General features: G+C 36.2%; 2 protein-coding genes across 2 annotated transcripts; one reads left to right on the top strand and one right to left on the bottom strand.

The window, feature by feature from the left end:
- Nucleotides 1–36,123: 36,123 nt before the first annotated feature.
- Nucleotides 36,124–48,959, top strand: LOC145124914 (disease resistance protein RML1A-like). Its single transcript, XM_079060394.1, has 10 exons — nucleotides 36,124–36,698; nucleotides 37,798–38,185; nucleotides 38,242–38,925; nucleotides 39,015–39,338; nucleotides 39,418–39,658; nucleotides 39,731–40,251; nucleotides 40,427–41,063; nucleotides 43,494–43,549; nucleotides 43,733–43,765; nucleotides 48,906–48,959. Exons 1-10 carry the CDS (start codon nucleotides 36,124–36,126, stop codon nucleotides 48,957–48,959), a joined length of 3,513 nt encoding a protein of 1,170 aa, XP_078916520.1.
- Nucleotides 48,960–69,203: 20,244 nt separating this feature from the next.
- Nucleotides 69,204–69,784, bottom strand: LOC145124904 (uncharacterized). Its single transcript, XM_079060384.1, has 2 exons — nucleotides 69,407–69,784; nucleotides 69,204–69,341 (listed from the first exon to the last, which is right to left on the bottom strand). Exons 1-2 carry the CDS (start codon nucleotides 69,782–69,784, stop codon nucleotides 69,204–69,206), a joined length of 516 nt encoding a protein of 171 aa, XP_078916510.1.
- Between the last annotated feature and the right edge of the window lie 2,305 nt (nucleotides 69,785–72,089).

Genomic DNA, 72,089 nt, shown 5'->3' with positions numbered 1-72,089 from the left:
CAAATGTTGTACCATATTACAACGCCTGAAGAACGTTGTGTTTCAGGCGAGGCTTAGGTCATCAAGCATGGTTATGATAACTCATAATTTGGTATTGAATAAAATAGTGTAAGAATAAGTAAGAAACTTCGTATAGTTTTAATAAATTAAAACTATAATATAATTACACACAAGTACAAACATGGAATACTATTCTAGTATAGAGAAAACATACTTTTTATAGTTTTATGGGGATTTAAAACTATACTATTTCGGAATACAAATACATATACAACATAAAATATAAGATTTTCGGGGTGAACATATTTACATTTCAGAAAAACAAATGACGGAATATTTTCATTTCATACTTATAAACTCACCAACTTAATTGTTGACACTCTTTTCAAAACTACTTGTATTTTCAGGAAATCATTAAACAGATATCAGTAGGGTTTGAGGAAGACACAATTTTATTATTATTATGTTTGTAAATTATACTTTTTGATGTCAAATATACAATTATTTGAACACAGATGTAAAGTTATATTTTATGAATGTAATGGATGTTGTACTTTGATTACTATTGTGCATTGTTGTGATACTACACATGACTTCCTCCGCCCTCGAATGTTTCCGTCGTTCAGGTTTGGGGATGTGACACTAAGTCTGAGATAGTCCCATGTACCATTACCAAAGAGTCCATATGGTTCTATAGCCAAAGGAAGCGGCATTGGTTGCGAAGCTGCCCTAACTACCTGAAAGATCTGAGAGAAGGTCTAGTCAACTCTGCTTCAAATAACTCAACTATCTAACTCAATTAAGTTCCCATTTGGATATTCTTAATACATTTTGATGTGTGGAAGGATCAAGCAAAGGGAAGGAAACTTAAAGAAAGAGTATGCTGAATCTGATCGCGAAGATGGATTTCAATCGCATGGTTCGAAGATCGGATTCTTGAGCTACTACTTAGGAGTTATGATAGATTGCTAGAAAATATGTAACAGCATAGTTTTCATTTAAAGTTGCATTGTAAGGAAAAAGTTTTTCCGCATTTATAAATAAATAAAATTTTGTTTTATTTTATTTATATCTCCTTGCAACGGCATTAATGGAAAATTGGTGTTTGGATGTTTTTAGCAATGATGGATATATGAATTTGATTCTTTCATTTGTGGTAGTGTCTAAATTTGCCAAATAAGGAAGATTCTCATCAACCAAGTTTCAATTGGACCGAAACTTGGAATCATGGAAGTTGTATAGTATGATGAATGAAAATCTTCATCTTTGGAAAGTTAAGACTAATTCCTTGTTCACATGTATATGTGAGTCAAGTGAAGGACTAAGGGATCGAGTACACATTCTTATGCATTGGTCAAGTCCACCACAAAAGATCGATAAGACTATTCGTCATGATTTACTAAAGTTTAGTAAATATGGTTATACTTACAAGTTTAAGTATAATTCTGAAACATTGGAAAAGTTTCAATGTATGGTAGAATGAATGAGAAGAATCAAATTAGGCAGAAAGATAAAAGTTTCTCAAATATGAAACGATGGGAGAGTACTTTAGTATCATGTTTTGTGATCATCTTAATGATTAAGAAACCATATCACAATTGGTCCTCTAGGGACATCTTAGTGAATTCTTATGGCTAAGAAGAGGAGTCATGAATTATTGAAATGGTTAAACCAAGAAGGTGATACATACTTCGTTCCAAAACAAGTGTTAGACTCATACTTCAAGATTGTAATTTGAGTGATATATCTTAAAGAAGGTTTATAACACTTGTCAAATATAAGAGTAAAATTTGTTCTACTCTTGTACATTTTAAATTGGTAAGCTGTGATGTTTTGGATAAAACAAAGACCAACTAAGGCCAATTGTGTGAAGTGTTTGTTTTGATAAAGAATCCGCACTATCTCTTGAATATTTGGAAAGAGAGTCTTATATGTCAAGAGGACAGTGAGAGTCTTAGAGATCCTAAAAGGATTTCAAGATCTAATCAAGAATAAAACCTGTGGTTTATCACTAGCACACGACTTGAGGTTTATAACCTATCGTGTTGACATATTCCTATTTCTGTGCCCATTCCAGTTAAAGTTGGCTTTGCATATGAGTTCTGAGAGTTCTCAATTGGTTTTATAACAACTTGGAAGCAATGCCAGACCCTTGTGCTGCCAGGTGGCAAGAAGTTAAGACTGCACAAATTCAATCCATATGATTTTGGATTTGTCACTAACCTGGTCTTGTGATTATGGTTTTGACAAATTCACATGGATAGGAACATATAAACCATAGAAATCTAAGTTTCATAAGGTTTCTCCCCGATTCATGAAAATGATGGTGAGGAAACTCTTTCACTAAGTAGATTTTAAGTAGATAGCAATTGTGATATTTGCATTCTCAAAGTCGTTAGTGGAGCGCGTGTGGTTAACCGACACACTAACATAGACTTGTGAGAAATGGCAAAGGTCTAAACAATTGAGACTATGATTAGGACATCCCTTTTCATAGTTCTGAAATTGTTTAGACACACATGTGTGTTATCTAAGGAAATGTGTATGATTTTGATAAAGATTTTATCAAAGCATCTCGTATCAGAAGTCTGAACTTTGGTAAGAAAGTCAATAAAGTATTGATTTCTAGAAGTCCAGCTGATTTCTGAGTACATGTCAAAGCTAGTGGGAGCATAGGTGTTATGCTAATAATTCTCATGTTAGTGGGAGCATGATACTTATGATAAGTGTTGCAAGTTAGCAATGTTAATTATAGAAAACAAAAAGATTTCAATTGGGAAAAGTTGTTTCGCTATAATTAAGGGAGAGGAAATTGTACTTCATCTCAATTCTAAAAGCTTAGATTGAGATTTTAATCAAATTTAGTCAAGTATATATATGAATGTTATGTTGGAATGGTTCAACATAAGGAAATTCTATATTTGGGAACATTATTTGCGTTCTAAAATTCGATTGTGATTATGACATCCCTTTTCATAACCTGAATTATGAGAACATGGCAAATATAAATAGTAATATTATAGCAAAAGACGGGTCTAGTATCATGTCTTTATGTGAGACATCATGAATCGTGTCCCATATGCTTCAGATATATGATCGATTGCATGTGCTCTAATATTCATCTGTTCTAAATTTTTCCAAATGGCTAGAGAATTAAGAGGGAAAAAGTACTAGAACTGGATATGACTAATTTGATTAAGCAATTGTCGAGGACAATCTATGGTTTACCAAAGATTGGTTGCTCAGGGACAGTTGGAAGTTTGGTGTAAATTTTTGGAGAGGACCAGATTGACATATTCTGAAAAGAGGCAACTTTTGTTCAAAAGTGATAGTCAAAATGAGAATATGAAAATATTCCCATAGGTGGAAGTTATTCATTAAATCTGTGTAAGATTAGGAAACTTAATGCAAGAAGGATGTTCAAAGCAATATACTTTGAATTTGAGATTTCGTTTCCATGGAATGTTCTCCATTGGAATACTCTGTAATGACTGTTGACAAGTCTTTGTGACTTTGTGCATAATCATTACAAGAGGATCAGTGCATATAAGTTTGAAATCTAATAGATTTTGGTAAATGGCAGGAATTTGGAATTCTTGCATTTGCAATAAGGATTTGGGAATGTGAAATGAGAATCATTGGAATTATGTTCAATCGATCTATTTCACAAAGTAAAGATCATAGACAAACTTAGTGTGCATACTTGGTGTATGGCATAACTAATGTTTGGATAAACATAGTTTGTATACTTGGTGTATGGCATGACTATTGTTTGGATAAACATAGTGTGCATGCTTAGGAGCATGGCATGACTATTTTTTTGATTCAAGTATAAAGTTAATTAGTTGAAACATTATACAATGAATAATGTGTAATCAATATGGTGATAAATAAAAGGTGTTCTATTTATATTCATAAGTTCTGAGACCATATGGGATTCGATTATTCTTGTGTTTCACTTTGCATGTTTTGACTTCCAGAATAACTAGACCATTCTTCCCGAATGACTAAGTTATTCAAACCATCCACAGTCGATAATACGTTGGAAGTACGTATTAAGGCAAGACTGTCATGAAGCTGATTTGTAGATGTCCAAGGTATTGGACATAGCAAGAGTTGCTACAACATTCATGAGTGCTCATAAGTTCTGAGTATTGGATTAAACCCACGCTCATTTGACTCACTTCATGGATTTTATCACGAGTGATCATGAGACGATAATATCTTATATTCTTCAAACCTAGAGATATGAGTTGTTGCCTATGAGTTGGTTATACATTAATTGCACGAAAACGCATTGGTAACTCGATGTTATAAAATGTGTCTTTGTGTATCATTCAACAAGTAGTAGAACAATCATATGAGTTGAAGTTTATCCATTCCTTTTACCCTTGAAGGGATAAAAGCGATATCTGTGGCCCCTCGATGATTTAGTGATGACACCCCGAAGTACTTGGCCAAGCCTGGACTGATTTGATTTGTTCAATTAGTCGGTGGTCATAAATCGGAAATCGGGAAACAACAAATGGACAGAGAGAATGATTATAATCCATGTCTCAGTCCATATGATATCTAGAATGGAGGAATATATGATCCCTTATCTAATGGACGCTTTATTGATTTGTTCAGAGTTCGACAACAGCTTTTAAGAGCTACGATTGCTAGTCGGGTTGCAGAGTCATATGCAATAATAGTTTTAGAACTTATCCAAGTGGGAGACTGTTGGATTAGTGTCTAAGTGATGGGTTTTGAGCATTCTAACACTTCCTAAGTGTACATGCAACCCTAATAACCTTGAATCTATGTTTTTCTAATAATCATGCAAAGTTGAATTCCAAGGTTATATTCCTATCTAGCATACATGGGGAACATTTTTAACTTGAATGAAAGATAGAATAACTTACCTTGTTGTTTATTATGATCCTTGAAACCTTGTGAGCCTAGCACCCCAAATGTGATGCCTCAAATGCTTCACACAGCACCAAATGCAAAGGAGTAAACTTTGAGAGAATCTTACACTTGCAAAATCGGCTTTAGCCCTCTTGTTTCTTATGTGTAGCCTATTTTGGTGGAGAATGGGTTTCTTATATAGTGTTGACACATCTAGGGTTACACCATGTAAACCCTAATGTGTCATGACTCTTCATTTCCATGACCCATGGGTTTGTAACTCCCATGGAGCATCTATGGAGCATCCTATGGGTGGAACCCAACTTGATAATCCATGGAGCCTCTTAGCCCACTATATAAGATATGGAAGATTTACATAATCTACCCATATATTTAATTAGTTATCTTTTGATCACTTAATTAATTCTAAATTAATTCTTGATCAAACTAATTAAATAATATTATTAATATATTAGAACTTATAATATATTAATAAACCATAAGTGTTATTTCTCTCATTTTAGTTTATCCAATTGCATGGTGCCATGCAACCCAAATGGACCATGCCGGGTCGGGTCAAGTACATACCAGAAATAGTTATGGACTTAGACACCTTATCCAACAGTCTCCCACTTGGATAAGTCTAATAACTATAACTGCAATACTTCAGGAACCGATCGGCAATCGTAGCTCTTTCAAGGTCTCTCGGAACTGAGAAGATGATGATACGCCATTTAAGATAAGTGATCATATAATCCTCTGTTCTAGATATCAGCCAGACAAATACATGGAACAGTGTCTTACTTTGTGTCCAGCAGTTTGTTTCCCGATTTCCGATTTGTTTGACATAGAACTCAATTGAACACATCAACTTAGTTCTGACCGGGCCCGGTACATAGGTCAAAACAAAATCATCGAGGGGCCCAGATATCAGCTTCTAATCCAAGAAGGAACAGATAAACTTCGACTCATATGTTTGTTCTACTACTCATTGAATTATACACAAGAGCACGTTTTATAACATCGAGTTACCAATGCGTTTTCGTACAATCAATGCATAACCAACTCATAAGTAACAAATCATATATCTAGGTTTGAAGACTTATATGATATTACCGTCTCACGATCACTCGAGATAAATTCCATGAAGTGATTCCAATGAGCGTGGGTTGAGTCCAATGCTCAGAACTTATGAGCACTCATGAGTGTTGTAGCCATGTCCAACAACTTAGACCTCTGCAACGAATCATGACAGTCTTGATTCATACCTACTTCCGACATATGACCGACTGTGGAGGTTCGAATAATATGATATACGAAACATAATTATTCTGGAAGTCAAAACATGCAAAAGAAATATAGTAAACGATCGACAAGAGATAGCAACACTTTACTCATAAATAAAACACCTTTTATTCATCATCTAATGTCAATTACACTTTACAAATTTCAAGGTTATCTAACTACTAAATCTAATATCATCCTTCAGCCTTATGCTCCGAGCATGCTGGAGATGCTTAACCCGAGTCAGTCCCTTCATGAGGGGATCTGCTGGATTCTCATCGGATGATACCCTCTTTGCCAAGAGGAGTCCTTCTTCTATTCGATGTCTGATGAAATGGTATTTTCTGTCGATGTGTCTGGATCTCCCGTGATCCCTTGGTTCCTTGGCTAAGGCAACTGCACTTTCACTATCACAGAAAATTTCCATTGGCTCTTTAATAGCTGGTACAACTCCAAGGTCTCCAATGAAATTCTTCAGCCATATCGCCTCCTTTGCTGCCTCGCTAGCTGCTATATACTCTGATTCGCAAGTTGAATCAGCCACTGTCTCTTGCTTGGAACTCTTCCAAGAAATTGCTCCTCCATTTAAGGTAAAGACCCAGCTTGACTGAGAGCGGAAATTATCCCTATCAGTCTGAAAGCTAGCATCACTGTACCTACAACTCTCAAGTCTTCACTCCCACCGAGGGTAAGGACCCAGTCCCTAGTCCTCCGTAGGTACTTGAGGACATTCTTTACCGCAGTCCAGTGTGCCTTGCCAGGGTTCCCCTGATACCTGCTAACCAAGCTCAAAGAAAAGGCTACATCAGGTCGAGTACACGTCATAGCATACATGATCGATCCTACAGCCGAAGCATAAGGTATTCGACTCATTTCTGCTATCTCAGCCTCAGTACTAGGGCTTTGTGTCTTACTCAATCTGGCGTTACTCTGGATGGGTAACTCTCCTTTCTTGGAGTCCTGCATGCCGAATCTCTTCAGCACCTTATCCAAGTAGGTACTCTGACTAAGTCCAATTAGTCTTTTACTCCGGTCTCTCAAGATCCTTATCCCTAGAATATATGCAGCTTCTCCTAGGTCCTTCATAGAGAAACACTTCCCAAGCCAGGACTTAACTTCCTGCAGAGTTGGGATGTCATTTCCTATGAGTAGTATGTCATCCACATACAATACCAAAAAGCTAACTATACTCCCACTAGCCTTGACATATACACAAGATTCATCTTCACTCCTAGAAAAGCCAAATTCTTTGACTTTCTCATCAAAGCAAAGATTCCATCTGCGAGGTGCTTGCTTTAACCCATAAATGGATTTCTCAAGCTTACACACTCTATTAGGGTACTCTGTGTTGACAAAACCCTCTGGCTGACTCATGTAAACATCCTCAGCCAACTTTCCATTAAGGAAAGCGGTTTTGACATCCATTTGCCATATTTCATAGTCATGAAATGCATCAATGGCTAACAGAACCCTAATAGACTTAATCTTGGCCACTGGTGAAAAGGTCTCATCATAATCAACTCCCGGAGTTTGAGAATAACCCTTTGCAACCAGTCGTGCCTTATAAGTGTGTACATTACCATCCATGTCGGTCTTCTTCTTGAAGATCCATTTGCACCCAACTATCTTACGATCTGGTACATTGTCAACCAAGTTCCAAACTTGATTGTCATACATGGACTGTATCTCGCTATCCATAGCCTCTTTCCATTTAGCAGCCTCAGGGCCTGCCATGGCTTCCGTGTAGCTGTTAGGCTCATCCAGATTTGCCAGTGTGTTATCACTGATAAGTGTCTCACCTTCTGCAGTAATATGGAAACCATAATAATGCTCAGGTGCATTCCTAACCCTTGTGGAACACCTCAGAGGTACAGACTTGTCAATTGGCTCAACAGAAGTTTCCTCCTCAAGTTGAGTGCTAGGGTTTGAAGTTCCTTCACCACTTGACTCTTGAATTTCTTCAAGGTCAACTTGCCTCCCACTGTCTCCTTGGCTTATGAACTGTCTCTCTCGAAAGAAAGCCTTCCTAGCTACAAAGACCACATTCTCACTAGGTCTGTAGAAGAGGTAACCAAAGGATTTCTGTGGGTAGCCGATGAAAATACACCTCTCACTTCGAGGTTCGAGCTTATCATGAGTCTCGCGTCTCACGAAAGCCTCGCAACCCCAAATCTTAATGTGGTCTAGTTTGGGTACTTTACCAGTCCACATCTTATGAGGAGTTTTGGCAACTTTCTTTGTGGGAACTAGATTAAGGATATGGGCGGCAGTCTCTAAGGCATACCCCCAAAATGAAATTGGTAGCGAAGCTCGACTCATCATGGAACGAACCATATCCAACAAGGTTCAATTACGCCTCTCAGCTACACCATTCAACTGCAGTGTCCTGGGAGGTGTCAATTGTGAGACAATCCCACATTCCCTAAGATAGTCGAGGAACTCTGAACTAAGATACTCACCACCTCGATCGGATCGAAGCATCTTAATGTTCCTGCCCAATTGATTCTCGACTTCCTGTTTAAACTCTTTAAACCTCTCAAAAGTCTCTGACTTATGCTTGATTAAGTAGACATATCCATATCTACTGTAATCATCAGTAAAAGTCAAATAATAACGATTAGCATCCCTTGTGGCATGTTTGAAGGGCCCACACACATCCGTGTGTATAAGATCCAACAAACCTTCACCCCTCTCACAAGAACCTGTGAAGGGTGACTTTGTCATTTTTCCAAGTAAGCATGATTCGCAACTATCATCTGACTTTAGGTCAAATGACTCCAATACTCCATCCTTTTGGAGTTGGCATATGCGTTTCTTGCTTATATGTCCAAGACGACAATGCCAGAATGATGCTTTATCCAAGTTATTATCATTAACAGAATCAATACACAATACATTATTTGCTAAGTTATCAACCACATATACAGTTTCATACACACCATCACAAGGTAATGCTTTAAAATAAAGAACATTATTAAAGAAAGCGTTAATCGAACCAACTTCATTATCAAATGAAAAGGTGAAACCTTGTTTATATAATGCGTGAAAGGAAATAATATTTCTTGCCATTTCTGGCGAATAACAACATTTATTCAAATCTAAACTAAACCCACTACTTAGCGATAAAGTATAAACTCCAATCTTGGTGACAGGTAAAGCTTTCCTATTCCCCATGATTAAGTTTATTCTTCCATGCTCCACATTCTCACTTCTTCTTAGTCCCTGCAAATCAGAACAGATATAAATACCACAACCGGTATCAAGGACCCAAGAGTTAGAATGGGGTGAGTTATTAGATAAGATAGTGTAAATACCTGCATGGTTGGGTTTAACTTTCCCATCCTTCACATCTTGCTGGTACTTTGGGCAGTTCCGCTTCCAATGTGACTTTTCATGGCAATAGAAGCATTCAGCCTCTTTAGGGTTAGAAGAAGGAGTGACAAAACCTTTCTTGGTTCCACTTGAAGAAGAGCCATCAAGGGTCCTAGCCTTGGTACCCTTCGAATAGCTCTTCCTCTTCTTCCCTCTACCTTTCCCGATTGCCAAAACCGGGGCGGAGTTTGGTGTAGGAGTGTTAACAACCGACTTACCCTTAAGACCTGTTTATGCGGTCTTGAGGAGTCCCTGAAGTTTGCTGAGTGTGACCTCTTCCTTATTCATGTGATATGTCATGCGGAATTGATCATAGCATGATGGTAAGGAGTGCAAAATGATATCTATTGCAAGCTCCTTAGGGAAGTTCACATTAAGCTTCAGCAACCGATCCACATACCTTTGCATTTTCTGCATGTGGCTCGTGACGGATTCCCCGTCCTTCATCATGGTTGTTATGATAGAGCATATGATTTCATACCTCTCTTGTCGTGCACTTTGATGGTATCTTTCCATCAGATCTTGGTGCATTTCAAAAGAGTAGAAGTCCTCATAGGACTTTTGGAGTTCCGCTGTCATGGTGGCCAACATGATGCATGCCACTTTTGTAGCATCCCTTTCATGTGCCCGGAAGTCAGCGATCTCCTGGGGAGTTGCAGTGGTCTCATCAATCTCCTTAAGCTCCTTGTCAAGGACATATTCTTTGTCCTCGTAGCGGGTAATCATCCTGATGTTTCTGATCCATTCATTGAAGTTGGATCCATCAAAACTGACTTTCCCACACAAGTTCATAAGGGTAAAGGAGCCATTAGGATTAGAGCCAGAAGCAGCATTGTTTGAAGACATCTGAAAGAAGAGAACAAGATTAGTTTAGATATTAAGAGAGTCCTTAATAAAACACCCAAATGTAATATTAAGGCTAGGATCCAATCACAATATATTATAACTTAGAAGAGGTATGCCGTAATCCAAGCTATAACATATTTGAAAGGTAGGTGAATGACGATTCACCAATTTCCACCATGAAAAACGAAATATAAATATTAGGTTTTTAATTGGTTCTTAGAAATTCCTAGATTCTTTTGAGATTCAATGAACTTTTCAAAGGCATGTTTCAATCTCGAGTGTGCCCTCCAAGTTTTGTGACTGGGATACCGAGGATCACAAAACGAGGTGTGAAGTAACCATGCAAATCACTTGGTACACTCAATGTTTATTACTCAATCGATGTGCCGGTTAACCACACGAGCTCCACCGACCTATAATAAACTTTAAGTCACCCTTTACCTACCTTGTTAAGTCCAAGTTAGTGTGCCGGTTAACCACACGAGCTCCACTAACGACTTAAACAAAGTGTAAAGTGTAATTTCATGGATTAGCACCTTATTCACATTTTCCTAAAGTAACTAAGATTGGGAATTTAATAAAAGCATTTAGTTACTTTATAATATTCATCATACTTTTAATGAGAATTTATAAGTCCTTATCCTACCCGTTCGGCTAACGACCCTCCACCGATCAAGGAAGCGGTGGGTGAGAGTGGACACCCATTAAGTTGCCATTTTATAGGCAACAACCTTATACCCCCTTATAGACCGGTTTCGTGAATGAGGCGTACTAGCGGTAAGACGACTTGACGTTATACATATATATATTAGTAACTTATAATATTATAAAGTATAAGGGTTGAATTTTAACTTTTAAAATTCTAAGGGTTGGAACTAAAGTTTTAATCAAGACTTTACATGTTCCAAAACTTGAGGGCAAGTTTTGTAAACTTCCAAAACTTTTCATTTCTTATAACTTATGAATTAATTGAGTAATAAAAATGAAGACTCTTCATTTTTATAACTCTTGTGTTCTTTTAATGGCTTTAATAAAAGTGAGACTTTTGGTTTTCCATAACTTGAGGACAAGTTATGGACTCCATTAAAACACATTATGATCATGAATTAAACTACCATGAAGGTTACAAACAATTCCTATGATCATCTAATCTTCATAAGTTCAAGAACATGAATATGAACACTTTCAAGAATCAAAAATTACACTTAAAAAAAAACTTGTCATTTTAATAATTGCCATTGTAAATGGATTAGCATAAACATTACACCATCTAAAACAAGCTTTAAAACATCAAAACAGTTTAGGGTAATGTTTCTAGTCCATTTCCAGCAACAAATGTGCAAACTTTCATACGAGCAGAAAACAGAAAAACAATTTTTTTTTCCAAGCTGTTTGCACACAAAAAAAAAACAACAACAAACGAACCATGCTCTGATACCACTGATGGGTTTTGAGCATTCTAACACTTCCTAAGTGTACATGCAACCCTAATAACCTTGAATCTATGTTTTTCTAATAATCATGCAAAGTTGAATTCCAAGGTTATATTCCTATCTAGCATACATGGGGAACATTTTTAACTTGAATGAAAGATAGAATAACTTACCTTGTTGTTGATTATGATCCTTGAAACCTTGTGAGCCTAGCACCCCAAGTGTGATGCCTCAAATGCTTCACACAACACCAAATGCAAAGGAGTAAACTTTGAGAGAATCTTACACTTGCAAAATCGGCTCTAGCCCTCTTGTTTCTTATGTGTAGCCTATTTTGGTGGAGAATGGGTTTCTTATATAGTGTTGACACATCTAGGGTTACACCATGTAAGCCCTAATGTGTCATGACTCTTCATTTCCATGACCCATGGGTTTGTAACTCCCATGGAGCATCCATGGAGCATCCTATGGGTGGAACCCAACTTGATAATCCATGGAGCCTCTTAGCCCACTATATAAGATATGGAAGACTTACATAATCTACCCATATATTTAATTAGTTATCTTTTGATCACTTAATTAATTCTAAATTAATTCTTGATCAAACTAATTAAATAATATTATTAATATATTAGAACTTATAATATATTAATAAACCATAAGTGTTATTTCTCTCATTTTAGTTTATCCAATTGCATGGTGCCATGCAACCCAAATGGACCATGCCGGGTCGGGTCAAGTACATACCAGAAATAGTTATGGACTTAGACACCTTATCCAACACTAAGTCCATAACTATAATTGGTATGTACCTGACCCGATTAAGGATCGATTAAAGGCTGCACGTGATCGTCAAAAGAGCTATGCTGACGTAAGACGTAAGCCTTTAGAATTCCAAGTTGGAGATAAAGTAATGCTGAAGGTCTCTCCTTGGAAAGACGTAATTCGATTCGGGAAACGAGGCAAATTATATCCAAGGTATATAGGACCTCTTGAAATTCTAGCAAGAATTGGTTCTGTCGCATACTAACTCAAGTTGCCTCAAGAGTTAAGTAATGTACACGATGTTTTTCACGTATCAAATCTCAAAAGATGTCTATCCGATGACACTCTTGTTATACCTCTTGGCGAGATACAAGTCAATACAAAACTCAACTTTGTAGAAGAACCTGTGGAGATCATGGATCGAGATGTCAAACGATTAAAGCAAAGTCGTATTCCCATAGTGAAAGTTCGATGGAACTCTTTACGAGGACCTGAATTTACTTGGGAACGTGAAGATCAGATGAAAGAAAAATACCCTCAACTATTTGACAAAACCCCATCCATAAGATAAATTTCAGGACGAAATTGTTCTAACGGGGGAAGAATGTAACACCAGTCAAAACAGGTCAATAGACAATCACATGTGTTTATGCCAATCATGTAAATGTGATTTTGTTAAACTAGTAATGTGATCAGAGTGCTATGTAGTTCATGATAAATTCTAATACAAATATGAACTTTCTTTATGATACAACTCAAAGCATACGTCCAAACGATTCCAAAAATATAGAGAACGTCTGAATCTGACTTCGCATGAAGAAGTTATGATAAGCCGAACACTATAAATCTCTATAATAAGAGGAATTTAAAATAGACTTAGAATTAGCTATTTGAGTCTGAAAGAGAGTTGTAGTACTCGTAAATACCTACGCGTGCATATAAGGAACGTCAAAAACGGAGTTCGTATGTGAAAGTTATTTAGGGTTGCATGTACACCTTAGGAGTGTTAGAATGCTCAAAACCCTTCAGTCAAGTCATTGACTCTTCCAGTAGCAAACGCAATGGGCTGGGAAAATCTAAAGGAGATGATGCTGGAAGAGTACTGCCCGAGGGGCGAAGTACAAAAACTAGAGCATGAGCTATTGTCACAACTAGCATTTTTTGCTAGGAAATTTCCATCCTCATGTAAACAATGACTATTGTGAGACTTGTGCTAAAGTGGTAAGGTTTACATTATGATTCCTAATAAGCCATGTATTGTTATAATACAAAGCATTTACATCTCTCAATCTCTGCCAAATCTCTCTGTGTATCTCCCTTATCGAAAACAACTCAAAACCGAAGGGGAAAACTCAAAAGAACCCTCTTAGTCCGGAATATCTCCTAAGGAACCGGGAAGAATCGCATCTCGGACCCCCCCCCCTCTCCTTCGGACATCCTCCCGACTCTGGAAGGATGGCTCCGGAAAATTTGGCTCTAGAAGGCTGGCTCCGGAAAGTTTGGCTGCGGAAGGTATCGCTTGACCCGCTTCGGAATTCCTATCCGACTTCGCACCTCTGGTCCGGATCTGCTGACTTCGCAACTGTAATACCAGTCAAAATAGGTCAATAGACAATCACATCACATGTGATTATGCCAATCATGTAAATGTGATTGTGTTAAACTAGTAATGTGATAAGAGTGCTATGTAGTTCATGATAAATTCTAATACAAATATGAACTTTCTTTATGATACAACTCAAAGTATACGTTCATACGATTCCAAAAATATAGAGAGCGTCTGAATCTGACTTCGCATGAAGAAGTTATGATAAGCCGACCACTATAAATCTCTATAATAAGAGTAATTTAAAATAGACATAGAATTAGCTATTTGAGTCTAAACGAGAGTTGTATTAATCGTAAATACCTACGCGTGCATATAAAGAACGTCAAAAACGGAGTTCGTATGTGAAAGTTACGACCTTCCGAAGATTCAGCTGTCAGAAACCCTAATTTGACTGAACTCACGAGGTGAACATAGATGTTCACGAGGTGAGGAGTCATAAGGCCAGATTTCGGAGCTAGTAGGCGCATGGCAAGTCTACGAAGTGATAAACCAAAAGTTCACGACGTGAGCAAGGATTGATTCACGTCGTGAGGACTCAAAGGGACACCATCCGAAGCTAGGGACCAAATGGCGGGTCTACGAAGTGAGCAGGATCGAGCTCACGACGTGAGCATGCTTGGTTCACGTTGTGAATGGCCAAAAATCAGCCTATAAATATCAAATTCGACCTTAACACTTCTCACACCTAAACTCTTCTCTCTATCTCGTGTTTGGAGGCCATTTTGCATCCCGAGCCCCGACGACTTCGTACGTTGACCGTTTCTACTTAGATTACATAAAATCACGCTACTAGGGTGAGTTTCACGGCCCCACTTTCTAATATTTTTGGGGGAAAATGCATGCTAAATATTGTATACACGATAGTATTATGTCTATATGATAGTGTATTAATATCAACATAGACATTTATATTAACCGAGATACAGTTGTTCTAAATATAATATTTTGAATATATACAACTATTATCAACTTATTAGCATGTTATTATACAAATGTAGATCTTGAGTTATACTTAGGATTCTATATATATATGTTGTGTGCGATATAGTTCCGAAGTTATATTCGGAAGTTCTATATGTTAATTTATAAAGTATTTTCCTATTATTGGTTTTATGTTAAGATAAAACTTGGTATGATAAATGTTGTTATTGTTAGTTTTATGACAAGATAAAACTTGGTATATTATATGTTGTTATTGTTATTGGTTTTATGTCAAGATAAAACCTGGTTTTACTTTAAGTTATAGCCGTTATACCGCCTAAATGTTGTGAAGTTAGGAGTAATGTTTAAAAGCATAGTCTAGTAACTTAGGGTTTTAGACACGAAAATGCTTTTGTTGTTAGCGCTATAGGAAGCCGTCGAAGTCTACATGCGTAATTGTATTCATCAACTAAGATTGGGGATCTTAGCGGAAATCCTCTGAACTGTAACTGTTAATCCCGTGTGAGCGAGGCAGTCGTGTATAATTAGTATACGGGTTGACAACCCCACTTGTGATTGTTAGCTACAGTCAACCATAAGCAAGTGACGAACTATCCTTTTTACTTGTTATTGTTCCGGCGTCGATGAAGCGTACGGTGTTGTCCTCATGGAAACCATGAGTGGGTTGTCCTCATGGAAATCATGAGTGGGTTTTATCAGAGGTATTATGTCATAGCAGCGGTTACAGGCTCATGGTAGCAAATTGTTAGAAACATTATACTTTGTCGTATACAAGTATTAATGTTAAGTATAAGTTTCCCCTACTTATACCTTAGGTTCAAGGAATGTTTAGGTATAACACTTAATTGATAAGTAGACTATTATACCTAATATATATACTAAATGTTGGAGAGTCTAAATGATACTTTCAAAACTATACTTTTGAACTTGGAAAATGTATTATTTTTATATGGAGTCAAAACCTGTGGACTCACCAACTTTATGTTGACGTATTTTTAAATGCATGTGTTTTCAGGAAATTGAAAAGCTGGTATGTATTCGAACAGGAGAAGTTTTACTATTACCTTTCTGTTCGTTAAGACGTATACAATAGTCGGATATTATGTAATAGGTTCTAGAAAAACAGTTATGTAACTTTCAATTATCAATAAAGGTATGTATTTTCTTTAGTACTGTTCAATGTATGTTATATAACTGTGATATGAAGAATAACGTTACACCACCCGGTGCTTTCGCCGACGGCCGGGGTGTGACAGATTGGTATCAGAGCTATTAACTATAGTGAACTAGTACTTTCTTAGGAAAACACGTCTATAGTTTAGTGCTTACTCTATTAGGTTTAGGTATATTCCTTAGCCTACAATAAAAAGTATTATTAATTATTCTACTGAAGGACTACTTACGGGAGCGGTGACAGGATAAACATGTCGATTTGGGTTGTTGGATTTCAGAATGGCTATATGCTAAAATGATCCTGCCCTTTCGACTGTCCTGACTGGCCAGAGCCTTATCAGATAGACCTGAAGTAACAAACAATAATTAAAGCGTGAATACAGTAAATAAGAATATAGAGTCATATATAAAGACTCAGACCCGCGATGAAAATACACCTTAATACCCGTAATGTTTTTGATCTCAAGGGTTTAGATCGAATATTCCAACTAAAGTTTATATGTACGTATATCCTATCACAACTAGGTGTAGGTGCGCAACTACATTTTATTATGATCAGATCATATGAACTATTTAATTTGGGAGTAATATTTGATAGACTAAACTCTTGGTGATCCGAAATGTATAGGAATTCGACATGGCACATTCACGAGAATGGATAATCATCGAGGATACGGATGAAGAAGAGGAAGTTTCATTCCCCATGATGGTAGGCGATCCTTACTACCCTATAAATCCAACCACCTTTCATCCAATACCTTCTGACGATGGATCACCTTTACCTTCCAACGAATGGGAAGAGAGTGAACCAATGGAAGAGAGCGAGCCAATGGAGGAGACAGAATCAGTAGCATCATCTTTACCACCAATGAACACTCTTTACCGTCAAGTTACAGAAGGGGCGAAGATGAAACGCACGACATGTAAATCCATACCGATATGGCAAAAGATTAAGAAGAATCAGAAGGTGACATCTTTAGGAAGTCATAGAGTTCAAGATGAATCTGCACGGATAGCACAAACCGTTGATAGGTGGGTGGCAGAAGAAAGAGCTGCTAAGATGTATGAGACTGGTCAATCATCTCGACCACATCCCCCACATTCTTCTGAAGTTAACACTTTATCTCAATTGTTTGAGAAAAGTGTGAAAATTGAAGATACGATGGAAATTGTTGAAGGAAGGGCTACTCATCTCTCCGGAAGAGTACGAAGGCTAGAAGGACAAAGGACGCGAGATCAGCAATCGATGATGGATGTCCATCATCGTATAAATTTTGCTTATAACGACATGATTACTCACGATGCAAGGATTGCAGAGTTAGAGCTTTACAATCAAACCTCGAGAAACGAGGAGCACACAAGAGGTCTTGAGCAGAGAACTCAAGCACTGGAGGAGCAAGTGGTTAATGTCACTGACGTGCTAGGTCATCACCTAGGTTACTGGTAGATAAGTTAAAACTAGTGGTTGTATAAACACAGAAATCAGACTAGTTAAGGCAAGAAGAGTAAAGTTTATAGCAAGGATGTAAAAAACCTTGCAAATTTTGTAATGTTTATAGAAACTTTTCTCTTATAAGCCTAAAATGAACTGGTGTAACCACCAGTAATAATATGAAGCATATATTACGGTAATCAGTGTGTTATCCATTATGTTTTACACTTTGAAGAATAATTAAAGTATTTAGTACTCGTGTAGTAAATGACTAAATCTTCTTGAAACTTATAAAATTCTTATTATTTATAATAGGAACTAAAACAAAATGCCTAGAAGGAGTAGTGCTTGGCTAAACCCTAATTGACGATCAGCACCACAACAACAACCACCAGAACCAAACCCCCCTATGAGTACAACAGAACTAGAAGAAATCATTGCTCAAAGAATTGTTGCGACTCTATCTAACGTCACAAGAGGTGGAGTTAGAAATGAAGGCAATGTAGGGACCACTAGAACGTGTACCTACAAAGACTATGAATTGCAGGCCAAAGAGCTTTCATGGAAATGAAGGGGTTGTTAATTTGACTAGGTGGATAGAAAAGACAGAGTCCGTCTTTCAAATAAGCTTCTGTCCAGACTAGTGTAAAGTACAATTTGCAGCATGTACTTTCGCTGATGCAGCACTTACATGGTGGAACAGCCATGTGAATACAATGGGAATTGATACTGCAAATTCCATGAAATGGAAAGAGCTAAAATTGATGCTAGTAGAGGAGTATTGTCCTAGGGAGGAAATACATAAGCTGGAACAAGAATTGTGGACCCTAACCATGAAGGGTTCAGAGATAAAAGCTTAGACCGCTAGATTTAATGATCTTGCAGTAATGTGTCCAGCACTTGTAACCCCTAAATATAAGAAGATTGAGCGATATATCTGGGGTTTTGCATCGCAAATCAAAGGCATGGTGATCGCATCAAAGCCTACAACCTATGACAGCACCAAGAGAATAGCTCATCAGCTAATCCTCACGGAGATCCAAGGAACAGTAGTGGTCTCAAAGGCTGAATCTCCCAAATCTGGAACAAACAAGCGCAAGTACAATGGGAAGAATCCCAGACAATCATCTGAGAAAAGACAAGAAGTGGCAACCAATTATGCAGCCACGACAGCAGTACCCACACAACCAAAATCTTCATGGTGCAATCAGTGCAACCGTCATCATCCAGGTGACTGTTTTGTCTGCACGAAGTGCAAGAAGAAGGGACATACTGCTAGTCACTACAGGAGCACAACACCTGCAACAGTGAATCAGGGAACAAATACTGGAGCAGGCCATGGTGAAGGAAGAAAGTGTTATGAGTGTGGAGAGGTTGGACATATCAAGAGGGAATGTCTGAAGTTAAGGAGTCAAGGAGGCATATGACGTGGCAGGGCATTTGTGATCGGAAGCAGAGAAGCTATCCAGGACCCTTCGGTCGTATCTGGTACGTTTCTCGTAGATAATTTATATGCTACCATACTCTTCGACTCTGGAGCAGATAGAAGTTTTATAACTCCGACATTTAGAAAATTGTTATGTTATAAGTCTAGAAAATTAAAAGAAATCTATGAAGTAGAAATCGCTAATGGTCAAACCGAGAAAACACATGAAATCCTAGAAAACTGTCTGTTAACTCTTAATAACTACCTTTTTCGCATCAACCTCATGCCAATGCCTATCGGTAGTTTTTATGTCATAATTGGCATGGATTGGTTATCTTCACACCACGCCAAAATTATATGTCATGAGAAAGCTATACGACTACCCTTACCAAATGGCGAAGCCCTGATTATCTATGGTGATAAATCTGGGAAGAACCTGAAAGTCATCTCTTGTACCAAGACCCAGAAATATCTACATAAGAAATGTAGTGCATTCTTAGCCCACATTGTAGATAAGAAGAGAAAGACAAGGGAAATCAAGGACATACCAAAAGTATGTGATTTCCCTGACGTATTTCCTGAAGATCTACCTGGAATACCACCCGTCCGACAAGTCGAGTTTCGAATCGACTTAATTCCAGGAGCAGCACCAATAGCGAAATCTCCTTATCAGTTGGCTCCATCCGAAATGCAGGAATTATCTAGCCAACTACAAGAACTTCTTGACAAAGGCTTTATTAGGCCAAGTTTTTCACCTTGGGGAGCACCAATCTTGTTTGTCAAGAAGAAGGACGGATCCTTTCGAATGTGTATTGATTATCGGGAGTTGAACAAGCTAACGATCAAGAATCGTTATCCGCTTCCAAGAATTGATGATCTATTCGATCAACTGCAAGGATCCAGCTACTACTCAAAGATAGATCTTAGATCAGGATACCATCAACTCAGAGTACAAGAAGACGACATTCCAAAAAGAGCATTTAGAACTCGTTATGGTCATTATGAGTTCTTAGTTATGTCTTTTGGATTGACCAATGCTCCAGCAGTGTTTATGGATCTTATGAATAGTATTTGCAATTGGATAAATTCGTGATAGTATTTATCGATGATATATTGATATATTCACGAACCAAAGAAGAACATGGTCAACACCTGCAAATAATCTTGGAACTACTAAGAAAAGAAAAGTTGTGCGCCAAATTCTCCAAATGTGAGTTTTGGATTAGAGAAGTACAATTTTTAGGTCATGTAGTTAGCAACGAAGGAATTCATATTGACCCATCCAAAGTTGAACCAATCAGGATTGGGAAGCACCAAAGACTTCAACAGAAGTGCGTCAATTCCTAGGACTTGCTGGCTATTACCGTAGATTCATAGAGAATTTCTCCAAAATATCCAAGCCGCTTACAACATTAACCCAAAAGGATACGAAGTTCAACTGAGAAGACAAACAAGAAGCTGCTTTTCAGAAACTGAAGCAAATGTTGTGTAGTGCACCAATGATCTTGAATTAGGAGCTGTAGTTTTTGCACTAAAAATCTAGAGACATTACTTATACGGTACTAAGTGTACTATTTTTACCGACCACAAGAGTCTCCAGCACATCTTCAACCAAAAAGATCTTAATATGAGACAATGAAGATGGGTTGAATTGTTGAATGATTACGAATGTGATATTCGTTATCATCCCGGAAAGGCAAACATGGTAGCAGATGCCTTGAGCCGGAAAGAATATATTAAACCCCATCGGATACGAGCATTAACTTTAACTATCCATTCTAACTTTACCGCACAAATTAGAGAAGCTCAACTTGAGGCTCTAAAAGAAGAAAACATCAAGAATGAAGCTTTGCGAGGAATGGAAAAGTAACTTATAAAAAAAGATGACGGAACGCGACACTTTATGAACCGAATTTGGACGCCTAAGTTCGGTGGAGTCAGGGACTTGGTCTTAGAAGAAGTCCACAAGTCCAGATATTCCGTGCATCCAGGCTCTGACAAAATGTACTTAGATTCAAAAGTACATTATTTGTGGCCAAACATGAAGGCAGAAATATGTGAGCAAGTGCTTGACTTGTTCTAGAGTAAAGGCAGAACATCAAAACCCTTCAGGTTTACTTCAACAACCGGAAATACCTAAATGGAAATGGGAGCAGATATCAGTGGACTTCATCACTAGGTTACCTAAAACTCCTAGTGGGTTCGACACTATTTGGGTAATAGTCGATAGATTGACTAAGTCCGCCCATTTCTTACCAATTAAGGAGAATGACAAGATGGAGAAACTGACTAGAGTTTATCTTAAGGAAATTGTCAGAGTGCATGGAGTTCCAAATTCTATTATTTTTAACTGAAATAGTAGATTCACTTCACGATTTTGGCAATCTCTACAAAAATCCTTAGGAACATGTCTAGATATGATTACAGCTTACCATCCACAGACTGATGGTCAGAGTGAGAGAACCATTCAGACTTTAGAAGATATGCTCCGAGCCTGTGCAATAGACTTTGGAAATGCGTGGGATACTCATTTACCGTTAATTGAGTTTTCCTACAACAATAGTCATCACACCAGCATCAAGGCTACACCGTTTGAGGCTCTTTATGGGCGAAAATGTCATTCCCCAGTATGTTGGGCAGAGGTTGGAGATACGCAGATGGCTAGAGAACGTACAGGCGATACCTTACGTACTGGACCAGAAATAATCCACGAGACAACTGAAAAGATCGTGCAAGTTAAGGATCGATTAAAGGCTGCACGTGATCGTCAAAAGAGCTATGCTGACGTAAGACGTAAGCCTTTAGAATTCCAAGTTGGAGATAAAGTAATGCTGAAGGTCTCTCCTTGGAAAGACGTAATTCGATTCGGGAAACGAGGCAAATTATATCCACGGTATATAGGACCTCTTGAAATTCTAGCAAGAATTGGTTCTGTCGCATACTAACTCAAGTTGCCTCAAGAGTTAAGTAATGTATACGATGTTTTTCACGTATCAAATCTCAAAAGATGTCTATCCGATGACACTCTTGTTATACCTCTTGGCGAGATACAAGTCAATACAAAACTCAACTTTGTAGAAGAACCTGCGGAGATCATGGATCGAGAAGTCAAACGATTAAAGCAAAGTCGTATTCCCATAGTGAAAGTTCGATGGAACTCTTTACGAGGACCTGAATTTACTTGGGAACGTGAAGATCAGATGAAAGAAAAATACCCTCAACTATTTGACAAAACCCCATCCATAAGATAAATTTCAGGACGAAATTGTTCTAACGGGGGGAGAATGTAACACCAGTCAAAATAGGTCAATAGACAATCACATGTGTTTATGCCAATCATGTAAATGTGATTTTGTTAAACTAGTAATGTGATCAGAGTTCTATGTAGTTCATGATAAATTCTAATACAAATATGAACTTTCTTTATGATACAACTCAAAGCATACGTCCAAACGATTCCAAAAATATAGAGAACGTCTGAATCTGACTTCGCATGAAGAAGTTATGATAAGCCGAACACTATAAATCTCTATAATAATAGGAATTTAAAATAGACTTAGAATTAGCTATTTGAGTCTGAAAGAGAGTTGTAGTACTCGTAAATACCTACGCGTGCATATAAGGAACGTCAAAAACGGAGTTCGTATGTGAAAGTTATTTAGGGTTGCATGTACACCTTAGGAGTGTTAGAATGCTCAAAACCCTTCAGTCAAGTCATTGACTCTTCCAGTAGCAAACGCAATGGGCTGGGAAAATCTAAAGGAGATGATGCTGGAAGAGTACTGCCCGAGGGGCGAAGTACAGAAACTAGAGCATGAGCTGTTGTCACAACTAGCATTTTTGGCTAGGAAATTTCCGTCCTCATGTAAACAATGACTATTGTGAGACTTGTGCTAAAGTGTTAAGGTTTACATTATGATTCCTAATGAGCCATGTATTTTTATAATACAAAGCATTTACATCTCTCAATCTCTCCCAAATCTCTCTATGTATCTCCCTTAGTCGAAAACAACTCAAAACCAAAGGGGAAAACTCAAAAGAACCCTCTTAGTCTGGAATATCTCCTAAGGAACCGGGAAGAATCGCATCTCGGACCACCCCCTATCCTTCGGACATCCTCGCGACTCCGGAAGGATGGCTCCAGAAAATTTGGCTCTAGAAGGCTGGCTCCGGAAAGTTTGGCTCCGGAAGGTATCGCTTGACTCGCTTCGGAATTCCTAGCCGACTTCGCACCTCTGGTCCGGATCTGCTGACTTCGCAACTGTAACACCAGTCAAAATAGGTCAATAAACAATCACATGTGATTATGCCAATCATGTAAATGTGATTGTGTTAAACTAGTAATGTCATAAGAGTGCTATGTAGTTCATGATAAATTCTAATACAAATATGAACTTTCTTTATGATACAACTCAAAGTATACGTTCATACGATTCCAAAAATATAGAGAACGTCTGAATTTGACTTCGCATGAAGAAGTTATGATAAGCCGACCACTATAAATCTCTATAATAAGAGTAATTTAAAATAGACATAGAATTAGCTATTTGAGTCTAAAAGAGAGTTGTAGTACTCGTAAATACCTACGCGTGCATATAAAGAACGTCAAAAACGGAGTTCGTATATGAAAGTTACGACCTTTCGAAGATTCAGCTATCAGAAACCCTAATCTGACTGAACTCACGAGGTGAACATAGATGTTCACGAGGTGAGGAGTCATAAGGCCAGATTTCGGAGCTAGTAGGCGCATGGCAAGTCTACGAAGTGATAAACCAAAAGTCCACGACGTGAGCAAGGATTGATTCACGTCGTGATGAGTCAAAGGGACACCATCCGAAGCTAGGGACCAAATGGCGGGTCTACGAAGTGAGCAGGATCGAGCTCACGACGTGAGCATGCTTGGTTCACGTCGTGAATGGCCAAAAATCTGCCTATAAATAGCAAATTCGACCTTAACACTTCTCACACCTAAACTCTTCTCTCTATCTCGTTTTTGGAGGCCATTTTGCATCCCGAGCCCCAACAACCTCGTACGCTGACCGTTTCTGCTTAGATTACATAAAATCACGCTACTAGGGTGAGTTTCATGGCCCCACTTTCTAATATTTTCGGGGGAAAATGCATGCTAAATATTGTATACACGATAGTATTATGTCTATATGATAGTGTATTAATATCAACATAGACAGTTATATTAACCGGGATATAGTTGTTCTAAATATAATATTTTGAATATATACAACTATTATCAACTTATTAGCATGTTATTATACAAATGTAGATCTTGGGTTATACTTAAGATTCTATATATATGTTGTGTGTGATATAGTTCCGAAGTTATATTCGGAAGTTCTATATGTTAATTTATAAAGTATTTTGCTATTATTGGTTTTATGTTAAGATAAAACTTGGTATGATAAATGTTGTTATTGTTAGTTTTATGAAAAGATAAACTTGGTATATTATATGTTGTTATTGTTATTGGTTTTATGTCAAGATAAAGCCTGGTTTTACTTCAAGTTATAGCCGTTAGGGTGAAGTTAGGAGTAATGTTTAAAACCTGGCGACTCCGGAAACCTGAGCGGAGCTTCGGTACAATGAGTTTGACTTCGGAACTTATGCTTTGACTCCGGAATTCACTAATTGGCTCCGGATTTCGAAACACTTCGGACCATTTCACCATTTTGCGATATTTTGACGTCGGGAATTCCACCAAACTCGTATTTTTCATAACTTAGACCCCTTAAACCCCTATTTTAAGCCAAGTTTTATTATTTAAAATTAAGATCTATAAAGATATTATTGTTTTAAGCCATGATAAAAATAAGATATGGATAAGAAGGTTTGACTTTGTGACTTGATGTAATTCTTATTCCCCATGCAAATCACAGTAACCCGTACATTACCCACCAAAATAACAATGCTTTGAACCTCCAGATCTCCATGGACATATTTTTCCCCCCTTTTTCTTGTGTTTCCTTAAAGCAATGACATAAGAGAACTCTTAGCTCCACTAATTCTCTCACTTCTCTCATATTCTCTCCAATATTCCTCTCAAGAGCAAGAACAAGGATATTGCTAAAGGTTAACATTCTCAAGTTTTCCTTAGAGTTTGTAAGTAAGTTCTTCCACTCATCTAGTATTTTATATAATCAAAATAGTTTCATATTATTTAAACCCATAATTATATGTGAAATAAACTCTTAGGATAACATTTCTTCAAAGGAAGTTCCTTAACTCATCCAAGTGTTTAAACTAGACATTTTCACCCTCATCACTCCAACCAACTCATCAACCAACTCAAAGTGAGCTTCATACCCCTATCTTTTGAGTTTTCTTTGTTTTTCGGGGAGAATACAAGTCAAGGGTCTTGTGAAATCTAAGTGTATTTCCTTGTTTATGCATGCATGTTATGATATATATGCTTAAAGTTATGAACTCCACATAATGGTTCAAGAACTCGAGAGTCTTGGCAAGTCTCAAGGTTTTGAACTATATATCTATATATATATATATATCACCAATTATCCAATTATATGTTAGAAACAAAAACTAGTATGTTTATGGAATATTAATCATAAATTGTTACATCAAGAATCATAAGGTTTTGCTTCAAAAATTGTTTAAACCAAAGGTTAAACATAATATTTTGGAAATGGTTAAATTGGAATATTATTAATATTTTGGGACCATTTTTGGCCATATATATATATATATATATATATATATATATATATATATATATATATATATATATATATATATATATATATATATATATATATATATATAAGGACCATCTTGGAAAATGGAATAAAATTGAAGAATTATTGAACATCTAAACTTTTAAAGGATCAAAATGAAATTTTGGATAAACAAGGGCCTTTTTGAGTATTTTCATAAATATAAGTCTAAAATGAACATTTTAGAAGAAAAGGGCCATTTTCGACAATTCACCTAGTTTTGAACCACTTATGACACCTTTTGACAAATATGGGTCTTATTTGTTAATTTTCAAAAAGAAGGGCCATTTTTGCCAATGCCGATAATTTTGTGTCATTTTTGATAATTATGATTCCAAATGGATTATCCTCAATAAACGAAAACGATAAACCTAGTCAACTAGCACAAGTAATGTTATTTATTAAATAACGGATCCTATTGATTTCTCAAAAACGAGTTGGTATTCTAGTGAAGACGAGTCTCAAAAAGTACCTAAATATAAATATATTAGTGTACGTCTAAATTCCTGTAAGGAGTTATAACCAGAGTCTCCTGGAGGGAGACCGGGAATTTGTGTATAGATCTATACGGGGTTGACACCCCGCACCTTCGTTGTTCGCTACAACTAGACCGGCCAGTCTAGGGTGACAAATGTCTTTAATCGATTTAGGTGCACGAGAAACGCCAAGATAGGTCTCCATCATATTAGTATGGTTATAGCGGCTCACTAGAGTATGTTAATATATCTAGAAATTTATGTAAGGAAAACCTCATAGATAAATTTGTGCATTGTGTTGACTGCCCCTATGCATGGTAGTGATGGTCTGCTTTTGTTGTGTTGACAGTCCACTCAACATGCGTGGATTGTCCACAATCGCCTGTTGATTTTTCACACCTCACCAGTCTTAGGGTTTTAAGACCACCAGTTTTTATATAAGAAAATATAGGATTTTCTGGAGGAAACGATTATATACGAATTCGAACACGTTAAACTAATACACACACGCATGTAACTATACTAAATTGGAAACAAAACTCACGATTATTTTATGTAAGAAAATCTGGGAATTTCTGGAGGAAACGATTATATACGATTTCAAAAACGATAAAACTAATATATACGCACATGTAATTATACTTAATCGGAAACATGACTCACGATTATTTTATAGACAAAATTGCAAAAATGGTCCCTGTGGTATGCAAATTTTTGGGGTTTTAGTCCAAACCCCGAGTTTTTTGGATTCGTTGTCCTTTTGGAGTGATTTGTATGTGAAAATGGTCCCTCCGAAAATTGAAATGACTATAATACCATTGGGGTATTTATTTTTCATTTTTCTTTCATTCTTCTTAAAATTTAATATTTATTTATTTATTTTAACAATTAAAAAAATAAAAAATGGCCCACCTCTCTCTCTCTCTCTCTCTCTCTCTCTCTCTCTCTCTTTCCGTTGAATTTTTCTGCTGCCATCAAAGAGTAAAAAAAACCTTTCTCCTTCCTCCATTTTTCCTGTCGATCAGAACAACAATCCAAAGACCCCCAATTCGGTGTTGCTTCCGTTCAACATCCTTCTCCGATCAACAGAGACCTGAAGCCCTTCGGGTAAAAAAAGAAAGAAGTTGCCAAAGTGGCCCTTCTCCTTTCACGATCAGACGAGGATCGAAGATCTTCTCCCGATTTCTACCTTCGTTCTTCTTCACGATCGGTCAAAGACCAGAGACCCTTTCCCTTCGATTCCACAGTCGTCCGCAACGACTTTCTGCCGGCTCTTCCTCTCCTCGCAATTTCTCAGCCACCACCGGAGGTGCTTCTTGTTTCTGTTCTTTTTCTTTCCCTTCCCAATCTGTTGAAAACGATGATCCCCCCCTTCATTTTTGTTTAAATAGTTAACCCAAACACTGCCTTTCCTTGACAGATCGATTCTCCAAAAGCATAGAAAGAATCTGGAAGCAGTCAACTTCCAAATGGGTATGGTGTATGGGTTCCTTTCGAAATGGGTCAGGTGTGGAGTCCGATAGCTGAGGAAAGTATGCGAGATGTAAACTGAAAATCTGGGTTGGGGGTCGATTCTTGAAGATAAAAGGTCTCGTTCAAGATGATATCAGCTTAGTCGATCCCACTAGCTAACCACCAGATCTGATTTTCCTGGTTTGGGTGATTTTTACAGATTGAAAATTGTTGAGTTCTTGAAGTTCATAATTGAGATCCTAAAATCGAGTTAGAGTCTCGATTTGTTACGAATAGGCAGTGGGTTTAGGATTTGTTTATTCATCATATTTTTTTTTGTTCATCTTCAAGTTCAGATAAGAACACCCAGAAACATAGCAATTTTTGATTACGTTCAACATGTTTATGTTTACATTGTATTTTAATCGGTGTTATAAAGCTCAAAATTATGCTCTTCATAAGCTTGAACATCGATGAGAGAGAGCGAGGGAGAGCCCTATATTTTAATTTAATAAAACATTAAATTAAATAGAAAAAAGATTAAAAAAATATCAGGAGGGCATATTAGTCATTTCAGTTTAGCAAGGGATCAATTTCACATGCAAACCACTCCAAAAGGACCATGAATCCAAAAAACTCGGGGTTTGGACTAAAACCCCAAAAATTGCATACCACAAGGACCATTTTTGCAATTTTGTCTAATTATATAAGAAAATATGAGATTTTCTCGAGGAAACGATTTTATTCGATTTCGAAAACGATAAACTAGAACACACACACATGCAACTATACTAGATGGAAAACAAGACTTACAATTGTTTTGACAAGAAAACACTGAAATTTTCTGAATTTCGAAACTATCACAAATTCTTATAAAAAAATGCTTATGAACTCACCAACATATTTTATGTTGACGCTTTTCAAACGACTTGTATTCTCAGAAAATTCGTAAGCAGGTTAAAGGGACGCAGATTCAGGATTATTTCGCTATAGTTTGAAATTTATTTACTTATGTCTCATTTGTGTAATTTGAAGAACAAATACAATATGTAAACAATATAAGTTCGTTATCTCAATGTATGATGTTTGGATTTGCTATGTTTCATTTTTATTCAATTGTTATGGTATTGCACAATGAAGTCACCCGCCTCCGGACGTTTCCGCCGTCTGGTCCGGGGGTGTGACAGCTGTGGAATCTTACCATGGCAGGCTCAGACATTGTAGCATACACCGATAGATTCAACGATTTAGTTGCACTATGCCCGGGGATGGTTACCCCAGAGAGCAAGAAGGTAGAGAGATACATTTGGGGACTACCTTCTCCAATCCAAGGAAATGTATTAGCATCGAAACCTCTTACGTTTGACAGTGCCAAACGCCTGGCTCGAACATTGGTGGATTGTGGAATCCGCGAAGACATAATGGACCCCATTCCTGAGTCAACCAAAGGAGGTGATGATAAACAAAAGTCCGAGAGTGGGAAGAAGAGACAATCAACGCAAGAGCCCTTCGAGAGACAACAGAGGGGTACAATCTATGCCGCCACGACCCCAGCCGCAGCAGCACCCAACAGTTGTTATGCTGGAACCCTCCCTAAATATAATAAGTGCAACTTTCATCATACCGGAAGGTGTCGGAAGCTGTATTGCAAGAACTGTCTTAGAAGGGGACACACTATCCCTTTCTGTAGGGCGTCGGCACGACCAATCTCACAGGTCCCATTTGAGGAAGTAAGTCAAACCTGCTACGAATGTGGTGAAACGGGACACTACAGGAGAGATTGTCCTTTGGCCAGAAACCCTGGCGAAGAGGGAAGAGTTCTAATGATCACTGCAGGAGGGTCTACCCCGGAAACCCCCGAGAACAGCAGTACGTTTTCCAACTCGAATCATTTCTCAAACCTACATTTTCAAGAAAACCGTTGCCAACTATATCCTGACCGTAAAAATTTATTCCTCGTCTAAACAAAGCACATAGTTTATGTAGAAACTAAATACTCTTTCTGGTAAGTTATAATGACTTGGTGTAAACATTAGGGTCATATATACTTAAGAACCAATAGACTTAGAGTGCGTGCTTCCGCCTTATTTCCTGTTCCTTGTCTGGTTGTGGATTTAGGGCAGAGTAACTCAGTCGACCGTCTTATCAAATCTTAATTATATATGACTTGTAGACACCAAGCGATTATAGAGGAACTGGATAAGGATCATAATATCAAGTAACATTCACCAGAACGATTCCCCCGTTAGTGCACACTTAATACAATACAAAATTTCGTAGTAGTAATATCAAGATCAAAAACAGAAAGCACTAGAAACGTACACATAGATGCACCAATGTACTAACAAAACGCTCATTCCCAACTAACTTAGCTCGAAATCCGACAATGTCATCCCACCTAGTCTAACTGAGTCCACGCTATACCAATTCCATGTGTCACCAAGGAGACCCTTCGCCATAACCCGACCGAATAACAAAACCCTCGTCACTCATAACGACAAACTAGACGCGAACCTCGAAATTTCATCTCGCTTCAAACCTCCGAAGTACTCATGCGAGGAGCATAGTATCCTCCCGTAACCTTCCTTAAGTATTCCCAATAGACCATTTTGGAAATACCACTTGCGTAACAAGTCAAGTTCAAGCTCAGAGGCTAGGGATGGATACGGTTAGCCTATCAATGTTTAGTGTATACGCGAGGGTGGTATATAATTAAGATTTTACGGACTTAGGATGTGTGTTTCCGCCCTATCTCTTGTTCCTTGTCTGGATGTGCACCTGAGCAGAGCCACCCATCTGACCGTCTTATCAATCTTAATTATATACGACTTGTGTACACAAGGCGATGATAGATGAACCATGTATGAGTCCTACCATGAACTTCAGTGCAAAAGCTGCTCAAGACTACGAATGGACATCCTACCAGTTGGATGAACATAGTCAGGCAAGTCAACCCACACACTATCCATAGATCAGAACTGCAGATCCAACAGTGAAGATCCGCTGAAACACCCAGCGAGGATCTGAATTCATTGAAGAACGCAAGGATTAATTAGAACCAAGGTACGCACCTCTTTTCCTTATCCTTAACCAACCACTCGGAATCCGAATTTCGGGACGAAATTCCCTCTATCGGGGGGATGATGTGACAACCTGAAATCTCTCTCTGTAAGTCAGACTTGGTTCCGCTACCTGTTACTGTGTTTAGAGTCAGTTTGAGGGTCTTAAAACCTAGTGCACTCAAGGGTTGAATGTTGGGAAGCGTTATCTGAGAATCAATAGTTTGCACTCGAACCTGGAACACCCTCAAAGGGAGTTCACGGCCGTGAACCCATGCTTGGGCCGTGAACCACCCTCTATATATATATATATATATATATATATATATATATATATATATATATATATATATATGTGTGTGTGTGTGTGTGTGTGTGTGTGTGTGTGTTTGTGTGTGATTCACACATTTTTCTCCTCATTTCTTCAAGCTTCAGCCGTGAACATTCCCATTCTCTGTCAACTATCTTCAACCGTTATCACTCCTAAGGGACTCAAAGCATAAGTATTTCATTCCTTACTTGTTCATGCTTAGAAACCCCTTGATCCTAGCCTTGCTTCATCACTTCACATCACCATCTTTATGATCTTGAAGAGTTCACGGCCGTGAACCCTTCATAGGGCCGGGAACCCTTCATAGATGGGTCGTAAACCCATCAAATGTTCATGTGTTATTGGGCCGTGAACACATCTTAGGCCGTGAACCCTTCATGTGTTCATGGGCCGTGAACACATCTTGGGCCGTGAGCCCATGGTGGTTTGGCCGTGAACTCCATTTCATCCCTCATTCTTGGTTCTAACACTTCATTACAAGTGTTTCCTACATCCTAAGGGTGTTTCCTATGATTGTTTGTGGTTTTAGACACTAGTTTTAGGCCTATGCATGTTAATATGTGCTTAATAGGACTGTATTGTGCTCGGGACTTCACTTAGCATATCAAGCATCCTATCTTTGTCATTCATAGTCAGGTGAGTTCATACCCCTATATTTTCAGAGCTTTTTAATGTTTTCAGGGGGGGGGGGAATACAAGTAATCTTGTGTTTAAAAATATAATTTGGTTTATTATATTTTCCTATTATTAGCACACATTGAACATAGAACTTACTAAACATGATGAACACTGTTACTACTAAACTTGAAATCAGTTTTACAAAACATGTTAAGATACAAAAGTTACAAGCATGTTTTTCAAACAGGGAAACTAACTTATGAATTATGAAATAAAAGATACTATTTTATAAAGATTCATGTTAAGAACAAAAAGGGGTTTTCATAGTATTATTCGTGAATTCGTTGAGAGAACTACAATGTGAGACACGTCTTCTGAGAAGTCTACCCCTTATAACCAGAGTCTCCTAGAGGGAGAGCGTGAGTTTGTGTATAGATCTATACGGGAGTGACAATCCCGCACCCTGACTATTAGCTACAGTCAACCTAGGGTGACAAACGTCATTCAGTTCACGACGTCCGAAGTACGTCGTAATGTTTATCGTCCATAGTATGGTTATAAGAACTCACTGGGGAAACAACGACTCGTTCATGTAATAATATATCTAACAAACAGTCAACAAGGTTAGTAACTATGTGATGACTTAGTATGTACATTAGGGTAATATGAAATTAACATCCGACATGCAGTGGGATGTGTGATCTCCGCCTCATTTCCTGTTCCTTGTTTAGTTGTGGGCTTAGGGCAGAATCACCCAATCGACTGTCTGTTCAATCTAGATTTCTATAACTCGTATGTACTAAGTGATCACAGGAGGGTATTAACAACACTTTCAGTATACAGAACAATACGTTTTCAACTAGTTTTATTTATGTAATAAAACTACTATACATTACTGGTGGTAGCCAGGGTTTTCAAACATAACGTACTATACATTACTGGTGGTAGCCAGGGTTTTCAGACAGAACAATGCTTAACAACATAAGTATGGTAGATACTTGTACTCTTCGATTTGGAACAGATAATTCAATAACTTACACTTAGGGAAAATATAGGATTTTCCAAGATAAACATCAGTAGTTTACAAACAATGAGATTATTATTCAATTAATGAATATTCATTATTAATTCTATAAATCCTTAGTCTATACAGCCGAGTTACGTATGAAGAATATCTGATAGGCTGTGGAATGTGTGGTTTCCGCCTCATTCCCTGTTCCTTGTTTGGTTGTGGGTTTAGGGCAGATCCACACAATTAACTGTCTATTCGATACTGGTTTATACGTAACTAGAATGAGCTAAGTAGTTATAGAAGGAATGGGTCTAATCATGCTTTTTATAAGAAAATATTGGATTTTCTTGAGGAACAATATCAATAGATATCAAAGGACCAATACAGTTAACTTTGTAAGTATCTAGTGAATACGTCAGGATTATGTACATAAGGATCCGACAACCAGTGGAATGTGTGGCCTCCGCCTCATTTCTTGTTCATTGTTTAGTTGTGGGCTTGGGGCAGAACCACACAATCGATTGTTTGTTCGATCTGTATTGTTTATGATTTGTATACACTAAGTACTCGCAGGAGGAACTAATAAGAATCATTTTTACTTAACTTTCATTACATCAGAAAATATAAGGTTTTCTGGAGAAACACAACGCACTTTTCGAAAGAACACAAAACAGTTTTCTAAAACAAAATGCTTATGAACTCACCAGCTTAATGTTGATACTCTTTCAAAACCTACTTGTATTCTCAGGACATTAGTAGATAGGTACACGCGCCGGGTTCAAGAATATGGAGCATAGTAGCTTCAAGTCTTTACTTGTTATTTATTTTTGGAGTCAATCGTGTATGATTCAAATACAATGTAAACATTATACTATTAATGCAATGGTTGTTGTTGTTTTGATTACTATTATTCAATTGTTGTGATACTATACATGACGTCCTCCGCCCCGAACGTTTCCGCCGTTCCGGTTTGGGGGTGTGACATGTTCCCCTCTCCCCCCAAGCTACTTTCAAAATGCAACCAAGATTCCACTTTCAAAGCTAATGTCGATCTGAGCTGAAACACCAAGAGACACCAAGTGGAATCTTGAAGCCCCGGGAGAATACACGGTGGCTTCACTACGAGTATACATGGATGAAAAATTACTACAAAAAAAAAAAAAAACTTCAGGTGCCTGGGAATGGAATAATTTGGTCCCCATAATAGTGAATATATTGGTGTGGAGAATTTGTCATAAGAGGTTACCTACTAGAGAAAACCTATCTAAAATCAGAATCAGATTCTTATCTACCTGCCCCTTATGCAACAATGCTGAAGAAACAGAAGCCCATCATCCAATTGATTGTGCAATCTCCCAAGAAGTTTGGATCGCAGTCAAGAAGTGGTGGTACCTGTTCTCCTCATCTTTTCATTGATAAATATGCTTCATTTCAAAAATATAATTTCAAACAGCATGGGTCTGGGCCAAGTTCAGGAAACTATAATGTTGATTTACATCTGTGTGTGGTCTGGAAATTAAGAAACGAAATAATACACTCAAGCCTTCCCAATTCACATAGGAACCTTGCAAATGAAATACAAGTATTGAGCCATTTATGGATCAACTCCAGGACTAGATCCCAAAATCTCAGATGGTTGGAGTGGTGTTTTGATCCAGTTTCTGAATGTAAAGGATGAACAGGAAAAAAAAAATACACGGAGGGGGTTTGGGGTCTCTGTGGGTGAGTCTCAGTGTCTCTTGGTGTTGAGTCTAATTGCAGCCAGTGTGTGCTTGGTGTGAGTCTTGTTGACAGGTAGACATATGGTGATTTTTGTAACTACAAAAAATTTAAGACCCTAAAGAGTTTGGAGAATTTCTATATTTGCAAAAGTGATTAGGTTAAACTTGAGACGTATGAAATTAGGGTTCAATAACCATAATCTACGAACTAACTGAAATTAGCAAACCTTATCGTCATTTTGGTAAACTTACACAAAAATGTGGATTTTTGTAATTACTTCACAAAATTATAATTACTATGTATACTATTCAGTATTCACAAAACATAGTAAATAAATAAATGTCATTAGTTACAGAAAAGAAATAACAAAAGAAATTCAAAAGAAGCAAAATCCTATCAGGCAAAAGATAATTAGAAACCAGCCGCTTCCCTACTAACTTAAATAATTACTTGGAATTTCTTGGAATTTGCCCCCAATTCTCGTTGTTCTCTTCATTCTCTGGCGTTTACTAGTTACTCAGCTCCTCACTGTTGGTTCATCCTCTATATATCGTCGCTGCCCAGGTCCCTTTGTCTTCCTGTTGGCAGGTAACTATGAACGACATTCTTACAACTAAGTTTCACATGTTGTTTGATAATTTCATCTTATTAATCATAATCATTTGTTTATTTCGTTAACAGAGGATTGAATTTTTTGTTTCAGTTACTGTTTGTTCATTTACTTATGAGACTTTGAAATTGAAACCTTAAAAAGGACATGTCATTTGGAACAAGACCATGAATAAAAGTAGAAACACTTTAGATTTATGCTGATACTAGCACCAGAGAATTTCAAAGATGGAAAGATTTTTGTTGCTAATTTTGGGGATCCATAAACAACCATGTCATCAAACTCACTCCTTTTTTGTTTAGATCTTTTAGTTGTTTGTTGATATCTGGTGCAAGCTTGAAATTTCCTCTATGTATTGCAATTTCTCTTGTGGGGAGTAATAGTAATCTTGTAGTTGTTTACAGAATGGTATTTGGTGTTGATTTGTTTAAGTGAACATCAAATGGATTTTATTTACACAATAGTAGGGATGTTTATGTGAGTTAATCAAATTGGAATTATGGGTTAACACACACATATACACATTACACACTATATAGCTCCAAAATCAACATGCAACTTGATGTTTGGGAATAAAAAGTGAAATGTTCACACAATTAGAGTTCATGCGTGCTGTATTCTAATTATTTAAAGGTTTCTTTTTGAAGAATTCAAAGGTATTATTATCATTGAGTTTCAAACAGTTTGATGAGGTTTAAGTTGCATATAGTAGATATAATATTTTGGATTTTATGTAGAAGCATTATGTTTAAGATCTTCACAGTGAACCACAAGTGAGGAAAGCCGGTCAAACCAAATTTCATAACCGATAACGTGTGGAGGAGTTTCAGAACTTACTGAGATACACCACATATATAAGGAAAAACATTATTTAAATAACTACACAAAATTGTCTGAAGGGTGAAGAGTCATCAACCCATAACTTATAATGGTTGTTCTATCTGAACTTCCAGAAGAATCTTCATCCTTTTCATCAACTCATTGCTATAGTCCATCAACTTGTGGTGCTAATTCATCAACTCAAGCTCATAGATATGATGTATTTCTAAGTTTTAGAGGCCTTGATACTCATCATAGTTTCACTGATCACCTTCATAAGGCTCTCATTGATGCCAATATCACTACCTTCTTGGATGATGAAGAGATTGAAACAGGGGAAGATCTAAAACCAGAATTGGAAAATGCAATTAAGGCATCTCGGGCTTCTATTATTGTTTTGTCCAAGAATTATGCTACATCAACATGGTGTCTGGATGAATTGGTGTTGATCCTTGAGCAGCGTATGACATTCGACCATATTGTCATCCCCATCTTTTATCATGTGGAGTCCACCCATATCCGGAAGCAACAAAGTAGATTTGGAAATGCAATGGCTAAGCATAAACAAACGATGGAGGCAGAGACAAATGCAAATAAAAGAAGTCAATTGGCTGAAAAGATGGATAGGTGGAATAAAGCGCTTATAGAAGTTGCTAATTTAAAAGGAAACGACGTCAATGGAAGGTAACTACTTTCTTACCCATTTCTTCATACATCTTTAATCTTATTTAATTAACGCATGAAATTTTGGTATTATCTTCTCCCCACACATTTCAATAAGTTTCGTTAATATCAGTAAATAGACATATATGTTTGATGTATTAGGATAAAGAAGATGCACAAAGTTGAATCTATGTTTTCAATTATGTGATCTCATAAATCAGTTCATTTAGATATAGTAAACATGTTGATAGTTTTTTCACATTTGCTATGTATTTAATATTTTATCATAGGTTAGTCTATTTAGCTAAACCATTTCATTTATTTTTATATGGTTATGTTAAAAATCAATTTGAATCTTTTTCTATCTATCTACTATTTAATATACAATACCATAACTGGCACTTTTTCAGACGCACCTCATTGATAGTTATGTTTGATAGTTTTATAGAAACATAGTGAAGTTATGGTAGAGCTTTATATTTGAAGTTCTTAACTCAAAACATATGTAACAGTAAATGAATTTGAAAGAGAGATCTATGTATTAGTTGAAAGCAAATACTTCAAAACAAATCATAAAGGAAATTCAATATGTGAATTCCTCCAACCCAAGCTTGATGCCAATGAACAATAATTCTACAAGAAAATTTTTATAGAGTTGACATTATTGAAAATCTTCTCACTAAATAATATCCTCCTTCTCTCTATCTTCATACATAATGATCTTCTCCATTCATCACCCTACATGTGTCCTTCCTTGTATCCTTTCTTTCTATAGACTATCCAAGGCTTAGGCTCATTAGGCCTATCCAAAATATGGCTCAGGTGTGTGTGGTACTAGGTTAGGATCCTTATCAAGTTAGATGGCTCATTAGTGAAATCTGGTATTGGTATTACATTGGTAGCTTTGGTCTTATTATACATATATTTATGACCTTACACGTTAAATACTTATAATGTTAAGTACAAACACAAGATGGTTTTGATGTGAAAAACTTATTAAAATTTAAAATTAATAACTATGATCTAATTTTGATTTTGATGTTTGGATAAATTAAATATTCAAATCTGGTTTGTTAGTTTGTAGATTGTGTATTGAAGTTCTTATTAAATCAAGTTTCAGGTTTGAGACAGAGTTAATTGAAGAAATTGTGCAGGACATCTACCGTAGATTACATGTACCCTTAGGGAATGTTCGGCAACTTCTTATTGGGATGGACTATCATATTAACTTTATCACTTCATGGTTGAAAGATGGATCCTTACGTACGGCAGACATACTTACTATTTCAGGTATTGGCGGGATCGGGAAGACATCTTTAGCCAAATATGTCTATGGGCTATACTGTCATGAATTCCACACAAGCAGCTATATTGAAGATATCACAAGGAAATGTGATGGAAAGTTTAATGGGTTGCTTGATTTACAAGAACAACTCTGCAATGACATTTCAAAAACAAATTCAATTAAAGTTCATGATGCTTCAATATACACCACAAAGATTGAGAATGTACTCGTCCGTAAAAGGTGTTTCTAGTTCTTCATGATATCAATACTCTTGTTCAGTTGGATGCATTACTTGGAAGCAAAGGTTTTCATCCCGGAAGCAAAATTATAATAACAACAAAGGACAGATGGTTGACAGGGAGTTGTGCACTATTCAAAACAAACATTAAACCCAAGCATGTAGAACGCTTCCTTGAAGGCTTACATGAGACTAAATCACGACAACTTTTGTGTTTCCATGCGTTTATTTGTAATCATCCCAAGGAAGGTTATGAAGAGGTGACAGATAAGCTTGTGAAGTATTGTGAAGGACATCCATTGTCTCTTGAAATTTTGGGCAAGTCTTTGCATAATCGGGATTTGGCGTACTGGGAAGGGTTCATGGAAGGACTAAACAAAGAAAGCAATTTCCATATAAACAATGTCTTGAGAATGAGCTTCGACTCTTTGTCAACCAAAAACGATAAGGACTTGTTTAAGCATATTGCTTGTTTTTTTGTTGGAATAGATAGAGATGTTAGTGAAACAATATTAGAGGCATGTGATATAAACACAAGATCTGGAATCACGAATCTCATTGACAAATGTCTTCTTAGTATTGGATCGAATAATGAATTAAAGATGCATCAGTTGGTTCAGGAGATTGGAAGATTCGAAGTATGTAAAGAATCACTTGACAAGCCATGGAAGCGAAGTCGATTATGGTGTCATAAGGAGTCATTCAAAGTGTTGAAACAGAAAAAGGTAACAGACCATGTATGTTTTTAGTAGTGTGTATGTCCAAAATATCTTGTATTGCCTAATTTGTTTATTTGTATTATGTTTCTTCTTAGGGTAAGGAAAATCTTCAAGGCCTTGCCCTTGACATGCGCATACTTGAGAAAGAGAAATTGGGAGCATCATTTGAGCTGAAAACAGATGCATTGAGTAACATGGATAATCTTATGCTACTACAACTCAATTATGTGCACATGCATGGGTCTTATGAAAACTTTCCAAGGGAATTAAGAGGATTATGTATGCATGGCTTTCATTTAAAGTCTATACCTTCAGACTTATCTATAGAGAATCTTGTTGCTCTTGACATGTCGTATAGCAATATTGAATCATTTATAGGTTGTTATACTAATCCACAACGACTTGAGAAGAGGCAAAAGGTAAAGTTATCTTCATATATTATTTATGCGTGTGACTTGATGAAACTCAATACTATATTAACTTATTTCAATTTTTCAGTTGGGTAGATCGTCCTTCAAAGAGAAAAAGATGTTAGGTTCACTGAAGATTCTTAATTTAAGTTTCTGCAAACAACTTCATAGTGTTGGTGACTTTGACCAATTGTCTGCGCTCGAGAGGTTAATACTTAGAAATTGCATTGGTTTGCTTGATGTTTGTGATTCAATTAGGCAATGTGTTAAACTTGTTCTCATTGATCTGAGCTACTGCAATAAGCTTGAAAAACTTCCGCGAATTATAGGCATGTTAAAGAATGTTAGAATAGTGTTGCTAGATTGTTGTAATCTTGGTGAATCTCAAATCAAGAATATAGATATAGATTCACTGGAAATGTGCATATATAACAAAATTGGTGTAAACAGAAGAACCTCTTTCTCTTCCGTTCTGGGTATTATACCACATGATTGGAAGTCCTTTGCCATATCTTTACCAAGGTCTTTAGTAAGGTTATCACTTGCAAAGAATAAGTTGTCTAATGAATCCTTTCCCATGGACTTTAGTTGTCTATCAATGTTAAAAGAATTATATTTAGATGGAAATCCTATCAATTCCATGCCCAGTTGTGTGAGAACCCTTCCTAGGCTTGAGAGACTTAGTATGGGGAAGTGTAAAAAGTTGAAGTCAGTCGAGTATCCTCCACGTACATTAAGGGAGTTGTTTATTAATCCTGATGATGTTTATTATATACAAAAAGTTGTATTTGATCCAGAAATGTCCCCACTCCGGTTATCAATAACATGGATAGATTACACATATTTGCTGCAATCCAAAATTGGGAGGTACGAAATCGAAGGTATTATCAAAATCCAGGAAATGGTGAGTGTTGAAGAAAAGGTATTACATAGCTTGGGTTGGAGTACTTTAGACTTCCTTAACAAAAGGCATGTGGGAACTAGTTCTTCAAAATCTGAAATCCAAGTTTTGTGTAGTTAACTTAACTCTTTTTCTTTATGTGAATGCATATAATATAATTGTTGTAGTGATTAATTAAGGTGGTTGTGTTTGGCAGATGATTTATGAATTTGGAATATTCAGCACAATGTATGAGGCGGAGGAGATGCCGAGTTGGTTTAGGCATAAAAGTGTGGGGCCATCAATATCATTTGCCATCCCATCATCATCATCATCTTCTCCAAACAACCTTAAAGGACTCCACTTCTGCTACCTCCAGAGATCGCGAAGTTGGGATGAGATGTCAAACTATGTATCCAGTCAGTTCCCTACGGCACCAATGATGATAATTAATAATATAACAAAGAACCGCACATGGATATACGAACGTTATAGACACAAATATAACCTAAATCAAAATTGTTGGGTCTTTTTAAGTCATTGGATGTTTGGGATGAATGACATGGAAGGTGGTGACCACATTACTGTTACTGTTACTGTTAAAGTGCCGTTTTTTGAATTTGTAAAGGAGTGTGGGGTGTGTCTTGTGTATGATGATGTAAAGAACAAGGAAGAAGAAGAAGAAGATGTGTTGGGTTATTACAAGTCATGGAATCACATAATTGGTGGAGATCTCTCTCCTTTTCAAACAACTACAGGACAATACATCCTACACAACTTGCGGTTTTCTTTACATGGGATTTACATGTTTCCTTATCATCGTAAATTCGTTGTAGATGGTGCCCGCTATCAAGGTAGCTGTCAATTTTGTTAAATATATTTTTAGTGGATAAATAAATGTTTCATATAACCCAAATCCACCCACGCATTTATCATTGATTTTATTGACATCTACTATAATAGTTTGTTTTAATAAAATATGAAAAATAAAATTTCTACTTCTAACTCCTAAACCAATCGACCCAAATAGTATTTCATCTGAATGGGTCTATGTAACTCATTAAGTGTATATGTTGGATCACATAAATATATCGTATGTTTGTGAATAACATAACTTATTATCTGTTTTCAGCTGAAAAGGAAAAGTATTGGTTTAGAGCTTTTTCCCCCAGGAAGCTTCCTTGACATACTTGGTCGTGCATGTGAGGTATACCTTTTGACACCCAAACCTTTGTTTCATCACATGAATAAAGGGCATATACATCCAAGTATGGTATATCTCATATCTTTGATTGGTTTAGGATGTAACAAAATAAAAGGAGTTACAACCTTGCAATGGATGCTTGCTTGAAGAAGACAACGTCAAAACATTGTTGGGGCTGATATGATGGGCCATGAACTTTGTCTTGCTTTCTCTAACTATTTAATCTTAGATTGGGAGCCAACGAATTACATATACCTAATTACATCATTTAGGGTCTAAATTCGGTGTTTTTGGTTGTTATCAAAATCTTTTGGTTTTTATTTAATTTAGTTCTCTTAACCTCAATCTCATACAATGCCTCTATTGTACTTCTTTACTATAGTCTTGGTCTTTGCCTTAAGGACCTCCTCCTTATTTTGAACTTCCACCAATTCATTAACCTACATTTCATTTTCCTCCACTTTTTGAATTTGAATCGATTTCTCTACATATGTTTAGAGTCAACATTTGCAAAATGCTTTTTGAGTTCAATAATAGAAATATTAGAGTTGGAATAATCAAATACTTGATCCTTTTGATGATTTTGTTGATATCGGATTAGCGACCCTGACGAAGATGTAGGCTTGTTTATTAGACTCCCTAGATGATGAACAGATCTTTTATTGGGAATAGGATATCAAATCCATTCTAAAACTTTATTTAGAGGTTTATAATTGATAACCAATTTGAGTGATCCTTTTTCTAATTTGGTTGCATTCATAACATCAAAGGCTGAACAAGACCATGGTGACTTAGAAGGTCTTATTAGCTTTTTATCTAATAAGTCTTGAATTTCCTTTTTACAATGAATTTTCGATTCATTAGTCATGTGTCTGGCTCTTGATTTTGACGGAATATCTTTTTCATTAAAATTTTCAATGTAAGGTAATTTGACGAAATGTTGCTTTCTATTCCAAAAGGCATTTGGAATATTAGAGCAAACATTCTTTTCAAAGTTTGATTTTAAAGCTGTTATTTTTTCTTGAATATTTTTTCTTCTAATTGATTAATTATACGAATATCATTTATTTCGTTAATAAGATATTTAGCTTGTTTTGTTTTTTAATTGAGTATATTTATATTTGAGTATTGAATAGGTTCACAAAATTTAAGCATAATTCTTTTCCAAAAGTATTAGCTTTAATTCCATTTTGAAGGACATTAAATGTATATATCGTAGTAATAAAATGTGTTCCTAGAATTAGAGGAGAAGTGATATTTTTTACTAAAATTAAATGGGTTTTGAAATAGTAGTCTTGATCATTACAAATATGAAAATATGAAACTTTGTAATTTTGGATTAATTTTGAGCCGCCTGCTCCATTTAATCTAGAAGAAGTTTTTTCATAGAAGTGAGTAGGAAATATTCCTTCTTGGATGCAATTCATGTCTGCACCACTATCAATTAAAGTCGTTATCTTGATTTGAAAATTATCCTTACTAAAGTAATCTGAGTATTCTTTTTTTGAGAAAGCTGTGAATTTATAACTTTTCCAATTAATACTTCTTCATTTTCTTTTTCCTTTTCGATTTCTTGAAAATCATTTTTATTTGTTAGAGATTGTTTTCCCTTTTCAACAATAAAAAGTCTATTTTTTGTTTCTTTTATTTCTTGTTTAACCAATTTTAATTCTTCTTAAAGTTCCTGAGTAGAAATTCGTTTTTCTTTCGAAAATCTTTCAAATACATTATTGAGATTAAACAATTAAGTATTATTAGATATAATAATGTCCCCTACTTTCTTATTAAGCATTTGTTTAATAATTAATTCTTGGATATTTTTATCTTTAATAGAATTTAAGCTTTTTAGTAGGTCTTTATCATTATGAGTGAGAATATTAATTGAATTATTTGTAATCACATTAATTGAGCTACAGTGGCATTTACCAATACCTTCACATACATCAGAACTCAGAAGTAGTATGTTCTAAAACATTTAAATCATTTGTTTGGTAGTCAGAAATACTTTCTTCAGAGTCAAAGTCCGAGTCTGAGTCTGAATTTAAAACATTTTTTCTTATTTGTTCTTTTAATTCTCCAGATATATTCAATTCATTTATTTTTTTCATGGCACAACAATTGTTGCTTGTGTGGCTGGTACGTCCACATTTATGACAAATAATAATGTCTTTTGATTTTCTTTAGATCTTTTAGATGACCGTTTGTAATATTTTTTAGAGCAGTCTTTTCTTTTATGATAATTTTCTGAAATATTATATTTTCTATTTTTCTTAAAATATTTCAAAGATTTTTTCGTGTAATTTTGTGATTTTGATATAGATGGTCCGTCAAGGGTGGACATCCATATTGTTGGTAAAAATTTCCTAATTCATTTTTACTATTGATTCCATCTTTTTTAAGTTTATCTTTAAACCTAAGACTTGCGCAAACTGCTAATCCTTCTTTATTCATATAATTTATTTGATCTCCGTAAGTTAAATTTTGATAAAGAATTTGATTATTAAAGCTTTCTCTTAGTTTTTGCCTAACTCTTTCTACAAATAATTTTGAAAGGCCAGCAATAAAGCGTTCTTTCCAATATGTTTATTTGCAGTCAGGTCTTGAAAAGACTTTAACAAGATAATTATCTTTATACCATCTAAAATCAATAAGTTTTCTACAATGTAAATTCATTAATAGTTCGGAAGTTTTTTCTTCAAACGTAGAAGGATCTCCAACGAAGTTTTTGATAATGGCAAACATTAATGTATTAACCGTATCTTCCTCTAACGTTTTGTATATGTTGACAATTTTCTTGTTTTATTATGGTTTTAGTAGCAGTTAAAATCCCATTTTTTTCTTCTGGTGTAACATAGAAATCGCATTAGCCTTTAAGAGTTCCAGTGAACCTAGAAAGAATAATATTAATAATTTGAAGTTGAGTATTACCTTTTGACTTTTAAATACTAGTTGCCATAGTTATTTCTTTGTCAAACCCCGCTAAAGCAGAAACACGGGGCGTGGCAGTATAAATGGTTTCATAGCAAAAGTTAAAAGACAACATCAACCATAGTATTAAAAGCATTACAAATTTACAATGAGTTTGAACAAATTTTTAAAAGAAATTACAATGTAAACTGAAATACAACACATGTAAATGCTCCTAAAAGTGAAGTGTCCCTAAGTGCCACTTACTCGATGATTCCTGAAAAAGCATGTAAAACGAACGTCAACTATAAAAATAGTTGGTGAGTACTCACATGTTTATAACGTAATATAGTTTGAAATCATGATAATCAGAATCTTGATAACAGTTTCCATAAACAATGTTGATTTCTAAAATAATAAATAAGTTTTCATGAATAGAAGTTCGTTGCTAAAGCGGGTAATAAAGTTTCCATAAATAGATATATATTGCAAAAATGAGTAAATAAGTTTGCATAAACAAAGTTCTTTGCAATCATGAGAGATAAAGTATGTTGCCCAAATGAGATGCAACGTTCATATTCTCATGGGAAATAAAGTTCGTTACTCAATGAGTAAACAAGTTTCATTGCTAAAATGAGCAATCAAGTTCGTTGCTACAAGGAGCAAACAATTTCACTGCTAATACAAGTATATAAGTTTCCAGTAATAAAAGTTCGTTGTTGTAATGAGAAACAAAGTTCATTGCTATAATTAATAAACAAGTTTGTATGTGTATGGGCAAACAATGAGTTCACAACCAAGCCTATGACTGATGCCCTATCAAGATCTATGCTTATTTGTCCATAGATTAATATGGTATCATGCACTCAAGCAATCGGGCGAGTGAGGAGTTGTCAATTCCTAATAACGCTATCCATAATGACCATTGGCTCAAAGAGTTAATGGTTGGATTAAAGTATAAGGGAAGGGACTTAAGACGATAAGGCCTCATGTTTCAAGTTTCATAGACATACATAGCAAAATATAGCAATCAAGTTTGATACAAATCAATTTAAATACAACGAACAATAAACAGTTTTTCGGACATGTTTTTCCACCTCAAAACATAAAAACCGAAAATAGGGGGAGTCGTGAATACTCACAATGCTCTGAGATGATGCATATGATGACTTGAACTACATTCCACTTGTACCACTATCGATTCATACATGATGTTACACGCTAATGAGTCTTTAATAGAAAGCTAATACTAGTATACTTGCTACTATAATAGAATTATGCCAATATTGTGTCAAAATTTAATATTGTTAAGTTACAAACATTTTCTAAAATGGTGAAATTTTATAACTCATTTGATTAAGATAATTTTGGATATTATTTTCCAGATTTTTGTAATATTAATTGAGGGTATTTCAATACATTTAAAAGTGTTTTAAACTTCTAAAAATCCAAAATATTATCAAACAGTTTCCAAAAATTCTCAAACTTTGAATTTTTATTCTAAATACAGTAGAGGTCTTCCAAAATTTTTCCCTTGGATTTTTTATGTGATTAACTATTTTTCCCAATTTTTAAGCCTTCATAACAATATAATTTCATGAAAAATAGTATCCAGATGATAAAAATTCCCAAACTTTTTATATTACTACCATTGAATATACTTAAGCTGGGAAAAATATAAAAATGGGTTTCTAAACAGTTTAACTAGATTTTATAATTTTTGTGCATTTATTCTAACCAAAATTTAAATAAATAGGAGACAGTTTCCAAAATTGTCAAAACGTTTTGTAATACTGTTATTATACATATAGAAGCTGTGAAAAATATAAAAGATATTTTTCAATTAGTTTTGCTATTTTTCTTTGTTTTATTATCTTGATAATCATTAATTGATGAATAATTATCAAACAGTTAAAGTGAAATACCAAAATTTTTGTCAACTTCATTTACAGTGTACATAATCCGGGAAAAATACGAATGATGATTTTCATATAATGTAATCCGATTTTGTGGATTTAAGTGTATTTAATTTAGAAAATAAAAAAAAAATAGCATACTGAATATAAAAATCATCTAAATTTTTATTTAGAGTTATAATATACTATAAGGTGTTCTGGTGAATTTGCATGAATTTTGGATGAGTAGAACTATTTTTCCCATTATTAGTCCATTATAAATACAAAAATCGGGGAAAAATAGTTATGAATTATGAAAAATTCTGAAAATATTTTTCTGAGTATTCCACATGACGTAGGATCTGCGAAAAATTTCAGATAGCCTTTTCACATTACCTAAAGTGGTTTTATGATTTATTTTAATTAAACAAAAAGAAAATTCAAAACCATACCAAACAGTAACCAAAATCGATGAAACTCACTGAGATGTCATCATTTACTTTAGGGGTCATCGACAAATTTACCTAGGATTTATAGACCTCAGAAAGTATTTTATATGAATTAATTCCCTATTTTCTTGCAATAATTATAATAATTTGAGAAAAATGAACTATTTTCTGAAAATTTGTGGAACTTCTCATTTTGTTGGTGGAATTCTGGGAAAAATCGAATTTTATCAGAAAAGAAGTTTTAAGTATTTATTTGGGATTAAATCCTTCATGAACATATTTGAAAGGTTTTAACAACAAACATGGATCATCAAGCATCTAAGCTTGAAGATCATCACATGCATGTTAGTTTTTTGGTGAAATAATATCACCATCATCATAAAAATCGTGTTGATGAACATGCATGTGAATAATCTCAAAGAAAAATGTTTATGGATAAGAAGAAATGGTAAAACTTGAAGGAATAGTGAAGTAGAAATCGATTTTACCTTCAAGAACACCACAAGATGATGAAGATTTCGAGTTTGAGGTGTGTTCTTGGACATATTTTTTGGAAAATTTTGTGGTTTAGAGGGTGGAGAAGGGAGAGAATGAAGTTGGTAATTGAGAGTGTGAGAGAGGTGAAGTGTGAAAGAGAAGGAAGAGTGTAAGAGTTGTTTAAATGATTTCTACTATAGAAAGAGAGATAGTGGGAGAGAGAGAGAGAGAGAGAGAGATCGAATTTTAGGGGATGAGAGAGGGTTTCCCTCTCTTCCATTTTTATAAAGTTCACATATTTTATAAAATTATGAAATTTTTATAAAATATGCACCTTAACCTATATATTATTCATAAAACCTTGATTTTTGACTTATAAATTAAGGGTAAATGTTAATGTATTAAATTTTATTTTCCTTGATTGGATTTTCATAATTTTAATCATTATAAGATAATATTATAAGGTTTATAATTATTTTTATAGAATTTTTAAGGTTAAAGTTTATAAATATGAGATTTATGGCTTTTAGGGTTTTGGAGTTTAATTCATCTTTGAATATCAAAATAAATTGAATATTTGAGACTTCAAATTACTTTTGTGTTTCCTAACTCTTATTCAAGTTAGAAATAATGTTTGTAATTTATTTTTATCGGTTTATTAGCATTCTATGTAGTGGTTCCGAGATTCAAGTGAAATTGAAGAACCAAGTATACTAGTCCTAGTTTTCAACTTTGACTTAAGATACTATGAGACTCGGACCTAATTTTTACCACTAGGTCAAGTGCATGATGTGTGTATACGATTCATGAAAAGGTGTTTGAGTCAAGGAGTAACCCAAATATGGATAGTCTCTATAGTTAAGTAGTTATAGAATTCACAGAACAATGTGAAATCTAAGTACACTGTGCATCGTTTCTAATTGTTTCCAAGTTTCTAGTAGATTATAACTTAGCTTCTAGTTACTAAGTCTAGTATGTGTCGTGCCTATATGTGCAACTAAGTTTAGTCAAATCTAGAACCGACTCGAATTTTGACGGTTGTCACATTCTTGAACAATATTCATTATTTGATGTTCAGAGCATCCATCGATATTCCATTCGTAGAAACAAGTTCCAACGTACGGAGAACGATCATACTAGAATGCTCTTTCTTCAACTTGAACATCAGGAAGAAAAGATATATTCCAATAATTTCGTAGTCTTGGCTTTTGATTTCTTCCAAATGTGTTATGTTCGGATTGATTAATTTTATTTAATTTAGAAAATTCATAAGTAAGTTTATTAATATCTTGATTATTTGTAAATTGTTGAGCGAGGGTATTAATGTCAGTTTCACTATCACTATTAATATCTTCAAATTCATCAATTGCTATTTGCTTAAGAGTATTAATGTTTTTAAGATTTAATTTTGAAAGTCTTTTCTCTAATTCATCTATTAGATCTTTATTTTCTAAATTAAAATTTCCTTCAATTTGATAAGGAACAAAGCTAATATTTGAATAATTACTAGAACCTGCTTCTTATTTTTTTTTTTTATTAAAACATACCTCTTCTTTCTTCTCATTTCATTTGAATAATTGCAATTCCATATTTTTTAATGTTTTATTTATTTTGGTCGGTTCTATTTCTAAATTTGTTAAAATCTTTTGTAAATGTTTTTCTTTCAAAATATTTTCTTCTATTCTATCTAATTGTCTCCAATAGTTGTTGAAACTCCATTTGAGTAATTGTTTTGATAAATAATATTTTGCAAAATTTTTTCAGTTGCTTGTTGATTTGGAACTTTTACTAGATGAGTTGCTAAAATATGTTTATTGAGTTGCTAAAATATGTTTATCAATAATAATTCCTTTTTTTGGTGGACAATTTGAAATAGTTTCTTGACTAGAGTCAATGTCTATATATTTTGTTATTAAAAATAGGAGTAATAGAGTCACTTTTGAATGGATAATCAATATTACGTTTAGGAGCATAAAATAACTCAAACCATTGAAAAAATGAAGAATAAATTTTGTTTATTAAAATATAATCTTCCCAGAGTCTTAAATGTAGAAATCTTAAGTAATATGAAAATTCTTTGTTATGCCAAGCTCTTTTCTTATTATTATATTCCTTATAATATTCAATAATTTTTAAGTAATTAAAATCAACGTGATATTCTTTTTTATAAAAATCCATATTAACAAGTTGTTTTTGTTAGGATTGAAGAAACATGATTTATTGTTTCTAAATTATGATTTCTTGATTGTTTGTATATCTTGATCATTTCAGTTATTCGAGAAATTTTTTCTATTTGTTTATTATACGTATGGCTATTGGTTTGTAGTTTTAATAAATAGTGTTTTTCGTGAGATAGTGAATCTTTGAATGTTGAATATTTTTACACATATTCGAGTTCATTTTCCAATGTCTTTTTATTATGTTAATCATAAACCGATTATTTTTAGAACAATTAATCTGTATTTTAGAACTCATTTAACAAGTTAATAAACTGTCAGTACTGTGGTTAATTGAATTATTGATACCTTTTATGACCCTTTTAAAATGAACAATCTCAATTTTTAGTCTTCATATTTTAACTAATTGAATTGCAGTACAATTTTGACCTTTAGATATTAATTCTTGTACTTCTAGTTCCTTTTCTTTTAAGTGTTTTGTTGAAGTTCTTAAGTCTTACCAAAAGTTTTTAAGTAAATTAGTATTATAATTATTATCGAAATTACAATATATTTGAGTTTTATTACTCATATTGGTTGTTTAAAATTCTGAATTTCATCTATAAAATCATATTTAGTGGGACTAGGTAAACTGGTTTCACTATTTTGTTCATCTTGATAAAGTGGTTTAGGAATAGAATTAGTATAATTAACAGCCTTTAGTTTTTAAGGATCTTGATTTTGAAAATGAAGGTTTTGTGGTGCCAACTTCTGGAATCGAACTTGTTAAAAATTGTGATGATAAAAAATTTATATCAACTCATCCATCATTATGTTCAATAATATTAGAAATTTGTTTTGAAGAGTGTAAAGCCTATGGTTCATTAAGGTTTTGTAAATTCCAATTACATGATTGAGTAATTTCTAACTTTTTAAGCCTTTTAGGCATATGAACCTTAGTATGGTTGGTATTTTCTTCGAAAATAATTGTTTCATTTCTTGGGCTTGATAGATGGGTTCCTGGTTCTAACGTGGTTGTCATGGACTAATAACAAACACGATAGATTATTGCTAGAGGCTTGGTATAATTTTTAAATTCTTAATTTTTTGTTTCTACTGTTAAAACTATAGTGTCTAATATATTTTTATCGAATAATCCTACATAAAAGAAAATTTTGGATAACAGTTAAAATAAATTGGTCCGTTAACAATATTTGTTTCTGCCATAACTAAAATAGAATCTTGAAAATCTTTATTCCTTTTATCTCTTAAAATTAGGAGAACAAGAGCATCAATATCAATTCTAAATAAAGGTTTAATAGCAATTTGTACTAAACCGATATGAAGAAAATTATACTTTTGTCTATGTTCTAAAATAGATTTAAGTGATAATAGATTTTAATTTTGTTGGTTTTGACCAATAGACATAGTTTGTTTGGTTATTTTGATTGAGCAACTTTGAAAATAATTGAAAGTTCCTATTTTATATACTATATTTATATTTGTTTTTGGTATTGTCCAATCATTTAAACTTTGTTTTATGACATCAATAGTTTCTTTGATTAAATTTATTTGATTTTTATCATAGTCTGGTTCTTCATTAATACTTCATTTTGTTTTAAGATTTTATAAGAAAGCTTACTTGTTTTAATAATGATGAACAGAGGGGAGTCGTCCCGACGATGATTGTGGTCCAGCACCGCGACTTACGTGCTTATCTGCTTGTCTTACACTAATCCAACTAATCACTCGTATTGGCTCTGAATCATACTTATTAAAACTCATAATTTACTTAGAGAATTTTAAACCAAAATTAATCAAATTTGAAAAAAATTCTATCACACATAACCACCCAAAAAATCTTTCTTGGCTCTGATACCATAAAGGCGTAAATGCGGAATGAGAAAAATTTTTAATTAGTTTCAGTTAGGCTTGAGTAATATGATTAGCTTGATTGTTTAAAATAAAATTTATTTCAACAAAAATCTCAAATCTTGTAGAATTAATTGTTACAATAATTCGAAATGAAATAATCATAGTAAATAACCAAAATATTTGTAGGAGAAAATGAATTCATGAGTATAATGACAAAAATTGAATAAAGTACTCTTTAATTAGTACCTTCTTTGATTAGACTTGGAATAAAGACGAAAATGCGGAATGAGAATTTTTTTTAATTAGTTTCAATTTGGCTTGAATAATATGATTAGCTTAGCAATCACCCATGACTAGCCCTAAAGTCAACATTCACTTCACTCCAAACTAACCCAATCCAAAGTTGCGAGACAATGCATCCAAGATCTCTTAGATCTGCTCCTCCATGCCCCCCACTCGCTCTGCCACTCCTCTAGCTACAACATCTTCCTTGACAGCCCTTTCCATAGCCTCCCTAGCCTGTCTCTCAGTCTCAAGCCTGCGAATCTCCTCCATCATCATAAAGTCGTACATAAATTGAGTCTTGTTTCGATCTCTCTTCATGTCCTTCTGGTCCCGTCCCCTCTGGGCTCTCATGTCCTCTATCTGTCTGGCCCGTAGATCATCGTTGGAACCCAAAGTATGTACCTCACCAGTTATGGCCTCAACTTTATGGCCAAGTCACATGGTATGACCAAACAAGTATGACAACCTATCCTCCTCAGTAGTGGTTGGGGGTTTAGCCTTCGAGCATTGCCCTACTTTGAACTGATGGGTTCCTTCCTAGTCTTGGACCCATTTTTTCACAACGTCGGTTATCCAAGCAGGATCATGCATCCTCCTCTCCTGATTCGCATGAGAGACATAGGGTTCGGTGCCGGCTCGACAGGGGCAACATGGTACGGGTGAAAGTTCTCTGTGAGACTCGGAAAACCATGGACTCGCATCCTAGGATTCTTCTTCTTGACGCCTCCACACGTGGGAATGGTCTTTTGTGCGTGTTTCCAATTGTGAGGTATCCCTGAACCCAACTAGTAAGAGAGAGGTGTTGGTGACGCAACAAGTTCTTCTTCCTTCATAGGGGTCACATCTCCTATGGACTCGTATGCCTCGGGCTCCCTTTCTTCTTCGGGCTCCTGTTCTATCTCCTCTGGATCCTTGATAGGATCCTCCTCAAGCTCATGTTCCATCTCTTCCAGATCCTCGGTAGGATCCTCCTCGGGCTCGCTGTCCTCAATCAGTATCTGCATTCCTGCGGCCGGTAGAGCAGGGAAATAGGGGTCCCCATGCAGGTAGTAAGGTGAGTCCAACTCTTAATCGATCTCCTCCCACTCTTGGCGATTTCTCCTATAAATAAATTTAGTTGTCGTTAGTATTTATTTATTCACAGTTTTAAATAGCTTTAAATTATATTCTCATTTTTCCCAATCATTCAAACAGATCAACTAATTCACTTAGTTTCAATAGTGTGTAGAATCTTACCATAATAAAACCTAAGCGCGCAACTAGGTTTAGTTGTGGTACGAACTATGATATTGCCATATTTATACATGTTTTTAGGCAACATTTATTTACGTTTTTATTAATATTTTGGTTATTTGCATAGAATAATGGTACTTATAAGCTTAATTGATATTCTGCAGCAAAATAGAAGCATTTTCGAAGAAAGGGAGTAAAATTGTCAAAACATAGAACTTTGGAGGCTTGGAGAATGAAAGAATAAGAAACCCACGAAATATGATGTATTCACGTCGTGAGTTGTCTAGATACACGACGTGCGTTGGAGTATTCTAGAAGATAGGCACCTGGTGGAAGAGTCCTTGTCAAACACGTATATCCCGTACTCACGTCGTGAGAGGTATTGGTTCACGACGTGAACTTTGAAAAATCAGAATATATATATATATATATATATATATATATATATATATATATATATATATATATATATTAGTTCAATCGTTTGGTACTTTAACCATGTCTATTACTTTGATTTGTTTTAGTTTGATTTTGAGTATGAGTAGCTGAATTTAGTTACTCGTGTTTAGCTAGATGAAACTTCGAATTATGGTTTAGTTAATTTATTATGGATTTGGTTAGTTGGTATTAAGCTTGTGTTTTATTGTTAATTCCTAGCATGTTAATATTTGATTCTTTAGTTACTTGAATTCATGTTCTGTGTAGCTTAGTGATAATTAAATTACATGAACTTGATACCTAGTGATTTAGTGAATATTAAATTGCTAGAGCTAGGATCGACCAAATCTTAGGTAAGTAATTGAAGTAATTAAATTTAGCTGTGTTAGAGAGCATATGTTATGACCATAATTATGTTTCCCTAATAAATCTTACATAACTTATTCATAATCATAACTAATTTTGTGTTAGATTGTGTGTGACCATGCATAGTTTTACATGAATAAGTTAAATATTGGTAAACTTAGACTTAAATTACTAATATAATATAAATTAGATAACCAACCTTGATAATCCATAATTGTTAGCTAACCAGAAAGATGAAGTGGATTCAAACTAAATGAGAGTATTTTTAGTAATTGATTGAATTTGTGTTAAAGTGTTAAGTTCAGCTAAACTTGCAAAATTAGATAAATTCCATTTCTTTATTAGTAATTAGGTTAATTTAGTAGTAGATAAATTAATTAGTCAAAACCATTCCCTGTGATCGACAGCCGACTTACCCGACTATTCTATAATTTGACTAGGTACACTGCCTAGGTGCAATTTAGTTAGTTAAGTTAGTTAGGTTATAAATATAAAATTATGTGTACCTATTTGCACGCATCAACCTATGTACCAGAGAACCTAATTGATTATTTGACTTTTAAACTTTTGTTTACTTAATTTCTTCAATTTTTTTTATTTATTTATAATTTATGGATGTCGCTTGTATGATTATATTCCCTTAGGGTTTTTATTTTATTTTATCACGTGTAGTTTATATGAACAATTTTTTATCATAGGATCGTCGACCTAAGGGGGAAACCTACGCGTGCTGAATCTTAGACTTATAGGGGTAAGTCTATTAGCGATATGATATGGGTTTTAGGAATACTGTAACCTATTAGAGTAAGCCCATAGACTATATTTGTTCTCTTTTAAAGAAAGTACTAATTCGCTATAATCATTAGCTCTGATACTGTCACACCCCGACCAACGGCGGAAACGCCGGGGTTGTGACTTTAACATTTGGATCATAGTCAACAACATATAATCAAATAATAATAGAGTTCATACGATATTGCATTCCTCCGAAATCTGAATGCAACAAAATACACCGTTTAATAAACCCATAAGCGTTATACGCGGATTCCAATTTCTTGCAAACACAAAGGAGACAAAAGGCTACTATATAGCCGACAAGTTATTTACAACGTCCAATTCTTCATCCTCACACAGGGTGTGTGCTCTTCTGGCCACCTTGAACACCTAGAGATACATACATTTTGAAAATACGTCAACAATAATGTTGGTGAGCTTTATAGGTTTTCTTTTGACTCCGAAAATTTTAATAACTCAAAATAATATTCAATGATCGGTAAATTATAAAGCATATTTTATTACTCAAACAATTTTAACGACAAGGATTAGTTATTCTCGTCACAATTTTTATTGTTTGGATCTTGTCCGCTCACAAAGAGTTTTGTCGCAAAGAGGGGTAGGTAACAACCTATACACTCGAACACTCTCGACCCTAAATTCGAATAGTTTCAATCTACAATCCGATAGGAAGGACCTTCTGTTAGCGTAGTCGAATAACTCATATATATATATATATATACATATATATATATATATATATATATATATATATATATATATATATATATATATATATATGTCGGCATTACGTCGGTTGACCGTTTGTCGCCTTAATCCATTAATATTGTATTTTTAATATTTACTTAATGTTGAAAATATATTGTTTTTGTTTGTAAATAAACTTTAGTCTTTAAAATACATACACATTATATATCGACGAGATTTCGAATTATACCATATTATATGTGACAACCCGAACCCTTTTCTAGTTTCCGTTAATTAATTTCCGTAAATAAAATTTTATTTTATTGGGTTCCGTCAATTTCTTTCGGTTTGGAAAATCATTTAATAATATATTTGAATTTTGTATACAGAGTCCGAACCAAAACCACAAGAAATTTCGGGAATTCCTTCGAAACAAGACCGAGTTCACGGCCGACTAGGGTTCACGGCCGTACACCCGTGTACAGCCGAACACCCGTGTACAGTTGATCACCCGTGTGCGGTCGGTGCCAGGTGGACCCCACCACCGACCAACGACAACCCCTATAAATACGAGACCCCCACCTTCATTTACACTTTCTGACCGAACACTCCCTCTTTCTCTCTCTAGACTCTTGACCGTAAACTCCCAAAAACACCCCTATTCTTCCGAAAATCATCAAAAATCATCATTGGGAGTCGATTTGGAGCATCTGGAACACGTTTTCTTCGAAATCAAACACCCTTGTTCTTGAGTGTACGGCCGAACACCCTACAAAACTGCAAGTCTTCATTAACCGTACACTCGTTCACGACCGTACACCTTCAAAGGCCGTACACCCTTCGAGAGGCAGTCTACAGCCGTACACTCCCTTCACGGCTGTACACACTTCCTAAGCAGTGAAATAGACAGAAAACCCCCTTTCCTCAATTTGATCAAGTCCCGATAACATTCCTTAATCGAAAGCAAGTGTCTTTCTAACACTTTATCTAACGAAATCGCTAATTTAGATACATATGTGTATTTAAATGTTATTAGGATTCCGTTAAGTGCCACACTACAACTCGAGGGTCTTCATTTCCAATTCAGCGCTTGCACACAACTAACAGTGAGTTCATACCCCTACGCTTTTATTGTTTTTGAATGTTTTCAAAGGGGGGGGGGGGAATACAAGCCAAACATAAAGAATTCTTTACAAAAGGAATTTCAACACGTTAAAACTTATGCAATTAATACAACTAAATGGTTTCCACTTTTTATAAATATTTAGATATTTTATCCCTTTTGTGATATGCTGAGCATAAGGGACGTTTTTCAACGTACAACCATAATTGCATAGTTTTCTGAACAATACACGAACCAAGTATACAACATTCATGCAAACTATAATAGGTATAGTTTGGGGTTTTGAATACACAGTTTTACAAATTCAGAGTTATACATTGCTAAACATATAAACCATGAGAGATTTAGTTTATGATATACATTACTACAAGAGTATAACATTTAATAATTATTTAAGTATAATTATTATTACACTACAAGTATACAACGGATTCAAAAATAAGAGAACAATACAGAACCACACGTAAACTAGTTAATACAGGATTGTGAGGGAACATCTTCAAAATTGTACCCTTTTGTGTACTGATCTAAATCCTATCATAGTATAACCAGAGTCTCCTGGAGGGAGAGCGTGACATTTGTGAATAGATCTATTCGGGACTGACAATCCCACACCTGAACTGCTAGCTATAGTTAGGCAGGCATGCCTGGGGTGTCAAATATCATACCGCCCGACACCTGAAGAACGTCGTAGAGGTCACTAGGTCATATCAAGCATGGTTATACGACTCACAATAGTATAAACTAACCTTTGTTTACGGGATTTCATTCTTCATTAGTTTTATTTTAATTAATAGAACTACTATACATTACACTGGAGGATTTCAGGGATACATTACTCGGTTTTATTTTAATTAATAAAACTACAATACATACTAGTGGTAGCCAGGGGTTTTCAAGCAGAACATACTATACATACTGGTGGTAGCCAGGGTTTTCAAACAAGAACATACTATACATACTTGTGGTAACCAGGGTTTTCGAAACAGAATACAGTAACAAGCATATATGTTAGAAAATATTGGATTTTCATGGAACATACGAACATTTTCATAGATTTGCCAACAGGTTTTCTCTTCAAAAATATGCTTATGAACTCACCAGCTTTATGCTGATACACTTTCAAAATTGCTTGTATTCTGAGGAAATCAGTAGACAGGTACCACCTGGAGTTTTGAGAAGTTGGAGCGTATAGAGTCTCATCTTTTTCTTTTGATTATACTTTTGATGTATAAGAACAAGAATCAAAACATATGTAAATACCTTTTCATATATGTATTCAAATCCCTAACCCTACCAGTAGCAAATGCTATGGGTTGGGAGAGCTTGAAGGAGCTTGTGCTTGTTGAGTACTGCCCAAGGGGCGAGATGCAGAAGTTAGAGCACAAGCTTTGGAACCTGAAGATGAAAGGATCTGACATTGCTGCATACACAACTAGATTTTGCGACCTAGCTATTCTTTGTCCGGGAATGGTCACCCCGGAAAGCAAGAAAATAGAGAGATACATTTGGGGATTGCTGCATACACAGCTAGATTCTGCGACCAAGCTATTCTATGTCCGGGAATGGTCACCCCGGAAAGCAAGAAAATAGAGAGATACATTTGGGGATTGACGCTCCCAACTCAAGGAAATGTGTTGGCTGCTAGGCCTACCACTTTTGACAGCGCCAAGTGCCTGACACAGACCTTGATAGATCATGGGGTTGGTCTCGATGATGTAACAGCCGCTCCAGAACCACCAAAGGCGAGTGGTGGAAACAAAAAGTTATGTAACAAGCGAAAGGGCCAGTCTTCGCAGGAGCCCTCAAAGAAACAACAGATAGTGGTAGTCCACGCTGCTACTACTCCTGCTGCTGTTCCAACCACCCAAGCCCCTCCCAGTGGATATGCTGGTACTCTTCCAAAGTGCAACAAGTGCAACTTTCATCATCATGGACAGTGCCAGGAGATGTTGTGCAACAGCTGTGGTAAGAAGGGACACACAGCTCGATTCTGCAAGGCACCAGTCCAACCAACCAATCAGGCTCCTGGAGCGGGCACTGGTCAAGCCTGTTATGGCTGTGGGGAGGTTGGGCATTTCAAGAGAAATTGCCCCGAGGCGTCAACAGCTGGAAACACAGGGAGAGTGCTAGCGATGGGCCAGGAGGAGGCAGTTGCTAATCCCACCGTTGTTACGAATACGTTTCTCCTCGGCGACTCTTATGCATGCATTCTTTTCGTATCTGGTGCGGAGAGGAGTTTTGTTAGTCATACATTCAAACATCTACTCAAGTGTAAATCCCAACCTTTAACCGAAACATTTACCGTCGAGATGGCTAACGGAAAGAAAGAGAGCACTAACGACATATTCATAGGCTATACCCTTACTCTAAATGATCATTCCTTTCCAATCGATCTTATGCCAGTTTCCATAAAAAGTTTCGATGACATTATCGGTATGGATTGGTTGAGCCCCAATCATGCTGATATGCTTTGCTACGAAAAAGCCATCCGTCTTAATCTACCCTCCGGCGAAACCTTCATAGTCTACGGTGATAAACTCAGCTCGAACCTTCGTATCATTTCCTGCATTCAAGACCAGAAATATCTGCGGAAGGATTGCCATGCATTCCTCGCCCATGTTGTTAATGGAAAACAGGAGGTTAAAGATATCGAGAGCATCCCCGAAGTCTGCAACTTTCCTGATGTCTTCCCCGAAGATCTTCCAGGAATCCCTCCCGTGCGCCAAGTCGAGTTCCATATCGACTTAATCCCCGGAGCTACTCCCGTAGCTAAATCCCCTTACCGTTTAGCGCCAACAGAAATGCAAGAGTTGTCCAGCGAGCTCAATGAGTTTCTCAGCAAAGGATTAATAAGACCGAGTTCCTCACCTTGGGTAGCCCCAATCTTATTCGTGAAAAAGAAGGATGGATCCTTTCGGATGTGCATTGATTATCGAGAACTGAACAAGCTTACCATCAGGAACCGTTATCCCTTACCCAGAATCGACGACCTCTTCGATCAACTTCAGGGAGCCAGTTACTTCTCAAAAATAGACCTAAGATCAGGGTACCATCAATTGCGGGTTCATGAGAATGATATTCCCAAGACAGTATTCCGAACTCGTTATGGACACTACGAGTTTGTAGTTATGCCCTTTGGTCTAACCAACGCACCGACGATATTCATGGATCTGATGAATCGGGTGTGCCGCCCGTTCCTCGACAAGTTTGTAATTGTGTTCATTGACGATATACTTGTCTACTCTCGGAGTGAGGAGGATCATAGACAGCACTTGAGAAAGGTTTTAGAAACGCTAAGGGCGGAGAAACTCTATGCAAAATTTTCAAAGTGCGAATTCGGGATCAGAAAAGTAACTTTCCTTGGTCACGTGGTTAGCGAAGAAGGCATACACGTGGACCCTACCAAGATCAAAGCGATTAACAATTGGTCAGCACCGAAGACGCCCACAGAAATCCGTCAATTCTTGGGTCTTGCTGGCTACTATCGCAGATTCATCCAGAATGTCTCCAGAATTGCCAAGCCTTTAACCATCCTGACTCAGAAAGGTGTACCCTTTTGTTGGGGAGAAAAGCAAGACACTGCGTTTCAAATATTAAAGTAGGCCCTATGCAGCGCACCTATCTTGTCTCTGCCCGAAGGGACGAAGGACTTCGTCGTCTACTGCGATGCATCCAACCAGGGCTTAGGCTGTGTGGTCATGCAGCGAGGAAAGGTTATAGTCTATGCCTCGAGACAGTTGAAAGCACACGAGATCAACTATACAACTCACGATTTAGATTTGGGAGCAGTGGTCTTTGCATTAAAGATTTGGAGACATTATCTCTACGGAACCAAGTGCACTGTCTTCACCGACCATAAGAGCCTACAACATATCTTTGATCAGAAAGAGTTGAACATGAGACAGCGACGATGGGTAGAGCTACTCAGCAATTACAAGTGCGAAATACGCTATCATTCCGACAAGGCCAATGTAGTAGCCGATGCCCTCAGCCGAAAAGAGTATTTAGGTCGTAGAGTGAAGGCACTGGCATTGACTATCCATTCCCATTTATCCACTCAAATCAGAGAGGCTCAGCAGGAAGCCTTAAAACCAGAGAAAAAATCGAATGAAGCTTTGAGAGGGATGGAAAAGAACTTAGAAATGAAAGGTGATGGAGTCTACTATTTCATGAACCGGATCTGGACCCCGAAGTACGGCGGATACAGGGAGGATGTCATGAACGAAGCTCACTAGACTAGATACTCCGTTCACCCAGGTTCAGATAAGATGTATCTGGATCTCAAACAACTCTATTAGGCCTGGCAATTGGGTTGGGTTCGGGTTGGCGGGTCACGGGTTGGCAGGTTGGCGGGTTGGAATTCAGAAACTCAACCCAACCCTTATAATATATGGGTTGACGGGTTGCCGGGTCACGGGTTGACGGGTTGGAAACATCAACCCAACCCAACCCACATAACCCGTATAAGAATATGGGTTGGCGGGTTCACGTGTCAGTGGGTCGAACCCAACCCGTATAACCCATTTAATAAGCAACACATTTTAAGATGAAATTGAAAAATCCAAATAAAATGAAGTCTAAAAGTCATAAACATTAAACATAAAGTCATAAACATCCAAATAAACTAAAAATCAAAACATTCATGAAAAGTGCAATTGTTCAAACATGTCCAAAAACAAATGTGATAATTCATTCATGCTACAATTCCCATTTCTTCCTCCAACACCAACTTCTTCAAAATGACCTTCAAATAGAAACAATATGAAAAATCAAATTTATGATCTTTTGAAAGCTACATAAATATTTGTACTAAAAAGAACTCACCAAATGACACCTTAAAGAATGTTCGAATTTGTAACCTCCATATCGTCTTTATTGATGTTCAAATTCATTACATTTTGAGTCAGGTTGTGAATAGCCACATTCAAATCAACTGCATAAGTAAAAGAAAAAAAAATAATACAAAATTTTAGTTAATACAAAAAAACCAAAAATTATGAAATATTACCTTTTTCTCTAAACAACCAATCCTGACTACAAACCAAAGCTTCAACCACATCGGGCTTCATGGAACTTCGATATTCGTTCAAAATTCTTCTACCAAGACTAAAAGCCGATTCATATGCTACTGTTGAAACGGGAACACAAAGTATATCCATAGCTAATTTAGCTAATTCAAGATACCTATATTGTTGAAACGGGAACACAAAGTATATCTATAGCTAAACGGAAAGAGAGGCGTTTTTTTATTAGGGCACTGGCTGCACAAGGAGTCAACTAATCAAGGATGGATGACTGGATCATGAGCCACAAGCCCACAAGCCCACATTGCCATATACATACGCCTATATGGCTGATGATACGAAATTACGAATACCAATTACCAAATTAAATTTTAAGAATGAATGTGAGTATAATATGATCTTAGATTGTTAAAAATTAAAATAAATAGATAAATAAATATATTAGGCGGGTTGGCGGGTTGACCAGCGAACCCAAAAAGGTAACCCAACCCAACCCATTAAATAAACGGGTTGGCGGGTTAGCGGGTTGGCGGGTTAGCGGGTTGGCGGGTCAGAAATCTCAACCCTAACCCGCTTATTTTTGTGTTGGGTTCGTGTCAGGTTACGAGTTGGGTCAAGAGTTGCTACCCCTAAACTCTATCGGTAGCCGAACATGAAAGAAGAGATCGCTACCTTCGTGGGCAGGTGCTTGACTTGCGCCAAGGTGAAGGTGGAATATCAAAAGCCCTCATGTCTACTCCAGCAGCCACAAATACCTGAGTGGAAGTGGGAAAGAATCACAATGGGTTTCATCACTAAGTTGCCCAAGTCTCCGAGTGGGCATGATGCCATCTGGGTAATTGTCGATCGATTAACTAAATCCGCCCACTTCTGTCCAATCAAAGAAAACTTCATAATGGAGAGACTTACACGAATCTACATCCAAGAGATAGTTCGTCTGCATGGTGTGCCTGTGTCCATTATCTCCGATCGAGATAGCATATTCACCTCGAGATTTTGGCAGCCACTGTAGAAGGCTCTTGGAAAAAAGCTGGATATGAGCACAGCTTACCATCCACAGACAGATGGGCAGAGTGAGAGGACCATTCAGATATTGGAAGACATGTTGAGAGCATGTGTCATAGATTTTGGTAAGCGGTGGGACATCCATTTATCGTTAGTCGAATTTTCCTACAACAACAGCTACCATATCAGCATCAAGGCTGCGTCGTTTGAAGCCCTCTATATCCGTAAGTGTAGATTTCCTCTGTGCTTGGCTGAGGTGGGCGACACGCAGCTAGTTAAGGGTCAAGTCCCCGATAGCTCTCTCGCTGGCCGAGAAATCATACGAGAGACGACTGAAAAGATTGTACAAATCTGAGAACGACTAAAGGCTTCAAGAGATAGACAAAAGAGCTACGCCGATAAGAGACGAAAACCCTTGGAGTTCCAGGTTGGTGACCGTGTTCTTTTGAAGGTCTCACCCTTGAAAGGCACGATACGCTTTGGAAAGCATGGAAAGCTGAATCCAAGATACATTGGACCATTCGAGATCCTCACTAGAATCGGTCCCGTAGCATACAAACTTCGTTTACCCCGAGAACTTAGTAACATTAATCCTGTCTTTCACGTCTCGAACCTAAAGAAGTGTCTTTCCGATGAGATATTTGTGATACCCCTCAATGAGATCGAACTAGACGAGAACTTACACTTTGTGGAAGAACCTGTAGAAATCATGGACCGGGAAGTCAAACGTACGAAACAAAGTTGTATGCCGATAGTGAAGGTTCGCTGGAATGCCAAGCGGGGACCTGAATTCACTTGGGAGCGCGAAGATTCAATGAAACAGAAGTACCCTCATCTATTTCCGAGTCCATGATTTGTATTCTGTGTCTGAATTTCGGGACGAAATTCCCTCTAACAGGGGGATGATGTGACAACCCGAACCCTTTTCTAGTTTCCGTTAATTAATTTTCGTAAATAAAATTTCATTTTATTGGGTTCCGTCAATTTCCTTTGGTTTGGAAAATCATTTAATAATATATTTGAGTTTTATATATAGATTCAGAACCAAAACCACGAGAAATTTCGGGAATTCCTTCGAAACAAGACCAAGTTCACGGCGGACTGGGGGTTCACGACCGTACACCCGTGTACGGCCGAACACCCGTGTACGACCGATCACCTGTGTGCGGTCGGTGCCAGGTGGACCCCACCACCGAGCAACAACAACCCCTATAAATACGAGACCCCCACCCTTCATTTACACTTTCTGACCGAACACTCCCTTTTTCTCTCTCTAGACTCTTGACTGTAAACTCCCAAAAACACCCCTATTCTTACGAAAATCATCGAAAATCGTCATTGGGAGTCGATTTGGAGCATCTGGAACACGTTTTCTTCGAAATCAAACACCCTTGTTCTTGAGTGTACGGCCGAACACCCTTCAAAACTGCAAGTCTTCATTGACCGTACACTCGTTCACGGCCATACACATTCAAAGGTCGTACACCATTCGAGAGGCAGTCTACGGCCGTACACGGTTCACGACCGTACACTCCCTTCACGGCCGTACACACTTCCTAAGCAGTGAAATAGACTGAAAAGCCATTTTCCTCAAGTCGATCAAGTCCTGGTAACATTCCTTAAACGAAAGCAAGTGTTTTTATAACACTTTATCTAACGAAATGGCTAATTTAGATACATATATGTATTTACTTATTATTAGGATTCCGTTAAGTGCCACACTACAACTCAAGGGTCTTCATTTCCAGTTCAACGCTTGCACACAACTAACAGTGAGTTCATACCCCTACGCTTTTATTGTTTTTGAATGTTTTCAAGGGGAGGGGGAATACAAGCCGAACATAAAGAATTCTTTACAAAAGGAATTTCAACACGGTAAAACTTATGCAATTAATACAACTAAATGGTTTCCACTTTTTATAAATATTTAGATATTTTATCCCTTTTGTGACATGTTGAGCATAAGGGACGTTTTTCAACGTACAACCATAATTGCATAGTTTTCAGAACAAGACACGAACCAAGTATACAACATTCATGCAAACTATAATAGGTATAGTTTGGGGTTTTCAATACACAGTTTTACGAATTCAGAGTTATACATTGCTAAACATATAAACTATAAGAGATTTAGTTTATGATATACATTACTACAAGAGTATAACATTTAATAATTATTTAAGTATAATTATTATTACACTACAAATATAACCAGAGTCTCCTAGAGGGAGAGCGTGACATTTGTGAATAGATCTATTGGGGACTGACAATCCCACACCTGAACTGCTAGCTATAGTTAGGCAGGCATGCCTGGGGTGACAAATATCATACTATCCGACGCCTGAAGAACGTCGTAGAGGTCACTAGGTCATATCAAGCATGGTTATATGACTCACAATAGTATAAACTAACCTTTGTTTACGGGATTTCATTCTTCATTAGTTTCATTTTAATTACTAGAACTACTATATATTACTCTGGGATACATTACTCAGTTTTATTTTAATTAATAAAACTACAATACATACCGGTGGTGGTAGCCAGGGGTTTTCAAACAAAACATACTATACATACTGGTGGTAGCCATGGTTTTCAAACAAGAACATACTATACATACTGGTGGTAACCAAGGTTTTCGAAACAAAATAAAGTAACAAGCATATATGTTAGAAAATATTGGATTTTCTTGGAACATACGAACATTTTCATAGATTCACCAACAGGTTTTCTCTTCAAAAACATGCTTATGAACTCACCAGCTTTATGCTGATACACTTTCAAAAATGCTTGTATTCTCAGGAAATCAGTAGACAGGTACCACCTGGAGTTTTGAGAAGTCGGAGCGTATATAGTCTCGTCTTTTTCTTTTGATTATACTTTTGATGTATAAGAACAAGAATCAAAACATATGTAAATACCTTTTCATATATGTATTCAATGTAATGGTTGTGTTTACTATGATTACTATGATGCAATTGTTGTGATACTATACATGAAGTCATCCACCCCCGAATGTTTCCGCCATTCCGGTTTGGGGGTGTGACATTATATAACTACTTGTGGGTTATTCTCATACTCTTGCTACCATTTTATAATTCATTTGTATATTTTTATTTTATCATCTCGTTTAATTCTTTCATATTAAAACTTGATGAAAAATAAGCTTAATGCCCTAATCTGCACAAGTCATATGGTTATACATATTATGTTAATGAAGAAGACAAGTTAAAAATGTTCATCTATCAAAATTTAGATGTAAGTTCTTAACGACGCTTTTATTTGTTCCGACAAATATTATAACACTAGATTCATCAACTTACTCTTATCTAGCATTTTTATTTCCACAAGTGCTTGTAAATATGCCTAACATTTTATAAAATTCTTATGTGTATCAATTACTAACCACAACATTTTTAACAACTTTATTTGTAAAAATATTTTTTTATAAACATAGACATTTATAATTTTTGTATGTAGCATCAACTTTGCATGCATGTAACATATAAAATTTTTGGCCATCAATTTATATCAAAATACTCAAGTATGTATCTCCTCCAAAACGAATAAAATGTAAAACGGGGCATAAAGACTCACATTTGGTGCGTGATTCTCGAGTTTAGACAGGAGGTTCGGTGAGGTTTTTGCTTCGTTCAAGACCTGGTATCTTCACCAAACAATAAACAAATCTATATTTAGATGATTGGAACTCACAACGATGCTCAAAACAGCAAGTTTTTAGATTTTTAATGTGAAATAAACTCACCAAAACAACTACAGAATCTGTCGACGAAAATGGGGTGGCCGGAGATGTTTCCGGCAACTTTCTCGCCTCCTTTTCTTCTTGTTCCAGCAACTATTATAGAGGAAAAATAGGTGGCAACAAGATCGATCAAAGGGAGGGTGTTTGGTTGTCTCGAGGAGTGGTTAAACAGGGAAGAAATCTGAGAGGCTGCTGCCTCTCTTCTTGCCAGTAAAACAGCCAACAAACACCTCCGGTGGAGGTGTTCCTTGACGAACTCGAAGTTAGGCTAGAAGAGAAGGAGGGAAAAAGGTTTAAAGGGTGTTTTTGGGCTGCCATTTTCAGCCATGAAGAGTGTTGGGTTTTCTATGCATCAAATACACTCTAAAACTAGGCAACGGAAAAATCGAAACATTGATATACCTAAGTGTACATACATCCTATGGATCTATGGCTTCATGCTAATTACATCAACCCTAGAAAACTAAAACATAAGTTAGAAAACATACCTCTTATGTAGCCCTTGATCTCCATGCTTGTGATCTTGAACCTCCATGAAGTTGCTTGGATGAAAGGACCCAAACTAGAATCCCTCTAATGGTATCACACCCAATGACACCAAACAGTGGAATAAAAATAACTAGGAGAAGGGTCAATTTCACAAACCCAAAGGGGTTAGAAATCGTCCCTAAGAGGGGGAGGAAGAAGGGTTGGCAAATACTTCAAGCCAAGGTGCAAGGAGGAATGAAATCCCTAAGGCTCTATTTATAGCCTTGGATCCCTCCTAGGGTTTAGTACTCCTTCCCATGTGGGATGGAGGCCTCACCACGAAATTCACTCCTTTCCCATGTGGGATGGAGTGATTTTCAACCAACCCTAATTCTATAAGGGTTTTGGAACATTCCTGATTAACCAACTATCGATTAATGAACATTCAGCCCTTTAATTAATTAAACTGTTAATTAATTCCCAAAATATATTTCCAAAATATATTTCCAATTAGTTTCTAATTAATTATTAACCATAATAATTAATAAACTAATTTTTCCTTTATTTATTCTACTCAATTTGGGTCTTGAGGGCAACCCAAAAGGACCCTGCTATTATTAGAAATATTACCAATAGTTAATGACCTTGGGCACTATTCCAACAGTCTCCCACTTGGACAAGTCATCAACTATACGAGGACTAATATTTCTCCAATAATCAACAGCGAGTTAGCCATCCAATGCAACTACCGAACTCTTGATTTAATCAAGATTCAGCCCTTAGATAAGTGATCAACTATCCCTTCGTTCTATGATATCTGTATGAATTCGAGACATGGATAATGGTCAATCTCAAGAATTCAAGATTATGTTTCCTGATATAGATTTGTGACGACTGCATGTAACTACTAAATTAAACACATCAATTCCAGTCAGGGCTCGGCCAAGCACTTTAGATGTCAGCACCAAATCATCGAGGGCCCTTAGATATCGCTTCTCCCATTAAGGCAGAAGGAACGAATAAACTTCGACTACATAGGTCTGCCTATTTCATCATGTCACACATGAATATACCCTTTATAACTACCAGTTACGGTTAGCGTTGGAGTAGTCCAATGCATAACAGAATCATAGAGCAAAGCCCCACATGTATCTAGGTTTGAAGAATAGAAGATATTATCGTCTTAGAATTACTCGTGACTGAATCCATGAAGTAATCTCTAAGCGTGGGTTGGTCTAATACTTAAATCTCTATTAAGCACTCATGAGTTTTAGCGCAATATCTTTTCTATGTCCAATTAATATGGACAATCCACTAATACTCATGACAGTCTTGAATCACTACTTACTTCCAAGAGTATGACCGACTGTGGACGTTTGAGTAAATTAATACTCGGGAAGTAGGTTCCAAACATCCAAAAGTAAGAACGCAGTAATAAGCTAATTGAAATGACCGAACTCCATCATATATTAAGATCACCACTTAATAATCACCAAATCAAATTAAAACTTATATTGCTTAAAGTTCTCGGGTTTTAAAACAAACCAAACTAAGAGTGTTTAAGCCAATTCATTTGCAAATCTAATGTCTGTCGACTATGTCTGACTGTCAGACTTGGTCAATGACATCGGCTTATGGAATGGATCGACAAGATTATCTTTCGATATGACATACTGACTATGACGTCTTCACATTTGAATCACTATCAAACGTGATGGTACATACTGAGTATATGTCATGTGAGCTTGTGTGACTTGGGATCCATACTCGAGGTAACTTCACCCTTAAAGTCACAAAGAGACTTCATAAGGACCATCAATGATTAAATTTCAACAAAGATGTCACTAATGAATCTCTTTCAGCCACATTGTCTTCTTTGCAATTTAACCAACCACAACATACTCTAAGTTTGCAAAATCCACTATGGTGTAATACTTGGTACTCTTCCAAGCTAAAACTTCACCATTCAGAGAAGCACGAAATCCGACTACAAACAGAAACGTCTTTATTAGTATGGAACTTAGCATCAATGTAACTCTTACAATGATCTCTTCCATACTATCAAGATCATATCTTCTGTCCTCCAAGGACACTTAAGAATGTTCTTGATCTTGATTCATTGATTCTTGCCAAAAATGAACTAATCCAACTTGTGTTGCACGAGGCATACAAGTCATTAGATGTGGTACATGTCAAGGCATGTATGATCGATCCCATGGCAGAAGCATGTGCGACACAAATCATTTTCTTTAGCTCAATAGTAGAACCAGGACATTATCATTGCTCAATGTCATGCCATATTGTAATAAGCCTAAACTCGTTTTCGAGTTTCCTCAACATTCCATGTAGTTTGGCTTAATCCAATGAATCACTTTGATCTATCTCCATAGATCCTTATTATGCACGTGTCTTGTATCTCCCATGTATATCATAGCGAAACAGTTCTCATACCAAGCCAAGCTTTTACACCTGCTAAGTTAGAATATAGTTTCCTATAAATCGTACATTGTCTATGTACAATACAAGGTCGACCACAGTGCTCCCACTAGCACTGACATATATATAGCTTATCTGTGTTTCTCGAAATTCAAACTCCTTGAACTTTTCTCATTGAAACAAAGATTCCAATTACTCCCACTAGCTTTGACATATGTATGGCTCATCTTTATTTTTCAAAATTCAAACTTTTTGAACTTTCTTATTGAAATAATGATCCATCTGCGAGATGCTTATTTCGGTCCATAAATGAACTTGTTAAGCTTACACATCCTTCAAAACCTATCATGGTTTAATTATGTGTTTGTTCCAATCTATGATTGTCTCTACTTGAAGATCCACTTGCACTTAAGGGCTAAGGTCAAGTGCTTGATCTACCAAATTACAATATACATGGATTGAATCTCGCTTTCCATTTCCTCCTTCTATGTTGTAGCCTTTAGGGCCTACCATAGCTTCTGATAGCTGGTACACTCTGATTGTTATCTACCAGTGACTCACATACCTTAGTAATATAAAATCTTATATAACAATGTGTATGACTCACATACCTTTTCGAACAATTGGGGGTATTTCTTCTGCATTTGGTCATCTCGTTCCCACGTGAACTTTGGTCCCCTTTTAGAGTTCCAACACACTTTCACGACAGGAATGCGACTTTGTCTCAATTTCTTGATCTCACGGTCCATCATCTCAATTAGTTCTTCAACAAAGTGTAGATCAGTGTTTAACTCGATCTCGTCGAGAGAGATGACAAGAGTATCATCATCCAAACACTTTTTCAAATTTGAAACATGAAAGACATCATGTACTTTTTCCCGTTCTTGAGGCAATTTTAGCCGATAAGCAACGGGCCCAATTCTTCCAAGAATGTCGAAAGGCCCTATGTATCGTGGGTTTAGCTTACCTCTCTTTCCGAATCTAATCATCCCTTTCCAAGGTGAGACTTTTAACATAACTTTATTGCCTACTTGGAATTGCAAGGGTTTACGTCTCACGTCCACATAATTTTTCTGATGACTACATGGAGTTTTGAATCGCTCTTTGATTTGCACGATCTTCTCGGTCGTCTCGTGGATTATTTCAGGGCCGTCCGTAGAGTATCTCCAGAATGTTTTCTAGCTAGTTGTGTATCTCCAACTTCTACCCAACATAACGGTGAACGACATTTTCTTCCGTTTAGAGCCTCAAACTGTGCGGCTTTTATGCTAGAGTGGTAGCTGTTGCTATATGAAAACTTAATTGAGGGTAAATGAATATCCCATGAGTTTCCAAAATCTAATACGCAAGATCACAACATATCCTCTAAGGTTTGGATGGTTCGTTCACTCTGACCATCTGTTTGTGGGTGATAAGTCATACTCATGTCCAAACATGTACCTAAGGACTTTTGTAGGGACTTCCAAAATCATGAGGTAATCTACTCTCTCTGTCAGAAATGATAGAGATTGGCACCGCATGAAGTTTGACGATTTCCTTAAGGTAGGTTCGGGTCAACTTTTCCATCTTGTCTGTCTCTTTGATTGGTAGAAAATGAGCGGACTTGGTCAATCTATCCACTACTACCCAAATAGTTTCATAACCACTTGGTGTTCGGGGTAGCTTAGTGATAAAGTCAATAGTGATCATTTCCCATTTCCACTTTGGCATCTCCGGTTGTTAGAGTAATCCTGAGGGCTTTTGATGTTCGGCTTTAACTTTTGAACAGGTCAAGCACTTGCTTACATACATAGTAATGTCTCCTTTCATGTATCTGTTGGATATAGTGTCTAAGTCCATAACTATATTTGGTATGTACTTGACCCGACCCTGCATGGTCCATTTGGGTTGCACTTCACCCGAACAATTTATGGATAATCTTTTGAGAATAGTATACGTTATGATTTATTAATATATTATAAGTTCTAATATATTATATAAAATCATATTATTTAATTAGTGTTGATCTATAATTAATCTAGAATTAATTTAGAGATCAAAAGTATGACTAATTAAATATGGGCTCTTGCATTTGTATAGTGTGGGCTAATGCTTATTTGGAATGGGCTAGGCTTGCATGGAAAGTCCATGGATACTCCATGGAGCTTTAACCCATGGATCTCATGGAAATGAAAAGACATGGGTATTAGGATTTACATGGATGTAACCCTAATCCACCACACTATATAAAGGAGGCTTTAGTTCTTGAAATCACACTAGTTGTGGTGAGTATACTAAGAGGGCCGATTTGAAGAAAGGTTGTGAATATTCTCTCAAGTTTCCAAGTTTGTGGTGATTTGTGACTTCCATTTGAGGCATCCACATTATTGGTGCTAGGCTCTCAAACTCCAAGCAATCAACTACAACTACAAGGTAAGTAATTCTACTAGCTTTATTTGATTCAAGTACCCCATGCCATGCTAGTGAGGATAAGAATCTTGAAAAAAATAATTATTTGCATGTATCTTAGTCAAACATAGATCCAAGGTTTCTAGGGTTGCATGTACACCATAGGAGTGTTAGAATGCTCAAAACCCATCAGTGGTATCAGAGACTAGGCTTGTTTACTTGATACTTGATGCAAAGTACTTGAAAATCGAAGTTTTTTGTTCACTACACGTATGAACTCGCCGAGTCCATGGGGGGACTCGACGAGTCCATGAAGAAATGCATGCTACTCGTCGAGTCTGTTCATGCACTCGACGAGTAGAGGCTGCAGTGTCCAGATTTTCGAGTTTTGCTGCTGGAAATGGATTAGAAACATTACCCTAAACTGTTTTGGTGTTATAAAACTTGTTTTAGATAGTGTAATGTTTATGCTAATCCATTTACAATGGCTATTATAAAAAATTACAAGTTTTATATAAGTTATTTATGATTCTTGAAATTATTGATAATCATGTTCTTGAACTTATGAGATTAGATGATCATAGGAATTGTTTGTAACCTCCTTGGTAGTTTAATTCTTGATCATTATGTGTTTTAATGGAGTCCATAACTTGTCCTCAAGTTATGGAAAACCAAAGGTCACACTTTAATTAAAAACCATTATAAGAACACATGAGTTATAAAAATGAAGAGTCTTCATTTTAATACTCAATTAACTCATAAGTTATGAGAAATGTAAAGTTTTGAAAGTTTACAAAACTTGCCCTCAAGTTTTGGAACAAGTAAAGTCATATTAAAACTTTAGTTCCAACCCTTAGAATTTTAATTATTAAAATTCAACCCTTATACTTTATAATATTATAAGTT

This window comes from Lactuca virosa, chromosome 1, assembly GCF_052849685.1.
Source record: "Lactuca virosa cultivar CGN04683 chromosome 1, Lactuca_virosa_CGN04683_v6, whole genome shotgun sequence".
Taxonomy (NCBI): domain Eukaryota; kingdom Viridiplantae; phylum Streptophyta; class Magnoliopsida; order Asterales; family Asteraceae; genus Lactuca; species Lactuca virosa.
This window is presented reverse-complemented; position numbering and strand designations above follow the sequence as displayed.

Bases quoted from the DNA above. Each gene is read 5' to 3' on its own strand.
- LOC145124914 (XM_079060394.1), top strand. From the start codon at position 36,124: ATGGTTGTTCTATCTGAACTTCCAGAAGAATCTTCATCCTTTTCATCA. The intron at 39,339-39,417 runs GTAAAGTTATCT...TCAATTTTTCAG, and splicing joins GACTTGAGAAGAGGCAAAAG to TTGGGTAGATCGTCCTTCAA. The intron at 40,252-40,426 runs GTATTACATAGC...TGTGTTTGGCAG, and splicing joins TGGTGAGTGTTGAAGAAAAG to ATGATTTATGAATTTGGAAT.
- LOC145124904 (XM_079060384.1), bottom strand. From the start codon at position 69,784: ATGATTAGATTCGGAAAGAGAGGTAAGCTAAACCCACGATACATAGGG. The intron at 69,342-69,406 runs GTATGTGAGTCA...AGTCACTGGTAG, and splicing joins ACCCCCAATTGTTCGAAAAG to ATAACAATCAGAGTGTACCA.